The 70,564-nt window shown below is 39.5% G+C and overlaps 6 protein-coding genes across 6 annotated transcripts in view; 4 read left to right on the forward strand and 2 right to left on the reverse strand.

Annotated features, from left to right (window-relative positions):
* snapc3 (small nuclear RNA activating complex, polypeptide 3) overlaps positions 1 to 2,472 on the reverse strand; it is a 5,625-nt gene extending 3,153 nt beyond the window's left edge. Inside the window, exons 1-6 of the mRNA XM_020628897.3 lie at positions 2,226 to 2,472; positions 1,305 to 1,388; positions 1,107 to 1,185; positions 908 to 1,012; positions 646 to 795; positions 435 to 517 (exon numbers count right to left, since the gene is read on the reverse strand). Of these exons, the coding sequence (XP_020484553.1) occupies positions 435 to 517; positions 646 to 795; positions 908 to 1,012; positions 1,107 to 1,185; positions 1,305 to 1,388; positions 2,226 to 2,458 (734 nt within the window). The 5' untranslated portion in view covers positions 2,459 to 2,472. The remainder of the gene's footprint in view (positions 1 to 434; positions 518 to 645; positions 796 to 907; positions 1,013 to 1,106; positions 1,186 to 1,304; positions 1,389 to 2,225) is intronic.
* A 3,671-nt stretch (positions 2,473 to 6,143) lies between these two features.
* LOC109980542 (tetratricopeptide repeat protein 39B) lies at positions 6,144 to 12,342 on the forward strand. Its single transcript, XM_020628912.3, has 18 exons — positions 6,144 to 6,297; positions 6,971 to 7,002; positions 7,465 to 7,569; positions 7,717 to 7,848; positions 8,016 to 8,092; positions 8,529 to 8,658; positions 8,758 to 8,863; positions 8,979 to 9,044; positions 9,168 to 9,276; positions 9,407 to 9,474; positions 9,575 to 9,634; positions 9,718 to 9,879; positions 9,973 to 10,064; positions 10,159 to 10,279; positions 10,355 to 10,466; positions 10,553 to 10,670; positions 11,199 to 11,315; positions 11,628 to 12,342. Exons 1-18 carry the CDS (start codon positions 6,268 to 6,270, stop codon positions 11,740 to 11,742), a joined length of 1,752 nt encoding a protein of 583 aa, XP_020484568.2. The 5' UTR covers positions 6,144 to 6,267; the 3' UTR covers positions 11,743 to 12,342.
* A 4,852-nt stretch (positions 12,343 to 17,194) lies between these two features.
* dnajb14 (DnaJ heat shock protein family (Hsp40) member B14) lies at positions 17,195 to 25,406 on the forward strand. The gene is made up of 8 exons (XM_020628908.3): positions 17,195 to 17,375; positions 20,860 to 21,025; positions 22,728 to 22,873; positions 23,049 to 23,237; positions 23,636 to 23,721; positions 23,861 to 23,970; positions 24,234 to 24,406; positions 24,515 to 25,406. Exons 1-8 carry the CDS (start codon positions 17,243 to 17,245, stop codon positions 24,637 to 24,639), a joined length of 1,128 nt encoding a protein of 375 aa, XP_020484564.2. The 5' UTR covers positions 17,195 to 17,242; the 3' UTR covers positions 24,640 to 25,406.
* A 1,402-nt stretch (positions 25,407 to 26,808) lies between these two features.
* pla2g12a (phospholipase A2, group XIIA) lies at positions 26,809 to 31,583 on the forward strand. The gene is made up of 4 exons (XM_020626438.3): positions 26,809 to 27,205; positions 27,535 to 27,611; positions 29,478 to 29,643; positions 30,619 to 31,583. Exons 1-4 carry the CDS (start codon positions 26,986 to 26,988, stop codon positions 30,735 to 30,737), a joined length of 582 nt encoding a protein of 193 aa, XP_020482094.1. The 5' UTR covers positions 26,809 to 26,985; the 3' UTR covers positions 30,738 to 31,583.
* A 3,705-nt stretch (positions 31,584 to 35,288) lies between these two features.
* Positions 35,289 to 40,049, forward strand: LOC109976281 (caspase-6-like). The gene is made up of 8 exons (XM_020626439.2): positions 35,289 to 35,435; positions 35,754 to 35,795; positions 36,611 to 36,653; positions 36,758 to 36,907; positions 37,051 to 37,127; positions 37,275 to 37,450; positions 37,559 to 37,709; positions 38,170 to 40,049. Exons 1-8 carry the CDS (start codon positions 35,414 to 35,416, stop codon positions 38,406 to 38,408), a joined length of 900 nt encoding a protein of 299 aa, XP_020482095.2. The 5' UTR covers positions 35,289 to 35,413; the 3' UTR covers positions 38,409 to 40,049.
* A 423-nt stretch (positions 40,050 to 40,472) lies between these two features.
* On the reverse strand, positions 40,473 to 55,454 carry LOC109980052 (calcium uniporter protein, mitochondrial). The gene is made up of 8 exons (XM_065957402.1): positions 55,138 to 55,454; positions 44,073 to 44,142; positions 43,766 to 43,933; positions 42,626 to 42,730; positions 42,302 to 42,462; positions 42,006 to 42,209; positions 41,388 to 41,504; positions 40,473 to 40,751 (listed from the first exon to the last, which is right to left on the reverse strand). The coding sequence occupies exons 1-8, from the start codon at positions 55,246 to 55,248 to the stop codon at positions 40,674 to 40,676; spliced, it is 1,014 nt and encodes a 337-aa protein (XP_065813474.1). The 5' UTR covers positions 55,249 to 55,454; the 3' UTR covers positions 40,473 to 40,673.
* Positions 55,455 to 70,564: the final 15,110 nt, after the last annotated feature.

The following is a 70,564-nucleotide window of genomic DNA, read 5'->3' on the forward strand; positions in this document are numbered from 1 at the left end:
CGACGGTGTAAGTGTAAACTAGTGTGTTATTTCACACTGGTTGTTTCGAGGGTTCATACTTTAAAGTCTCACCATGTAAAAGAGTTTCAACCTTGTTCTGCTAAAATAATCATAAAAAGTGAATATATTATTAATTCAGTTATTATTCTTTACAAACTCAGAATGTAGTGTAGGAACAGATACATGATAAATGTAGCTTTAGTTTCATTTAAAATAAACAGACAAACGTGAGCGGTATGAATTGTTTCATTTGGGGTAAACCAGAACAAAATGGGGTGAATCAGTGAATTTCTTAAAATAATTTGAACTCAAATTAGCAGGCAGGACTGTCTTTCAGCCAAATAATCTGCAAAGGAGGTTTACCTCAGCAGCTAACTATAAGAAGAGGAGTTTGTTTTAACCAATCACTGGACCAATTAGTGGCGAAGACTCACGTGCTGATGTCCTGACACTCTGGGAATCGCATGTCGTTATAGAAAACTCCTTCAAAGAAAAAGAAAGCCGACTTGAAATGATCCTGAAACAGAAACCATGACAAGATGTTACCTCTCGCTTTTAGGATTTGTCTTGTGTACAAATATGTATGGAATCTGACCTTACAAAAAGTGGGTTTGTAATGTCAAAGTCAGCTGTATGTGAGCTTACTTTGCTGATGAAATCTGGAGCCATGTCCGGCGTGTTACTGAACTCTCCGCACACTTGCAGGTCGCTGACACAGCAGATTGCATCCTTGAGCTCTGCCAGGCTGTGGGTGCCAGTCATCCGCAGAGTCATATGGGGTCGCACGGACCTAAACTGAGGCGGATTATGAAGAAAGAAATGTCAGAATGAGATCCATGGCAGATATGAAAAAGATTGTCAGGTTTGGAGGGTTTTTGGAGGCACCCTTAGGAAGGTGACATCACACCTTCTCAAAAACAGCCGGGTAGTAGACATTGATGGTTAGGATGATTTCTCCTTCGGCGATCAGGTCAGTCATTGTTTTTGGTTTTCTTCCAACAGTAATACGCTCCTGGAAATTACAAAGACAAAAGCTTAATAATGAGATACCTGAATGATCAGATATGTCTGGTATTCTTAAAATAGACCAACTTCAATAGACCAACCAGTTCATCTGCGTAGAGGGTGTGTCTGTTCTTGCCTGTTTTCAGAGTAGCTTTGTAATCTTGCCTTTCTTTTCTTTGCCTGTTAAAAAAAAAAAAAAAAAAATCACAGCTCATTGAACTCTATGTGTTTTCACACTGTTGCTTAATCCATGACACAATAAAAGAGGAAATATGTGGAGAAAAAAAAAAGTGTCATACATCAACGTGTTCAGCGTTGCATCTTCAGGTACAATCGTGTCATCAGGCTGCTGATCCGGAGGATGGCAACGCAGCGAATCAAGGCTAGAAACAGGAAGTAAAAAAAAAAAGGTTTGTAAGCAAGGTTCAAGTTGTAGGCTGTTTATGAGAAGAACAGCTAGTACACAATGAATTATAGCAAAACAATATGAGATATAAAAGCTGTACTAGTCTCAACGTTAAAGAAGCGTATAATTTAGAGTGCATAATATGAACTGTCTTTTTGAGTCATCTTAAAATTGCAATGTGTTTTATTTCCTGCCTACACATCTACATATGTAAGCTGGCTTCACTAACTAAGTGCTGTTAAGTATTTTCTTGGGGTCTCAAAGCGAGGGCATTTTCTAAAAAGCGTGATAGACATCATGTATGCCTTGACACATGTAAAGCACCTTGTATTTTACAGATCAATTATTATTGATCATTGATTATATGATCCACGTTTCCCTGAGATCTTTAAGTGACGTGTGGGCCGTTTTAAAATGCAACAGCAATAAAGTAAGAGGATATTTTTCAGACTTTGACACTAAAAACGTCATACTGCAAGAAAGCTGCAGGTGGAAGTGTTTAAAATATTGCTCCAGTGAAATACACTGAAATCATGAGGACATAAAACACTGAGCATATTGTGATGTGATTAGCCAAGGACTCTTAAAAGGCATTAAAAAAAATTAAAAAAAAACCTCCTGCTCCCCATTTGCTTGTCAAACACACCTTTTGTCAAATTCGTTCACACGTTGTCATTGGATTTTATTCCAATATAAGATTGTATTTGTGCAGGCTGGAGAAACATTGAGTTAATTAAAGAGACACACATGAGGTTTTTAATTTTTAAACTTGGTAACAGTTGCTAAAACGTAGAGTCCACGTCGGTGTTGATACCTGCAGACGGATTTGAGTTCAGCCATGGTCTCCGGGTCAACCCGCATCTCTCTGGCAAAGTCGGCGTCAAACGTGTCCTCGTCCTGCTCCCTGAAGGACACGTCGCTCGGCTTCAGCCTCTTGAGCCACTCGTTTCTGAAAGCTTCGATGTGAAACGGTTTGGTGTTGACGTCCGTGTATTCATAATCTGGGATGTCAGAGTTTGCTTCGGACGAGAGCTCGGCCGCCGCCATGTTTCCTTGTAACCTCCTCGCAACGAAGGGAATTGTGGGTTATGTAGTTTTGTAAGACTAGCGGCTCTTGCGAGATTAACGTCGGGGGCCGAGGAAGCGTCTAGATTACTTTTGGCCCTTTCTGCTCCCACTTCTACAAAATTCTCTTCTGTGCTAGAAAATGTGAAAGAAGCATTATTATATTTAGATATTTTTAAACGTAAAAAAAAACTGAATTATAGCTTGACATAAATGAGCTTGATGGAACCGTAGAAGTTATGGTAATATACATATAGATTATTAGTGATGGTTACAGTCTGTGTTAGGTGGGGGTTGTTTCTGCTGTATAAATCCAATGAAGAAATCGTGAAACAGACTGTAGATTATAACACCATTTAATCGGCCGAGGTCAGACAAGTTCACCAAAACACGCATGCTTACAAATCGCTGACACAGTAACAGTGTTCACAGTGCTGCTCATATTCTGTGAAAAGGTGCAACCCACAAATTCCTGTCTATTTGGGTACATCACTATAAAACAATAAAGATGACATGAGACTGATTTGTATACGTAACAGATGTAGACTCTGTCTAGCAAACAGTTGTTGACAACATATGGTTGGCTCTTACACAAATGAAGATCTTCTACAAAGGTGTTTCACCCATATAAGTTTACAGCTCCAGACACCCAAAAGTAGGAGTGCTAACAGGTGGTAGAAAGACTTAAATAATACATTTCACAAAGTTACCAAGATGAATGAATTTCATGAAAATTCGTACTAACAGTCTGCCACCTCCCTACTTAAGTACGGTCTTAAGTTAGGCCTACATGGCTATGATATTCTTCCATCCCAGGAGGACTTGGAAAAGTTGTATAGCCTGTTTTACTCCCCTGGCAGCTAAAACTAAACTAGGTTATCAATCAAACACACAATTAAAAGAATATAACAGTAGAACTTAGCTTTTGCTTCCTTTTTTGCTCTGTTACACGTGAATGTGTATCTATTTAAGCGAAACTGTACTTTACTGTGATGATAGGATATCAAAGCTGATTCTGATATTGACATTTCATACCAAATTTATAAAAATCAGAATTTCATGGGTTGAAAATGACTCAACACACCATCTACTGTTTACAATCAGCCCTGAACTTTACAAGCCCGATGCTACAAGACCACACTGGTCGGGACTTGTACATGTCATGAAATGCAATTCATGTTCCAAAACTAAATGTAATAAAGTTCCGTGAGAAACGTTTGCCTCACACACTCACACACCCAAAGTAAGCATTTATTCAAATAATGCAGTTGGTTTAGAGCTGATGAAGTAACACACACTTTCACCTTCTCTTACAAATTCAAATTAACCTGTCGCTTAGGGGGTCCAAAACATACATTTCCAGTGTTGTACGCAGCTGTATGCTTTTGCAAGCGTGCATGTTTTTTGGGAGGTTCTAACCCACAATCCACTGCCTATAAAATGCTTCATCCCAACACTTTGGAGGATGTTTAAATATATTTTCTAGGTTTTACTTAAATTTAAAAAAAAGTATATTCTTAATTCCACTCAGAAATCAATGATAAAAATGCAATTATAAAACAAATACTGAAATGTCAGATGAGGAGAAGACAAATTAGATAGGATTTGATAAGAAAGAAATCATTTTGAAGTCTCAGTAAGCTTTAAGTTTTTGCTTATTATTAGTGTTTGTGTTCAGAGTTTTGTTTTGGGGGGGAAAAGAAGAAGAGGAGGAAAAACACAAAACCTACTTTTATATTTATTGACATCTCTGTACTTAATTAGCGTTCACCCTAGTCGATGAAAATGTTTATTTTCCTCCTCCTGTTGTCATCAATAGTTTTAAGCTCTTGCCTTTAGAGTATTGATGTCTAAGAGCATGAATGCATTTTGTGAAAGAAGTCCTCACTGAATAGATATAAATTGATGCGTGTGCATTCTGTAGGTCTGGTTGAAGTCCTCACTAAATAGATGTGTGTGCATTCTGTAGGTCTGGTTGAAGTCCTCACTAAATAGATGTGTCTGCATGCTGTAGGTCTGGTTGAAGTCCTCACTAAATAGATGTGTGTGCATTCTGTAGGTCTGGTTGAAGTCCTCACTAAATAGATGTGTGTGCATGCTGTAGATCTGGTTGAAGTCCTCACTAAATAGATGTGTGTGCATTCTGTAGGTCTGGTTGAAGTCCTCACCAAATAGATGTGTGTGCATTCTGTAGGTCTGGTTGAAGTCCTCACTAAATAGATGTGTCTGCATGCTGTAGGTCTGGTTGAAGTCCTCACTAAATAGATGTGTCTGCATGCTGTAGGTCTGGTTGAAGTCCTCACTAAATAGATGTGTGTGCATTCTGTAGGTCTGGTTGAAGTCCTCACCAAATAGATGTGTGTGCATTCTGTAGGTCTGGTTGAAGTCCTCACTAAATAGATGTGTGTGCATTCTGTAGGTCTGGTTGAAGTCCTCACTAAATAGATGTGTGTGCATTCTGTAGGTCTGGTTGAAGTCCTCACTAAATAGATGTGTGTGCATTCTGTAGGTCTGGTTGAAGTCCTCACTAAATAGATGTGTGTGCATTCTGTAGGTCTGGTTGAAGTCCTCACTAAATAGATGTGTGTGCATTCTGTAGGTCTGGTTGAAGTCCTCACTAAATAGATGTGTCTGCATGCTGTAGGTCTGGTTGAAGTCATCTCCGAATAGATGTGTCTGCATGCTGTAGGTCTGGTTGAAGTCATCACTAAATAGATATGTCTGCATGTTGTGGGTCTGGTTGAAAGGAAAATTATATATATATATATATATATATATATACATATATATACATATATATACATATATATATATATATATATATATATATATATATATATATATATATAAAACATTATTTTATAAAATGCAGATTGTTTCACAAATGCTCATCTTCTCTTTCCAGATGCAATCAGAAACATTTAAATCCATCCCCTGCTGTCCCTGGGCTGCCTGTGACCACTTCTGCTCCCTAAGCTGTTTGGTATTGTTTGTTCTTTTACACTAGTTATTTGTATTTATTTTATTTTGTATTTACTTTAAAGAAATATTAGTGTTATTACCATTTTATAAATGTTTGTCTATAAGTATTTTTTTCTTTTTTAAATAAAGACATTCTGTTAAATTTAAAGCTGTAAGCCAGTTTTCTTAAGTGGATGAATATTGTCTTTGGTGGTCAAACTGTCTGCAATATAAGGGGCAACTGCTCAATTCTTAGCAGTCCTAGGGCACCAAAATGGCTAGGGTCGGCTCTGTAGTCTCATAATGACAACTTGAATCAGTCTCGTATTTGCAACTGTATTAAATACTCCTGTAGACTTTCTAACAAGAAAATAACATTCAAGCTTTTCAGGGTTTTTTTTCAATTTATACACCTACTAAGTTTTTTCATCAGTAAATTAGCTACGTGCTTTTTCTAATTTGTTCCCTTGGTTTGATGCGCCAATTTTCTAAGACTAATTTTAAAAGGAAAGTTTGTTTAAAAAAAAAAAAAAAAAGTTCTTGCTCAAAGTCCGGACCTTAACGCTTGAGGGGGAAGAGTAGCCTTTTTTTTATTTTTTTTTAATCCAGCCATAGTGCGTCAATGATGAGGAGACAAATCTGTGGGCTGGTCCTGCACATCACGGCCCCTTCCGGACTCTCACCTTATAAATACCGCGGGAGGTGAAATTATCGTTGTGTCTGCGAGAGCAGAGAAAGCTAACGCAACGAGGACTGCGTACATTTTAGCCGAGAAAACCCTAATTTGTCTTATTAACTTAATTGTGGTATTATCTCTTATCCAAGAAGAAATGGAGACGAAAGGCAACTCACTTCAATCTGTAAGTATTTTTTCTCCACTTCACTACAACTCTCTGCAGGTGTTCAGTGACAAGAAGTTTTGTAACATTTTGTTACATCAGATCAACCTTCTTTAAACCTCTCTTTGTTTTTATTTTCAGTGTTGTCATTGACGTGTAGTCTCAGATAAGACAGTGAACTCATCTGTCAGTTGAAACTGATTCAGCATTACCTAATGTTTACCTGAAAGAAAATGTGTTGTTTTAATTGGACATGTTAGACCCTCGGTGATTTCACTTTATCTGCAGGCTAAATGTTGTGGCCTTAAACGGCCTGATTTATCGGTACATTTTTTTATTTTATTTTTATAGGCTAGTAGGAATGCAATATGTGATGTTTTAAGGCTTCATGAAACACCCCGTTAAATATAAGCTAAGCTATGAGCGAGTAGGACACTTGGACAAATGCTCAGCAACCTCTTTCTCTCCTTTTCAGAACTTTAAGGGATTTCTGGAAAGAAGAGAAACAAAAGAGAAACAAGCCAAACTTGTTGCTTTCTCTTTAGACATCACTTCTGGTCAATTTCCGTATCTATAGCAAAAAATGAAACTCAAATAAATTGTATTGAAATGATAATTTCATCCTAGAGGTGTGTTGGGTGTCATTTTAAAACTGACTTTCAAGTAACGTTTATTTTCCCTCCTCCCTTTTCAGGTTGACTTAAACCTTCACGCTGAGGAAGTAATGTGAGTGACAAAATTCAAAGTATTTATTTATATAACCTTATGTACGTAAAACTGAGCATCTCACTGATATATCCTCATAATCATATTCAAGCAAACGAGACTTCATCTGCTGTTTGTAATGCACTAAACACACACTAGAGGTCAGTAGATATATCTTACTGATGCGCCCTCTTATCCAGTCAGTAAACTGTACAAACATACACATTTAAAAAGATTCACACACTCAGCTTTTTAATATTCATCTCTGATAAAAAAATATAATATTAGGCATGCAAAGGAAGAGATTTTAAGCGGTTTATTTTGTTGAACCCATTATTACAGTTTAAAAGTACATTCAAATGAAAGCCTGAAGTTTCTTCCTCTGCCGCAAGGTTCTTGCGCATGACTTTACGGCAGGTTTGTGTTTGTGATTTTGTGCATATTGGTAAGTAGAAGCCTAGCAATTTGCAATCTCTTCTGCAGGTCATCTAAAATGGATTTAGAGACTTCGTTGAAGGAATGCTCTGCTGCCCTTGAACTTTTTCTGGACAATAGGTTCTCTGATGCTTTGGCTCTCTTAAAACCCTGGTAAGTCACAGACGATCTTGATAATTTGTCACTCTTGCAGTACACAGCCTCTAATTGTGCTTTAATTTGCCCCTATCAGTGATTGATTACTATTTCTTAAATGACATGCTCGGAATAAGCATATTGCTTTACGTTTGTCCCCTTCAGGAAGGCTCAAAGCATGTACCACGCAATGGGCTACAGCAGCATCTTGGTGATGCAGGCAGGCATGACCTTTGAACCAAAGGACATGGATGCTGCCATGACGTCACTGAGAGAAGCCCTGCAGACATGCCAGAGGTATGATGTAACATGTGGAAAAATGTAATGAAAGTTTTATAACGCTAAAAGATTATTTGGTTCAAAATGTATCCATATACTTTAATGATGTAAATGTATTGTTCAAAAACAATGGACTGAACGTCTCTGTTAAATTGTAACCTTATACTTTGTGCTCCTTAAATAAGTTTTAGGAAGAAAACTGGAATAGTGGAGACTCTGGCCAGTCTGTGGTACAGACAAACAGCTGACAACCTTACAGAGGGTGAGTGCAGAGTTCTACTATCTCCACAGGATACAAATTAGTGAGAGTAGTTACTTGATCACACCACAAATCACATGATGACAATAGTGACATACAGGGGAATTACACTCATTTGGATGGTAGTTTAAGCAACAGTATACCCATTTAGACTGAAATGACCAGATTGATAAATGTCATTGATTGAGTACGAGTCACAGCACAAAATGTCAGTGCGATTACTGATAGGGCTGCACAGAAGTCTTCTGTCTTGTTCTATTTAAACATAAAAGAGTTTTCCAAAAAACTATCCTGTGAAATATCAGATTAATTATTTGTTTTCCTACAAATGTTAACATGTGTGACTGGTGTCACATTGACACTGTGAGCAAGTGCCGATTACTGTAGGCCACGAATGAGAATGTCAATCCGAATTATTTTGCTTATTTCTTGTAAACAGAAGAGATGCATGCAGAGCTGTGCTATGCTGAAGTTCTGCTGCAGAAGGCTGCCCTCACATTCCTGGATGAGAGTATCATCGGCTTTATCAAAGGAGGGATGAGAATCCGAAATAGTTATCAGATTTTCAAGTAAGAGTGCTGAAGAGGGTCTTTGTGTGGGGGCGTAAAAACAAAAAAAGTGAAAACATTGAGGTATATTCTTAAGTAACTTGTTGATTCTCCTTTCAGGGAATGCCAAACTATGGCAAGCGTCACAAAAGACATGGAAGAAAGGAAAAGCACACATGTTCACTTCAGGGGCGGCATCAGCATGGGCATTGGATCTTTTAATCTGGTAAATGTTGCTTTTCAGTCATCCTGTAGGCCCATATTTATGGATGCATGTCGAATCTTTTAGTGGTAAATTGTATTATAATGAAACACCTTTTTTAACGCCCACTTTTCCTCAGATGCTGTCTCTGCTCCCGTCCAGAGTCCTCCGAGTGATGGAGTTTTTGGGCTTTTCAGGAGACCGGGTAGGGCCCGTCACATAGAACCCATATATTTCTAATTTTGTAAAGTTCTCTGTCAATATAATCAAAGTGATTTGATAGTGGAGGTTTTTCTAATGTCAATTGACATCTATCATTATGTTACAGGAAGTAGGTTTGTCAGAGCTAAGACAGGGAGCAGGCAGCAACAGCCTGCGCTCCATCCTCAGCGCTCTGACTCTGCTGATGTATCACCTCTACATTACAGTCATTCTAGGTGAGACACTGTGTTACGGGACCACTGCATCATTTCTTACAGGCATTCAATTTCCTCATTCTTTCTTTAATTTGTAAATAAAAACAATATTTAGCTTACGATGAAATAACCTCTCATGTTCCTCTATCAGGAACTGGGGAAGGAAACCTTACTGAGGCTGAAGCTCTGCTGGTGCCCTACACTCAAAGATTTCCAAATGTGAGCAGTTTGAAAACAAAAAAAAAAAAACACTTGTTGCAGATGTCACTATTTCAAAATGTCAGCATATTGAATGCGATCATTTGTACCTTGTCCACAGGGAGCTCTTATCCTTTTTTATACTGCAAGAATCGCTTTGCTCAAGGGGAACTTCACATTTGTAAGTATTGCCCTCGCTTGTTTTAAAAATGCAATCTCAGCGCCATGTGGCTGTAGTTGTGATACATCTGTGATTCTCTACAGGCCCAGGAGAAGTTCCTGGCATGCATTGCAGCGCAGGAAGAGTGGCGTCAGATCCACCACTTGTGTTACTGGGAGCTGATGTGGGCCTACTCCTTTGAACAAAATTGGAAGGAGGCATATAAATATGCTGACCTGCTCTGCAAAGAAAGCAAGTGGTCACAGGTAATTAACGACGTCACATTTTCTACACTTTGCACTTGCAATACTTTTTTTCACCTCTCATGAGGAGCTGTTTTTTTTTCCCTTCTTTTGCAGGCTGTTTACGTCTTCCAGAAAGCTTCTATCTTGAGCATGCTACCTGAGGAGGAGGTGAAGAAGCTTGGAGAAAATGTGGAGGATTTATTCAGGTAGATAAAAACAGAACCGTTGTTCATGCACAAAGTGTGGATGCATGTTCAACATTTCAATTGTCCTACAGTAACTGTTATTTGTTGTTTGTAGGCAGGTGGATAGTCTCAGACTGAGGATTGCTGGTAAGTCGATTCCAACGGAGAAGTTTGCAGCAAAGAAGGCCCAGAGATACTCTTCTTCTTGCCCTGTGAAACTGGTCGTACCTGCTCTGGTGAGAAAACGACATCATATTGCCCAATCACTGCTATCAACCCAGTGCTTGTTTCTAAAACATTGTTTTCTGCAGGAGATGATGTACGTGTGGAATGGTTTCACTGTCGTTGGAAAAAGACCTGAGCTGACAGAGAGCATCTTGAACACGTTAGAGAGAGCGGAGGAGGAGCTCAGAGACGATCCCAGTGAGTAAAAAGGAAGAATAACAAAAGCAGACTAATTTGTTGTATGACCACTCTGAAACAAAAAGTTGTTTTTCTTTCATTTATAGACCCATCTGAGTATCACCTGGATGACCAGTGTGTTGTTCAGCTACTGAAGGGCCTGTGCTTGAGACAGCTAGGGCGTCTGGTCCAGGCTGAGCTCTGCTTCAATCACGTCATTTCCAGGTATGCTCGTCTTTACACCACTGCAACACAAACACAGCTTCAGCAATCATCTGGCATCAAAAATGACAATGGTGACACTTAATAGTACAGTTGATTTTTTTAAAGTCCTGTTTATATACAAAGGTTCAGTTTAAGCTAACTAGTTTGTGCTAAAGCATCAAGATGTGTCATTAGCTCAAATCAGTGACTCCCTCCTCATAGTGGGTATGAGAATTATAGACATTGAGCCATGTTATTATGTAGTTAAATACTTGAATATCTCTCTCTTTAAAGAAATGTCTCCGTTGAATGACTCTAAGATATGATATTGGCTTTCATTTTTTTTTTTTTTTTTTACCTACGTAATTGGCATTCCTCTTACTTGATGATCACTTGTGATATTTGCAAACTAAAATGTATGGTAATTTAAGTCTTACATTTACCTTGTCCTCTGCCTAGAAAAATGCACTGTGAAGGACATTTAGTGTGCTGACTCTCACCTTGTCCTGATGAACATGATGCATAACGTTTTTTTAAACTTTTTTACAGAGAAAATGATATCAAGCATGACAACTACCTGGTGCCTTTTACCATGTATGAGTTGGGCCTGTTGCACAAGCAGAAGGGTGACATCCCAACCGCCATTACAATGATAGAAAACGCAATGTAAGTATTTTCAGCCCATCCATGCCAGGGACGGGTTTGGTTCCACTTAGTGTTGATAACAAACAAACAAACAAACAAACAAAAATCTCCTTCCAAGATTGCCTTGATGAAATACAGTCCAACAACAGAAAAGGCATTGAGTCTTATAATAGCATTTCTTTTATTGGTTGTGAGGGTCTTAAGATTGATCCTCATTTGATCACTTTCTTCTTGTAATGAACAAACTTTCTCTGAAAGGAGAGATGTGCAAACATGTTAGTTCATGTAACACCAGTGTATAAAACAAAGGTTTAATAAATGTTTTATTTGTAGGACGAACTACAAAGACTACAACATGGAATCAAGGCTACACTTCCGCATCCATGCAGCACTCAACACCATGGGCTCTTTTGCAGCCAAACTTCCTCCTTCACGTACTCCGGCTTAGATGACCCTGTGGTAGGAAGGTTGACACAACTCGCAACCCTGTTTACTTCCTTGAATTCTGCGGCTGTACTTGAAATGATCAGGATTGGCATCTTGTTGTCAGTCCCTTGATTATGGTGTGTACATCCAAACTTAACTTTGTAGGTTGTTGCAGAGCAGTGCTCTGAATTTCAGCCCAGTATGCTCCTTTAATGATTCAGAAATGTGTTTTATCTGTATGTTGGTGTGTATCTGAAAGTGCATCTTATGAAAGAAAAGTGTAATGTATGTGTTGGTGTATGAATATGTTTAAGATGTTGGGTTATATTCCATTGAAATATATCACAGCTTTTGTTTTAGCTTGAAGCTCCTTTTATCACAAGTTCTGCTTTGAGATGTTCATGAGGTTAAACTAGGTTTAATATTTAAAAATGTTTGTCAAAAAAGAAATTGAATAATATAAACATAAATATATATAAATAATGATTTTAGTATTTAACTACATGCTGGTACAGTTCAACATTGTTCTAAAGATCTTGTAAATAACTTTTTAATTCCCCCCTGTGTTTTATGAGTCAATATGCTGTGTTTAGTATTCACTGAATAAATACTGTGTATATAATGACAATGTCTCTTAAATGGTTACACAATGAATATGTAAGGTCAGATGATTATTGAACTTTCTAAAAACTTCCCTTGACACCTTTTTTTTTAAAAAGACCACTATGCATGATCAATTCATTTTGAATTAGTTTTACCCGAGGCTCGATTGAAAATCAATCCTGCATTCAAGGAGCACTTCCCTTTTTCTGTATAACTGAATTAAGGGAAAAGCCTGGAGCAAATCTTTTAACTCCAGTCCATCTTTTAGAGGGATCCAGATTTTTCTCATAATTTTTCAAATAATAAATGAATTTACATATATAGCACCTTAAGAAAAGTATTACAACAAAAGCAAGTCTAAACAAAATGGGTCTTAAGCTGCTTTTTAAAAGAGTCAATAGTGCCTGCCAATCTTAAACCCAAAGGCAAAGTTTTCCAAAGTGTCGGATCTACGAACTCAAATGCACAGTCTACCTTTGCCTTAAGTCTGGAGTGTAGAACAACTAAAATACACTGAACCGACGACCTAAGAGATCTGCTGGGAGTGGAAGGCTGTAAAAGTCCTGAGAGGTAGACAAGTGCCTGTCCAAGCAGGGCTTTAAAAGTAAGAACAAGAATCTTGAATTGTATTATAAAGATCATGGCATGCCAGTGTAGAAACAACAGAATTAATGTTATATGTGACATTTTGGAGGCTTTGGTTAATAGTCTGGCTGCAGCATTTTGTACTAATTGTAAACAGTTCTGGGATGTTTCTCTGAGAAAGGTGAAAAGTGAGTCATGATAATCCAAACGGGATGAAATGAATGTATGTATGATCATATCCATCTGAGCTGTGGGAACAATGGGCCTTAGTTTGGCCATATTTCTCAGATGGGGAAAAAAAATCAGAATGGGGATCCTCTGTGTTCAGCGGCTACAGTTCTCAAGGAGGGTGGCCTGGGTTCGAATCCAACCTCCGTTCTCCTTTCTCTCATGTCATTCCTCACTCTCACTCACAAATAAAACTTTGAAAAAAAATCTGAGTGAACCAGACAGTGAACATGACAACCAAGGCACAGAGACTGACCAAAAGAAACATCGAATAAACCTGGAACTGGCCCACGAGTCTGGTGACAGTCGGAAAGAAAACAACAGCTGTAGCATTAATTCAATGTGAGAGCCACAGTATGTGGGCCTAGCAAGCTGCCATGAGACTATAACTTTAAATCACTGAGACAGAATGACCTACATATTACGGATAAATATTATTGTTCATACAACACATTCATTTGACATCTTAAGTCCCAATTTACTTTAAGATTAAGATTATGACTTTAGACATTCCTGTTGTCTACAATGTTTAAAGTTCCTCAAAACAGAAATGTCTCCCTCTGAATATCAGTAGCTCAGTCTGTAGGGACTTGGGTTGGAAATCGGAGGGTTGCTGGTTCAAGTCCTGGCATGGACCAAGTCTGGAACTTGGCCTGGTAGCTGGAGAGGTGCCAGTCCACTTCCTGAGCACTGCCAAGGTGCCCTTGAGCAAGGCACCTAACCCCCCCACCAGCTCAGGAGCGCCCACTGTGGGCAGCCCCCTCACTCTGAGACCTCTCCATTAGTGCATGTCCATAGGATCCTGTTTGTGCATGAGTGTGTATTTCAGCCTATGTTTGTGTAGCATGTTAACTAGACAGAGTGTAAAAACGAATTTCCCCTCGTGGGATCAATAAAGTATACATTATTATTATTATTATGTTAAAATAGAACAAGCTCTGATCTGAAAACTAGGAAAGGTTCCAGCCAGCTTAGGTGAGTGAAGCGAAACTTGCCTCGACTTGAGATTGATAGTGGGCTTTGTTTGGGCTGAGCACTTACGGTTCATTCTCTGAGCATCAACAGGAGAGGTCAGCTCACACGGGTCACACGGGTCTCTCTGTTGATTGCAAGCTGAAAGTCAAGCAGGGGTGGGTTAAGCCATGTGAAATTAAGAAAAGGAATTTCAGCTGCAGGTTATTTCTGGTATTTAAGCACACAAGGTCACTGAAGTGTCAGCCCCTTGAGGCCTGTCAGGCCTCATTGAGACCGAATTTGGTAAAGACCAGCGAGTCTACCTGCGCGAGTCCACTGAGCCAGGACCTCTGTGACTACTGCCTTTGCCTGTATTTCCTCTGGTTGCCTGCCTAATCCATCATGCTACAAACAAATCTCTGTCATTCATGGGTACAGGACAATCTTAACAACCTCAGCTTAAGAGAGCCTCTTCTACCCACCCTTCATTAAGTTTGAGCTTTTGGACCTGCCAATCTGTTGTGAATAAAACAGAATGTATCCCAGCACGAGCAAAACTTGCAGACATTCATGCACTTGCTCTCTGAAACATGGATATGTCCAGAAAACATGATCACACCATCTGCTCTCTCTGTTGACACCGAGTTCTCACACATGTCCCACTCTGTTGGACATTGACGGGGAACGGGTATCCTCATTCCCATAACCTAGAAATTCAACAATTTCCTCCCAATGAGCAACAGCTACTCATTTGAATATCTTGAAATCATGGATACTGCTCGTAAAACCATCAAGGGCTCACTGAGGTCATCAGAGAGCAAAGGTAAGGGCTCAGAGCAGCAGAGAGAAAATGGCAAAAAGCCAAAGAGTCCTCTGAACCCAGCGACTTTTAGCATAGATTTGCTTCATTCAAAACGGGTGACTCATATTATCAGAACAAGATCTGCAATGTAGGATGCAGGAAAAATGTTTTCTGCTTTTAACTCACTGCTCCACCCATTTCCTCCTCCACTCTCTGCTCACACCGGATGTGTTTGCCTCATATTCTACTGAAAAGGTTTTTATCATCAGTAATCAGTTTTCTGAGCCTGACCACAGTTTTGACCGTTAACCATCAAATCCTCCTATCCCCGCTCTCTGAACTTGACATCTCAGAATCTGCCCTCTGCTGTTTCTATCCTACCTCTCAGGGAGATCTTTTAGAGTGTCTTGGAAGGGAGAAGTTTCCGAAGCGCACAACCTATCCAAACGGCTGCCTTAAGGGTCAGTTCTCGGTCCCCTTCTCTTCTCCATATACATCACCTCACTTAGTGCAATAATCTGATTTCATGGCTTCTCATACCACGACTATGCTGCAATACATACTTCTTCACGTCATTCCAGCTAGATGACATTGCAGTCTCAGCAAGAATTTTGTCATGCCTCGCTGATGGCTCTTAATGGATAAATGAACGCGACCTTCAGCTCAACTTGTCATCCCAGCCAGTCCCTCTATGCAACCACAGATCAAGCTTGGTAAAACCAAACTCATGCCCAAGTCAGCCCGGAACCTACCGGTAGGTGTCATGATTGATGACCAACTAACATTCAAGCTACAAGTGGCCTAAGAGTCGAGCTAGAGTCCTCTCGTCTGTCACCCCCTCTAGTCCATTCGATCTGCACAATACCTTTGCAACTTTAAGAAAAAGCTAAAGACCCAGCTCTTTCATGAACACCTACGCACTTAATGATATTGAGAGATGATGTTGATGATTTTGATGATGACGATATTAAGGATGGTTTTGATGCTGATAAGAACTGTCAAGAGCAGCTGTAAATGTTGTTGTTGATGACTTTATAATGACTTTAATTATCTAAAAAATTAAAAAAGTGCTCTGCCTCTGTACACCGCCTGTCTGCACCTGTGTGTTTGATCGGACTCAAAGCTGTTTGCTTGCACAGTAGAAGACCACTTTGGCTGAACATGAAGGCATCAGTATAAGATAAGATAAGATAAGATAAGATGAGATATACTTTATTTATCCCAGCAGAGAAATTTAGGTGTTCCAGCAGCCAGCATACATACAAACATACAACACAACATATATATACATACATATCCCACCCATACAAAAAACATGAGCCCACAATACATAGCCAGGATAAAAAAAAAGTGGTATGGCTGGTCCATGTGCATAAGTAGCTATTACTCATAGATAACAGTACAAAATACTAGCTCTGCCAGTGCATAGTATGATAGATAAATAAATAATTATTATAAAAAAAGCAGTCAAGTGTGCAAATATACAGGTGCAAAATACAGTTTGATATATGCAGCTCAGGCTAAAGTTTAAAAAGTTTAAATGTCTTCTGTCCTTACTTAAAGGGTAGTCGTTATATAGTGCAATTGCAGTAGGTAAATATAATATAATATAATTGAAATATATAATTAATTAATTATAATATATAATATAATTGAAATATATAATTAATTAATTAATTAATTATGATATATAATATAATATAATTGAAATATATAATTAATTAATTATAATATATAATATAATATAATTGAAATATATAATTAATTAATTATAATATATAACATAATATAATTGAAATATATAATTAATTAATTATGATATATAATATAATATAATTGAAATATATAATTAATTATAATATACAATATAATATAATTGAAATATATAATTAATTAATTATAATATATAATATTATATAATTGAAATATATAATTAATTAATTATAATATACAATATAATAAATTGAAATATATAATTATTATAAATATAATTGAATTTTAGTCACAAGTGGAACAGAACTGTACTTTTGACACTTAATTATGTAAATTGTATTGTATTTGAAGATTTAAAATAAAGGTAATACTTTATTTCCCCACTTGTTAACAAGAAAATAATCTGAGAATTTGCCATCAAAATGCATCTCTTTCTATTTTAGGTATTTAGCCTATGCATGTACATCAACAAGTAAATGAGACACAGTGCCAAGGATTTGAACGACAGTCCCACAGTCCCACAGTAGGCTGGTTAGAGGGTTTTTTTAACATGCACCAGTCAGTGAGCCGTCAGCACTGGTTACCACATGGTCTGTGGTGATCAGCTGACTCTGGCGGAGGAGGAAGAGGAGTAAAGATGGAGGGGAACAGGGACGAAGCGGAAAGATGTATAGATATAGCGACGAGGGCGCTCGAAGCCGGCGATAAAGAGAAAGCGTTGAGATACCTGAACAAAGCAGAGAAGCTGTATCCCACTGTCAGAGCCAAAGGTAAAAACCCGTTCATGATTGTCACGTTACGCTAAACCAAGCCAAGGAACATTAGTGATGTTTAGTGTTAAGCTAGATGAACGCTGACGTTTGTTAACATCCCTCCACACAGTGTCCCCCCCACTCGGTAATGGCATGTTGTATTTAATTGTTGGAAGATGGTCATTTAAATGGCCAAAAAAAAAAAAAAAGACAGGAAATTAAGGAACACATAACCAATTTAGTCAGCCTTAGCCAAGTTGTCGGCCTAGCCTTGTGTTAGCTAGCAGGCTAACGTACACATCGCCTCGCTGTGACGTTCATGGACCTCTTAGTAAATCGGGATTATGTACGATGAAATACAGTGAACAAGCATAAGCCTCTAGTTGTGGCAGCTTTGTACTATAATACCATATGCGAACACAAAGGTAGCCACTCCAGACACGTCCATCTATAAGCAGCCTTCAATTCATGCTAACCAGGTTTCACTTATTGCAACAGCTTGAAAAGCCTTTTTGGTTCATCTGCAGTTTTACTAAAGTATACACGATGACGTCAACAATAATGCTGATTTTCTTTTCTTCTTTTGACTTGCAAAACAAGCAAGCAGCATTGAGATGGGTGTAGTTTGTTGTCGCTAGGACTTGATGCTATCCATCCAGCCACCTGCCAATCCTTTAATTGAATGACCCAGAGAGAGACTGGAAGTGTGGGCTAATCCGGGACACACATCTGCCTTAAAATAACAGAATGAAGGATTGACTTGAGTCAGTAAATGGTTCCTCAATATACAGTGTAGTGAGCGACTGTGGGATAAATGAACGTCATGATTGATGATCTGTAGATCCTCCAGGGTCTGAGATCAAGTGTATTCATAACCCTAACCTGCAACTATAGCAGCTAACAAAATGTTTATCCCTTTTTTTTTGTCTGCCTCTTCTCAAATGTGTGCAATAGAATAGAATAAAATAGAATTACTTTTTACTATTGATCCCAAACTGGGAAATTGTGGCGTTACAGCAGCAGGTTGTCCAAACACACAATATGAGTAAAAAACACAATGTTAGCAATCTAAACACAATATAATATTAACTACAAAGTGAATAAGTACTAAAAGATATCAAAAATAAGAATGTGAATATATACAACCAGGATTTAACTAAGCATTACTAGTCTTAAATAGGAAGATTAAATATGGAAGATTGAATGTAAATGTGCAAAAACAGAGTCGTAGATGGCAAGTCTTAAAGCTCAAAGGTTGACAACACTCAGTGACATCTGATAGTAGAAATATGGACTAATGTCGTTGAATGTGTTGACTGTCTATTCTTAACAAAAAATTTATGATATGATATATATGATGTATATCATTTAAAATGTTTAAATGATATATATATAATTTTAAAAGTCCATTTGCACGCACTACATTAAAACAAATGTGTATCTCAGTAAATGGAGTTAAATTATGGAATTCTCTCTAATCATTTAAAATGCTGCTCAAGTGTCATTCAATTTAAAAGAATGTGTAAAGAAAAGGTTCTGGGAAATTATGACTGTATTGAGTTAATCTAAGTGATTGTATTTGATTGTTTCTGTATTTTTTTGTATCTATTTTTTGTTTTGTGAAAGAAAGAGGAAAAACAACAGGTTATAGCCATCTTATTTTGTTAAACAGTATTGTGTTATTAGGAAAGGGGGCAGGTATTATACGTTTTCTTCTTCCTGCTCCTGTTTGCTCATGAACAGTGTTTCAGCATTATGAGAAAATATTTTTTTGTTGTGTATTATGGTGTTGAAACCATACACTGAATTGAGCAAATAAATCAAATATGAGATGAAATATATCTGTTAAGAGAAAAAGTGGCAGGAGACCTGAATTCTCTGCTTGCCATACCCAACATGTATTTGGCTGGTGCATTCCTTCAGCTCCTCAGCTGTTAAACTGTAACTTGTTAGTTGAAATGTAATAGAGTTAGATGTCCATCCTTTGTCTGCGTAATGATGTGCTTGCACCATCAGGTTAAGCTGTTCAGGCTGCTAACAGGAAGCAAGTACCCAACCGTCCCTCCAAGGAAGGGCCTTAAATACAGGGGAGGGGTAACTGCTCATACCTTGCTAACAGACTGGTGTAATTACTAAAAAACTTATCTCACCCATACTGATGTAAGAAAGAAAGTGAAAGCTTTCCATGGTCTGATATTTCAATCTTGCACTGAACAAACAAATAAGCAGAGAAAAAACAACATAAAACAATAACTGAATATTAATAGCAGGTTTTTCAGTACCTGATGTGAGGGGATGGTCATGTTGCAGTGAGTTTACATTTGCTCAGGTCTGTCATTGACTGACTATAATGTGTATTAGTACCCAAACCCCTGGTGATACTGTCAAGAGCATCATACACAAAAATGGTCGGCAAAAGATGGCAGGCAAGTCAGAACCTTTTACAACACCCTCTTTTTGGTAAAGTGCAACACAATTCCACATTTTCCTGCTGTCATTGAGTTATCTGGTGTCAGTGCGCAGGTTATTATCATCTGACTCAACTCAGATTTTTCCAGTCTGCTGTGAATGTGTTTTCAGTTGTCAGTATAATAATATAAAATATATACTATATAGGGGGAAGAAAGAGATAATGGAAGGAAGTTTATGTTTCAAACTATTTTATCACTATGCAAACAAGGCTGCTGTTGAATCTGTGTGTGAAAGCTGTAAAATACAAGTACAAACTGAACAGAACTAAAGGGGCATTCATGTTAAGTTCCCTTAAGTGTTATAGAAAAGGATTGTGGCAGTGCAGGACACAATAATTGTGTGCTTATGTTATATGAGAACAGGCCATATAACAATGAATAATACATTCAAATAAAACATGGACTACATAACAGTTGAAAGCATTTCTACTACAGAAGCAGAGATGATAAGTTAGCTCTATACTGTTGCTTTGCCATCTTATCTTTCCTCAATGCACCTCACACCTGATCACTATTAAGTTATTCATGTAACTGTACATCAGAGAGCTGTTCTTTTATCTGTGCTTGGGTAGTGACACAGTTTCTTCATTTTAGAGTTTTTGTTGGTGTGAGAGAAGCTTTTACCTTACTGCGTTATAGGCTGAATTAGAGTTTTAATACTTTTATACTTTCTGAAAGTAGCTGTCTGTGTTCTCCGATGTGCGGACACGGACTTGACAGGGCGTCCCTTTTATTATTTTTCAATTTTTTAATTTTTGCGTGCGCCTGTCTTGTTAGCACACTTAATAATAGCATTTAGCCATTCATGTATTATGTACAAGAAGTAACCATGCTCAGGCCCAGTTAGTCCTGGGGCAGTGTGAGTGCAGGCCAGCGAGGGAATGGGGAGCGGGAGCAATCGTGCTTAAGCACGGTACGGGACAACTTTTCCTAGTGTGAGTGTGTCTTAAAAGCTTGGGCAGTTGTAGGATACTAAAGGCACTAAATGCCGTTTTTAACTGTAATCTTTTTCTTCTTCCATACTTCCTCAGCTTTGTTGGATGCATTACAGAAGAATGGCAGCTCAGCGGGTAATGGTGCATATCGTCGGCGGCCAACAGAAAGCACAGATTCCCAGTCAGAAAGGAAAAGTCAAGAGTCTGGAGGAAGTGACTTGGCTAAAGCCTTCACCAAAGAGCAGGTCGAGGGAGTGCAAAGGTGAGGATTTTAAGATTCTCCAGGTCCTCCTGGTCATGCTGTATTTGTTGTTGTTTGCTTGTTGGTACTGTGATATGTCCCTCTCCATTTTGGTGCGTTCCAACAAATTGTAACATCAGTACTGTTTCTATCAGACCTGATTAGTCCTTTCATCTGTGGCTGCAGTGTTGTGCAAACAGCTATTGCCATGGGAACCTCTTCAGCTTAGTGTCATGCCCATTAGGGGAGAAAGAGAGAGACATTTAGCAGCATGATCTAGATACCGGATAACCACTGCATGGTCTTATTTTAGACCACAATATATGGAGGAAGATGTAGGCAGTCGAAGATTTCATCCAAAAATGTCCGCTTCAAGATGCATCACAGAAAGACTGATGCTAATAGCCGCTGGAGTTTATTTATAGGATGAAAACACTGCTCGTTATTATGTAATCCTACAAGTCTATTGCACTTAAATGTCAGCTCTCTATTCCCTTGTGCTCTTTAACTAAAACCTCAGGGAACCTCCTGTGGGTTTAAAATTGCATCATATCTTCTGAGCGAAAGTAAGGCTTTTAATGCTACATGTTTACCCTTTCCCCTCTTCACAGACTCTTTAGATTGTTTCAAGAATACCACAGTCAATTGATCATATTTTTAAAGGAACGGTGCATAGGATTTTGTAGTTTTTAGCTCTGTGGTTTTAGGATGCAAACAACTATTAACGCTCTTACTCTCCCCTATCAAGCATATATGATGGCTTCAAAAGACCCTTTCTTTAGCCAGGTGTTGGCATTTCCTTTTGTGCAACTGTAGAAACATGGAGATGTTAAAATGGTGCGCTACACAGAAGAGGACCCACACCCTCTGTTAATACGGACATACACACAATTGTACTTTTTAGGTGATTATTTTCTTTAAAAAAAACAAACATTTAATCAGTTAAAATACTCTGTATTAGATTAGTATATCTGGGAAATAGAATAATATATACAATATAATGATATCAGTAGAAATCAAACTATATCAGAAATTAATAAAGTTTAGATGCTTGTTTTCCTTCTTTCCTACTTCACCTTTTTTTCTTTATATAAAACAAGAGCTGTCATTCCTCTGGAAGAGACCCACATGGTATACAGATATACTGTGTATTTTGTTGAATAATATCAAGTGTTTGAAATTAAGTATGGTGAATACACTCTTAAAATCGCTGTAAAGGAAAACCACACCATTTATGTTGGTGGAAAAATCTTTAAATGTGTGAAAAGACCGAGTGCTGTGTTTCACTGAGTTATGGATTTTTAGACTGTTAAAAGGTTTTTCCACAAGATTAAGTTTCAGGTTTGCAGGGCCAAATGGGGGGGCTCAATGACACACTTGGGTTCCTTAGCATAATCCTGCACAAGTTGTATCTTGCTGATACTGTAAGTACAACGTATACATGGCAAACTCCATTTCAAAATGATCTGAGGCATCTGTGTGAGTACAGAAAATCCAGATTCTTAAACCACTGGGGTAATGTAAAAAGAACAGTGCTTGAATATTAACTCAGTTGTGTGACTTGAGCTATGATCATCAGTAAGTAACTTATCATATGCATGTGTCTGCTGCTGTTCTGAGGGTGACGGGGAAAGAGACTGTTACATTAAACCAAGAGTAGCATCTTCTGCTGAAATAAAACTGATCCACTTGATTGTTTACAACTGCTTTCCTGTCTTTTCAGAATAAAACGGTGTAAAGACTACTATGAAGTTCTGGGGGTCAATAAAGAGGTCAATGAGGAGGAGTTAAAGAAAGCCTACAGGAAACTAGCACTTAAGTTCCATCCAGACAAAAACCACGCACCAGGAGCAACAGAGGCCTTTAAAAGTAACTCCATTATGATTTCTATCTGATCTGTTCTGAGCTTTTAGAAGAGTAGCTCCCCTGTGACTGATGCATGTTTAATAACATGTAACTTAGGAGTATTTATGCATTGACTTTTAGCATGTAGAAAATGAAAGGATTTATGCCTCTTCTACACATCATGTGTGATCCACTTTAGAGATCGGTAATGCGTACGCAGTGCTGAGTAACCCAGACAAAAGGCGACAGTACGACCTGACGGGAGGGGATGAGCCGAGCAGCCCGGGTCACTCGCACGGAGGAGGCTTCGACTTCCACAGGGGCTTTGAGGCCGACATCACTCCTGAAGACCTCTTCAACATGTTCTTTGGAGGAGGCTTTCCCTCCTGTAAGTACCTGTACATTTTTAATGTCAGTGACTTTTATTTAATTTATTCCTGTTATTTAGGTTTTATCTATTTAGAATACAGCGGTCTTGTCTTTGACTTTGGATGGATTGTTTAAGTACAAGACTGAACATTGTTATTTAGATCTTTTGGTGAAGCGTGAGATCCTCAGAAGTTTTAAACAGTTAATTTTACAAGTCATCTGGAAAGAAAACGTGATAATAAGCACTCCAGAAGTAAAGACGGGTGGTTGCGTTCTCTTTTCTTTTAGACGTGCATAAAATTGAACACTAGGCCTGATATGCCATCTTATGTAGAAACAACTGAACATGAAGTTTTTTTGAATTCTGACCATTGTCTTTGTATCTGTACACCTCTGACATATCCTTTTTATCTACAGCAACTGCACACACCTTCACCAACGGCAGAACTAGCTTCAGCCATCAGGCGGATTACAGACAAGAGAGAACAGAAGAAAGAGGAGATGTATGTAGACGTGTTCAGATTTTTTTCCATTTCTTTTGTGTGTGTGTGTGTGTTTGCAAAAGTTGAATGAGCAGTTTGATGTGCACCTTTAGAAAAGACATTGTACAAAATCTTCTCATTGCACTGTGTTTCCCTTTAGGGTGGCTTCTCAATGTTTATCCAGCTGATGCCCATCGTGGTTCTGATAGTAGTGTCAATACTGAGCCAGATGATGGTGTCCCCTCCACCCTACAGTCTCTACTCCAGACCGTACGTACTAAGTTTTAAAGTTTGCATTCATATTGTTTTTGTATTAATAAAACGTCGGCACAAACAGCTTTTCATGGTGTCAACTAAACCCTAGAGAAATGCATTTGAGGGCTTTAGTATTCCATTCTTAATTTTCTTTTTTTCTGTCTTCCTTTTTTCTTTTTTTTTGCACAGTTCTTTTTTTAATGGGATCTACTATTTAAGGAACTATCAACTCTAGGGTCAGAATTTTTCAAAAGGCTTGTACTCCCTCTGTGTTTCAGATCCACGGGTCAGACAGTGAAACGGCAGACAGAAAACTTGCGCGTTGACTACTACGTCACAAGAGATTTTAAGTCGGAGTTTAAGGGCTTGGCGATGCAGCAAATTGAGAAAAGTGTGGAGGAGGACTATGTATCTAATGTTAGAAATAACTGTTGGAAGGAGAGACAGCAAAGTGAGTAACAAACGTATTAATACACCTTTTAAAGCTTTTGCTTTACACTTTTTTTCCCCTGGACTCTTGTTATAGCTCTCACATTGTGTTTCTGCTCTTCTCATCCAGAAACAGACCTGCTGTATGCTGCTAAGGTATACAGGGACGACCGAATGCGCAAGAAGGCAGAACTTATGACCATGGATAACTGCAGGGAGCTGGACAGACTAAACAACCTATTCAGAGGAGGATGAGTTAGACCCTTTTAGATCACGTTATTGTACAGAATAGATGTGTATGTTCATGTTTTTTTTTAAGAAAGAGTCTTAACTCTAGGAGCAAAAACTTAAAGAAATAAGTTCAAAGTTAAAAAATGTCCATTCTCTCATATCCCCCTTCCAACTCTCTTTCCTCACTCCAGCCTGACCCCAGGAATCGCCTTGTTACTTCACAATGAAACAATCTACTCACACTGTAGAACGCCCCAGGCCTTCTCGTTTTTTTTTACTCTCCTTTTCTTGTGTTTTCCTAGAAACAAGGACACTTGATTGTAAAGGCATGTACTTTTGAGTAATAAGAACCCCAGAGACATTCTTCACAATTAATTCACTGTCAGCTTTCAGCATCATCTGCTTGAGGTAAATATAAGATGGGACACTTTGTAGGTTTGTCTGGTGGGGTTGACCTCCAGCCAAATCCATTTCTTGAAGGACACAGGAACAAATGAAGAAAAAAAAAAAGCATCTTTTATCCTTCCACTCTGTTCCAAATGTGAGCAAAGATCAGTAGATCATCAATAAATACCTGTGATTTTGCTACAAGAGAATATTTTATGATTACTTCAACATTTGAAGTTGGTTGGGGCTTAACATGGAAGGACGTTTAAGCTGTTCATAAATGGTTGTACATTTTAATTTTTGAATGTTTTGAAATTTATGCAGTTATTTAAGAAACTATAGAGGAAAGAAATTTTTCTTCAGTGCTCGCCTAATCATTTAAATAAAGTCAAATTATTACAATAGACTGATTTTTTTTTTTCTTTCTTTTCTGTCAGTTTCTTTCCCAAAATGACAGGTACAAAAAACATCACATTTTGCCTTTATTCATTTTTGCTGCCACACCTACACACATTTACATTAGAGCTGAAACGAAAGTGACCAGTGCTCGTTCATAGTTCTTCTTTTCCTCGAGACTTTCAGGCTTGTGGATAATCTTTAATAGCTAGCAAACGGCACTGTGCTAAGAAATGGAATGTAACCAAGTAGGTCATTGTTGTTTTTCCATAGGTTATAATCAGTCCAAGCAATTTCAGTTTAGGTCCAGCCAGTATGGCTGTCATTCAGTCAACCTCTACATTTATGGTGCTTTTATCCAACAGTAAAAACAAGCGGCCTATAGGTGTTAATGCAACATCAGGTAATTTATATCTTTCATATGGCTCCACCAACACAACTAGATCCAGGACTTTACAAGAACTGGACTGTAGCCAGCCAGGCTCTCTTACTTAGTGTGTCCACATGTTTCAGCAGACTTGCTTCTTTGTATTACGCACATTTATCGATGTGTTTCCTTTTTTTTTGCCACCAGTGAAATAGGGGTTTGTTGGCAGTTGTTTTGGTGCACGTGTGATTCTAAGGTACAAGCTTGATCCATCTAAACATTGACTGTCTGCTGTAAAAAAAAAAAAAAAACTAAAAACATGTTTATTATTTTTGTATTATTTGGAACTGCTGAAGTTAAAACTATGGAAGTGTATGTATTCCTAAAACGTATATCATCGTTATTCTTCAAGAGATGTATGATGAGAAACATAGTGGCTGAAGCATCATGTCCAGGCAAGGAGGGAGTCCTGATGGAGCTTCAATAAAGAAACAGGAACTGCAGTGTCATCAGACTGCATCGTTTCATAAAACCTACCTACGACCATGTTTATATATTAACTTTTAAAATGATATGCCTCTATGTCTGCCTATACCTAATTCTTTTAGTTGAGATATGCAGGCATACATTGTCTGCCCAATCAGTGGCTCTATTTGCAACCACCCTTTGACTTCATGCATATTAACTTAATTTTCTAATTTATTTACCAATTATTTATATATTCTTATTTACATATCTTGTTTTAATTTTTTTGTATACGTTTTTATTATTTTCCCTCATACTAAGTTTACTTGTGTCAGGTAAAGTCGGGAGACTAACAGTTATATTTGTTTGTACATGTTGTGATATTTCCTGAAAAGAAATACAAAGTTGAAAAAATAAAGAGAGGTGATTTTAGACTTAAAACTAATATCTGCCATTTAAAGATAGTGAAAATGATTAATTATTTCCCAAACGAAGACGTTTACAACATCGGAGCGTCGCAACTCCGCTATCGTCGTGATTGGTTTCCCAGCGGTCACATGACAGCGTCAAAACCCGGAAATGAAACCCACTGCCGCGTCAGGTAGGCCAGCGCCTCATTATTACGTCAGGTGTTCGTGAGTGAAATCAAAACAACCCCTGAAGTAAAACTTTGAGATGCCGTCAGGTGAACACATAAAGGAATAGAATCCGGCCAGGAAACGCATGGTGTTTGAAGCTTTGACGTGAACTGGACTATGCAGTATCACAGCTTTGTTTGTGTTGTTCTGTTGGGTTTGTGCTCTTGTGGATGTCTTCGAAGTGTGTCTGCCTGCCAAAATGAGCCAGAGACTCCAGACTGGAGGCTGACTCTGAAAACGATCCGTAACGGAATTCACAAGATTGACACGTACCTGAACGCAGCACTGGACTTGTTTGGTGGAGATGACGGACTGTGTCATTACAGGTGCAGTGATGGTGAGCTAGTGTTTCATCTTCTTTCTAAACATTTGTATCTTTGTTGTGCTTCACTTGGCCATAGAGCCGTGTGTCATTCTGGTTTAACGTCAGTATTATTATTCATAACTGAGCTTTACACTGTTATGTCAAGAACAAAAGTAGCAGAGACGTTTTTATGGATTTTGAGTTGATGCAACATTTACAAACCAGCACATATACATTGTGTTCCCTTTAGTGGCAAGGTAAGTCCATTAAGTGGACTGTATACTGATGTGTTTATCTCTTACAGGAAGATAGCTGGCTGTGACTGAACAAGAAACCTTTTCACCTTTGCTCCTCTGTCACAGGCTACACGCCGGTACCTCGTCCTGGATACAAACAGCCACCGCCCAACGGATGTGGATCCCCACTGTTTGGATTTCAGGTAGTTTGACACAGGTTTGATGTTTCCTCCGTCTCTGGAACAAGCAGACCAAGGGATTTCACTTTTATACAAGCAGCCACACTCTCCATGTTCTTGAGCATTTAGAGTAGAATAGAAGTTTATTTATAAAGCACATTTCATTACAGGTGAGCTCAATTGAAGATTAAAAAAAACAAAAACATAGGAATACAAGAGACACAAAAGTTGTCTCAACAATCATGAATATGATACAAAAAATCAGATTAGGGACAAAACAGTACAAAAACAAAACAAAAAAAACACTTACACATATACACACAGAGTAATTATTTGTATGCTTGAGGGAATAGATAGGTTTTGAGTTTGGCTTTGAAGGTAGAGACAGTTGTGATGGACCTCAGGTCAGCAGGGAGTTTGTTCCAGAGAGAAGGGCCACAGTAACTGAAGGCCCCCTCTCCGGACTTTGATTTGATTCTTGGAATGACTAATGGAAATGGAGTGTTTTTAGGACTGGGGTGATATGATCAAATTTTCTTGTGTGTCAGGACTCTGGCTGCTGAATTTTGAATAAATTGGAGTCGTCTGATAGATTGTTTGGGTAACCCGGCATACAGGGCATTACTGTGATCTAACCTGGTGGAGATGAATGCATGGACTCATTTTTCTGCATCTGTTTGGGATATGAAGGATCAGAGTTTTAATATGTTCTTTAAATAGTAAAATGCTGTTCTGGTAATGTTGGAGATATGATTTTCAAAGCTAAGATCGGGGTCTAAAATAATTCCATGATTTCTGGCCTGCTCACTGTATTTAATGGAATTTGATGTGAGATGTATATGGATGTGTTGTCTCTGAGCTTTTGGAACAAAAATTAGTCATTCAGTCTTGTCTGTGTTGAGTTTAAAAAAGTTTCTGAACATCCAGGAGTTGATATCTTTTATACAGTCTGTAAGGGCAATGACCCAAGGACTGATCCTTGTGGAACCCCAGAGAGGACCTTTCTTTCTTTAGATTAAAAATTTCCTAGAGAGATGTGACATTTCCTGTCTTTTAAAAAGGATGCGAACCAGTCGAGAACAGGGCCTGATAGGCCAACTAAATAGTGAAGTCTTTGAATCAATATATCATGATCAACAGCATCAAATGCAGCAGACAGATCAAGTAACACTAAAATTGTAGCTTTTTGACAGTCACTATTTATCCTGATGTCATTAACAACTTTAACAAGGGCAGTTTCGGTACTGTGATTTGCCCTAAAGCCAGATTGGTGTGTATCGTATATGTTGTGAGTTGAAAGGTATTTGTCCAGTTGAATGTAAACAACTTTTTCCAGTATTTTGCTAATGAAAGGAAGATTTGAGATTGGTCTGTAGTTATTGATTACTTATGAGTCTAGGTTGTTTTTCTTAAGCAGGGGTGTGATGACAGCATTCTTAAGAGTAGAAGGGAAAATGCCGGTCTGTAAAGAGGTGTTTGCAATATTAACAATGTTTTCTATAAGGCAATGAGAAACAGTTTTAAAGAGTTTGGTGGGGATAGGATCTAAAGAACAGGTGCTAGGTTTCAAGTGCTGGATTATTTCCTCCAGATTGGTTGAGGTAATCAGGGGAAATGTAGACATTGAGCTCTTGGCAGAAGGGTTGTACAAAGGTGGGGGTGGATCACATGAGTTTTTGAGGGAAATTAATAAATCATCTCTAAGGTTGGACACTTTTTCTTGAAAGAAAGCAGTAAACCAATGTAACTGTGATGTCCATGTCAAATATAGTCAATCTATAGCTCCTGCTTTCATGCTGTCTACAGGCTGCTTTATTCATCATTTAGTTTGATTTAGATTCATTTTCATTCAACAATAGTTCTAAAGAGTGACATATGTGTTTTTCCCAGTTTGATATAGGTATACCATCCATGACCAAATGTTGTAACCAACATGACCGCTGCTATGATACCTGTGGCCAAGAGAAGCACGACTGCGATGAACAGTTCCAGGACTGTCTCGAGACCATCTGCAGGAATGTTCAAAGGACTCTTGGATTGGCCAAGAGTGTCCAAGGTAATTGGCCAAAACCTTGTGTTTGAATAAGAGCCAGTAGGAGATGTGGTAACACCCTGCAGGAGATGATTGTAGATTGCCCTGCTCAGTGTCACACATCTGATTAAACACACAAAAAACTTTATACACAAGTAGAAACCCCAGTGTAATTAATAATAAGGGCTGAATTCCAATAATCTGCTTCTGTTTCAGCTGCTAAAATGGAGAGGATATGGCACACTTGTAGGACAAACTATTGGATAGCAGCCATGTTTCAGTTTTATGATATATTATATATATATTTATAAATATTTGATTTTTAACACTTATAAAAAAGAAATCTCTGCTGTAGCTCAGAGATCACAAGAAAGTTAAATGGCGCGTCAGTTCAGCTCAGTTGTTAAGGCTTGCACCCCATGTGCTGAAGCTCTAGTCCTGGTTGTAGCTGCCATGGGTTCGAATCTGACCATGGCCTCTTCCTGCATGTCATCCCCAGCGCTCTCCTCCCAACATGTTCTGCCATTTTTTGGGGTTTTCTTTCCAACGAAAGGCAAAAATGGCCCAACAATAACTTGAAAGTCACACACTGTACTTGTGCAAGAAGATCCATGTAAAACACAGTGTCCAGAAGGGGGCGACATAGAGCTAATTTAAAAAAACATAAATCCTTCATGTGGATCAGGATGACTGACATAACAGTATGATCCTTCTTAAAGAGATCAATAAAAAAAACAGTATTTCTGATCACAACCACAACATCAAACTCATTGTCCCTGTCATATTTGAAATTGAATGCTGAGATTGTGAATAGTAACTTTATAAAGTGTTATTCTTAAAACAAACACAAAAAATAGATGGGATTTTTTTATGCAGACGAAAAACAGTATTTGTACACTAATGTCTTTATTTTACTCACAGTTATTAACTGGCGTGTTCTTGTTTTAAACCATTTTGTTCTGCTCAGTTTTCACTTGTTCTTTCTTTCCTTCCTTGCAGCCTGTGAGTCTGCAGTGACTCTGCTGTTTGACGCTGTGATGCACATGGGATGTAAGCCGTATCTGGACAGCCAGAGAGATTCTTGCGTGTGTCAGTATGAAATGAACAGGGAACTGTGATACTGACACAGGACACACATGACTGATCGAGATGCAAAACACAGAGAGAAGGATGCCAGCATTAAACTCTTCTTTCAGACTCGTAGATTTTTCTCAGGGATTGAGTGTCATTTGCCTGCACTGACTTGCATCTATTGCCTCCCGTAAGTCATAAAAATGTAAACATTTGTTGTGTCAAAATACGTAGAGCTGAGCGTGGTACATTAGTAATGCAGTTTATAATTTATTTGTGTCAGGTTGCACTATTGTCTTCCTCCTCTGGCTGACATACACTACAATTTACTTTTGTCTTATTAATTCCTAAAAATCACTGAAGAAGCGTTTCAGACGTGTAATATTCCTCTGCTTGTCAGTAAGAGAGACTGTGAAACATGTCCAGATGTTTTATTCCAGTTACATGCTTTACTACCAACAGCAGGATTGTGTTCTCTTATTTATTTAGTACACTGCCGGTTTAATGAAGATTTTAAAAAATGGTTTTCCAATGGCAGGCTAAACAACTCACAAGACAAAAGGAAGATGTTTGCAAAATTTAGTGAACAGGGTAAAACAATTGACTTACTGTAGAACATTTCTATATTTTCCATGTTATTATAATGAGTTGTGAGAAAATAAACCTTACTGCACAGCACACCCTCCCCTGTTTTAAGTGAGTCAACAATGACTATGTCTACAGCATATAATGCGTTTGTGTGTTTACCTTTGTGAATCTGTAGAAAATGTCCAATTTGAGGGGAAAGCACATGCTAATCAAAATGTATAGATAATTAAAATATAATAATTATATTTTGGAGAAAATGTGTTATAAACTGCAATAAAAAATAAAAGAAATGATGTTATTGATTATTCCGTGTAGCCATGTTGTCATTGTGTTGTCATTGTACACATCTGTGTAGAATTATTTTACATAACTTTCAAGAGCGGTGTCTGGAAACTGAGGTCTCCCATATATTGATATTGTAGGAAGAGGACAATCAAAAAGGTCTAAGAAGGTAAGCTTTCCTCATAACGGCTTATCCAAACCCTAATCTAACATACCCGTTAATGATGTATTTTATTCTTGTCATTGAATGTTTTTATGAGTCATTTTTGCCCCCTGGGGAGGGGCTAGACCACAAGTGATTCTCACATCCTATTAATTGGTGAAAATGAGACTGACCACTTTGCTTAGAACACTTTTCCGGCTGACTGGTTGGTCAGACAAGTGTTAAATGGTCTGCATAATTTTTCTCACTCTTTCTAGTTTTAGCCTAATATGGGAGGTAAAACCATAGACTTACCATTTTTAGTGTTTGATGAAGAGCCATCTTGCTGAGTACCCATAGCGTATTAACCAATGACCATGAACATTTGCTAAAAGAAAACTCCATTGAGGATTGAGTATACACTTGTTTCTGAGCTTGGACAGAATCTTCATATACATTCTTCCCCTGAAGCACCCACTCAAAATGTTAGCCATGGATATCCCCTTTTGCTCATTGTTTAACAAGATACAGTTGGGTTCACATCTACCACCAGGTCTAGAATCAAATCCTAGAAAGCATCTGAATAAGACTTCTTAATGTATCCCAGAGAAGGTTGGGCCATGTTAATAGCCTGTAGAACAAGAATGGATACAGTTGTGGTCAGAAGGTTATCAAGGACCAACTGGTGGTCATGTTGAAAAAGGAGGCCTTTGTACCTTGGCTGGCACAGTTTTGCTCTGACTCAGTTGTACCTGATGTCCAAAAGGGCTGTGGCTTAGGTAACCTATTTTAACAGATTCTGTATGTGAGTTTGTAGTCCGACTTGTTTTTCCCCTTGTGTTTCTGCAGGCATTTACAGTGAAATCATTTCCATTTTGAGAGCAAAAGGAGTGGAGCACAATTTGCCTAAATGCAGTCCTGCATCACATTGGAAGCATCTGAGAACTATTAACTTAAATGAATCTCTCCAAAGAGATATCACCATGAAGGTGAAGCTAGTAATATTCTCTTGGACTCTACTTTCAACTCCAACTACATTCTTTCCTCCCAAGTTTCCAGACTTTGATCAATGCAGCACAAGGAAATATGTGTTTTGAACCAGAAGTCTTTTATACTATTTGAAAAACTCAGTAGTTCTTCTCTGTTATTGGATATAATGTGCTTCTGTTGGCTTGAAGTGTAAATACTGTGTAATTTTCTATTATTGTATTTTTTTTATTTAACTGATGGAAATATGTTTGATTTTTTAACTTCTATTTTTATTTTTAATAATTATATTCCTGTTTCCTGTTTTTCTTGAGCTGCTGTGATGCAAAAATGTCCCCCATGGGGGATCAATAAAGTTGATCTTTATCTTTATCTTTCATAAGATCAGGGCTTCCAGTACACACTTATAAGATAAGTTATTTGAATGACAGAAAGCACCTCCAAGTTGAGGACCATATTTCCCTTTAGAGAAGGGTTGATTGCACTAGACTTGTATATATTTACTTACTCCAAGCTGAAAGAAACTGGACAGCAGTACTGCAAACATTGTAATCCTGTTGGTGACCTTTTAACTGGCAGATGTGGAAGCCAGTCCTGTTGTTCAGCTGTCACACAGCAAATGAAAATGAGGGATGGTGTGGTAAATTTCACATTATCTGTTGGATTATTGATGCAAATTCATAAATCAGAGACATCAGTTGAAGTGGAGACTACCTGTTACCATGTCTAAAACAACAGCAGACAGAAGTGAAGGAAACAACTTGACATGCACGTTTTAAAATAGTAGTAGATGTCCATTTTGAAATTTGAGCAACAAATTCAGTTACCTTCAAGTTCAGATGGAATTCAGCTCTCTATCATTTGTGAAGTTTGTAACTAACGTTAAATTTAAAAATTGATGTGTTCTTTGATATTATCTCTCTCTACTCTCTTTTAATTTTCAAAATAGCACAACATATAAGAAGGTTTGTTTATTTCATTGAATTACCTCAATGACATGACTTAATTACTCTCTCTTTCTCACCTTCCCAGGAAGGGTTGCTGTGGACAACAAAACAATAAGGTTTTAATCTAAGTGCAATAAAGTATGTATTGTATTGTTTTTCACAAAGTTACAGTTTTTACAAAACTGTAGTGCTGCAAAAGACTTTGATAAAAAAGGTTTGTTCTTATTAAAGCAAAAGAGAAACAAAAATGGTGAGGCTTCATTATGAGCTAAAGCTGGAGTGAGCTAAAGTACACTCAATAAAAAGGTACATTTAGATTAATCATCCACTAGAAATGTGGTTATAACAACTTCATATCATGATGAGCCAGGGGTCATTTCAAGCACCAGGATATCAAGCAACTATAAATATTTATCCGTTTCTAAAAGATACAGTAAAAAAAAGAACATGAAAAACATAATTAACTGTAATAATGAACGCCAATTCATTTGCTTTATCTCACTCTTTTAAAGTTCACCGAAACCTAGTTCCACTTCAATAATTGATTAATTGCTCGACTGAATCCATTCAAAGAGAAAAGTGACGTTTTAACCTTTATGAAGGTGGGATTGATTGAATAACTGAGCTAAGTGTAACCAGCAAACTGATGTTTGAACAGAAATGTGTCACATAAGCAAACTGGACCTACCAATTATCCCATAGCCTGAACTGCTGCCTTTTCATAAAACCTAAACATCTTTAGGTTGGGTGTCAGCAGCCTTTACGATCTTTCTCCACCTGTCAACCAGCCATTGAAGTCCATTGGGACTCTAAGCTGATGTAACAATGGCTGCTTGACCCCAAACCAGCTGCAGTGGGTCACGTACCTGAAGCTGGGCTGCTTAACAAAGATGCCAAAAACCTAAAAACAGTCAATTCTCCTAATTTTGTTTAAATCTTTTTTTTTTTTTTGAGTATTAAGCACATGCACAATCATAAATAACATTTAGATGACTATGTATTCTGTAGTTATAATCCTTGTCTTTTAACTTTTTTTTTTTTCCTGAAAAGTATTCAACATTAATCATGTCATAATATAGTAACTTCTGGTGAATTTAACAAACAGCTGATCCGTCTCAAAAGTAATATTTACAGTCTATGGTCTCAACAGCTGCAGACTATTCAGACTTTAGAAGTTCTCATGAAATCAGCTACACAAACTTGCTAAATTACAATCTCACAGCTGTGTGTGTCTTTTCCCTACACACTATAGGCCATATAATCCTTTACATAAAATGTTAAAGAAATCATTTGTGAATAATGAGCATTAGATAGGCCTATAAGATAGAAGAAAAGAACTGCCCATTTCTTCCTTTTACTCCTGAGCATCTTTCATTGGGATCCCATTGACCCCTCATACAAAGATAAAATATAGTTCTCCCTTTATCATACAATCATCATCTTGATATTTTAATTGGAAAAAAAAAAAAGTCTGGATTTAACTTTCCTAATCGTCGACTGTATCAATCTCACTTTTACTAATTATATGTAATTAAACCTCTGTAGGTTACTTCAACATTTTATGGGCGGCTCTTCCAATGCGACACACACGGAAGTCCTGGTTGAGGACCTTCGACTGACAACCATGAGAGCCAATCCTCTCCGCCGGTTGCCACACTCAGCCATTGAGGGGGAGGGGCTTAATCATCTTTTATGTTGTGTTGTTGGCTTGACGAAGCAGAGTCATTTGTTCCAGTGGTATCAGTCGGAGAGAAGACAGTCTGTACACTCATCCAACATGGCAGAAGACAGAGCCAGAGGTAAAACACAACTTATATCTTTTCAACTAAGAGTAGGCACAAGTTGAGAATTCCTTAAAAGTGGGTAAATCTACATTCAGTGTCTGTTGACTTCCGATCTAACTCAAGCTAAGTGTCCTCATTGAAGCTGTGTACTATCACAAACTATTACATAAGTTTACGGAGACGCTTTCACGCCTCTTCTGTTTTTAAACTCTTGTTTGTCTTCAGTCAGTTTTTGAAGTTTTCTCAGTCAAAACAAAAGCAGGTTTTTAAAATGTCATTTCACCTTTTGTTTTCAATGTCAAGACTTAATTGCTCTTGTTCTCACCTTCCTAGGACGTGTTGCTAAGGACAGCAGAACAGCAACCGACAGACCAGGTAAGTGCTTTTACCTGAGGAAACACATGTCTTATGAAAGCTTTGTGTAGTAGTGTACAAGGTGCTGTGAAAGGATAAGATGTGCATTTATCGAATCAAAAGTGAAACGAACAAGTTAAAAATGTAAAGGTAGGCTAGGGGAGCCAAAGTCCCTCTAAAGGTCAACATTAATCATCAACCAGATCTGTCTGTATTATAACTTTGATCACAAGCACCCTGCCATTAATGACACAGTGAAAAGCCAAGACACCACTTATTGTAAAATGATGTCATGGTCCTGTTCAGTCGAAGTCTTAAAGAGTTAAATCTTCCAAGTATATTTCATTATAGTTAGACTGCTGAATATAATAAATAGCTCAGTTTACAGGGTCCAAATGACCATCACAATGAACTAAACTTTTGCCTTGATGACATTTGGATGTAGAGCAGACCCAATAAACTTAGAGAATAAAACAAGCAAACATAATGATTTACTTATCAAACAGTCCTGAGTTGCCGCTTCAGCATTAGATGTCTAACCTAGATATCATTAGGGTGTGGTATGGAGGTGTTGCCTCTGTTCTTTTAGCAGCCTGTGCAATCTTTCTCCACCTGTCAACCTGCCATTGAAGCCCCTGAGGACTCTAAGCTGATGTAACAATAGCTGCTTGACCCCAAACCAGCTGCAGCGGAGCAATTCATGCACCTTCATTCATGGACAAAGAAACCTGAAAAACCAAATTCTCCCATGTTTGTGGCAACTTGAATCCTTTCAAATCCAGACTTGCGTGATTATCAAGTCGTGGAATGATTCATTCATGTGTTGTTTTTTACAGCATGCACAGAGAACCTGACAGAGACGGATGCTTTCATCAATAGGTAAACTGTTTTCTTATTTGTGTGTCAGCTGGAAATTCTAATTTCCCTCTGGCCCAGTACTCATGTTTCTCTGTGCTCTTCTTCATAAAAACAATGCAAAACAGCTCTTTAGGTTTGGATCCCACGGAGGAGTACAAGATGAACAACAAAAAAAGAGGTCTCGCACTCATCTTTAACCAGGAGCGCTTCTTTTGGCGCCTGGGTTTAAATGACAGGCATGGAACAAACGCTGACCGCTACAGCTTAGAGAAAAGGTACAACTTCTGAGCGAGAGGGAACAGTATACTTCATGAGTGTGCTCAAGAACTTGTCTCGACTTGTTTACTTAGGGCTTTGTAAAATATCTCTGGTAATACATGCCCTGTGCACTTAAACAAATGTTGACTTCTCTCTTCAGGCTGCAGGATCTAAACTTTGAAGTGAAAACTTACGAAAACTACAAACAGGAAGAAGTGCTGGAAAGAATCAATGAAGGTAAGCGCATTCATTACCAGCGTCACATCATTATTACTGAATTCCTTTGTCCTTTTTGCCATCTATATTTTAAACACACACAGAATGTGGCTGTATTGCTCCTGTTTTTTTACTTGCATGTTTAACAAATAGCTGATGTCTCAACAGCTGCAGAGGCCGACCACTCAGACGTAGACTGTTTTTTACTTGTTTTCCTGAGCCATGGTGAAAACGATCATGTGTACACCTACGATGGCAAGATCAGCATTCAGGACATCACATCCCTTTTCAAAGGAGACAGGTGCAGGAGCCTCGTAGGAAAGCCAAAGATCTTCATCTTACAGGTACAAGCAACATAAAGCTAAAACCTGTTGAAATTCAACTGCCTCTTACAGTTGAACCTGTTTTTTTAATGCCTTAAGGCAGCATATGGGACTCTCTTTCTTCACTAGGCATGCCGCGGGGACAAGCATGATGATCCAGTGACTGCCTGCGACGCAGTGGACAGCGAGTTAAAGACAAACGAGGTGGTAGTGGACGCCAGCGCTGTGCACACCCTCCCTGCTGGGGCTGATTTCATCATGTGCTACTCTGTGGCTGAAGGTGAGCATGGCAGGATTGATAGACTTTGCAACATCAATTTATTAATTCATTTAGGCTCTCTGGGCTTCTGCCTGTTAGAAAATCAATTAAGATCCATGCAGGCAAGCTCAGTTACAGCTAGCAGGTTAACTTTACCTGGCTTGCTCACTGATACTATTGCTAGAAAAATACTCCCTAGGTAGGTGTGTTTGTTGTCTAACTTGCCGAGTTACTACACCAACCTACAACATCCATTATATTTATAGGTAGAAAAAAAAATGCTTGGTTATGTAAGATGATGCTACTAATTTGGCCCAGGAGTGTTGTGGGTGTGAGAAACAGAAAGCCAAAAAGATTTACAAATACAGATTTAAAAAAAAAAACCAAGATCAAATTATTCTAAACATACAAGTCTCTCTAAACGTTTGCTGTTTGTGGGAAACAACTACCCAATTCAGTTTTGCTATGTTTTTCTTTTTAGGTTACTATTCCCACAGGGAGACCATCAACGGCTCCTGGTATGTCCAGGATCTGTGTGAGCTGCTTCAGAAGTACGGGGAGTCTCTTGAATTCACAGAGTTGCTCACGCTGGTCAACAGGAAAGTATCAATGAGGAGCGTTGGCAATAGTAGTGACAAAAGTTCCATCGGGAAGAAACAAGTACCTTGCTTTGCGTCAATGCTGACCAAGAAACTGTACTTTCGGCCAAAAAAGGAGTAGTTAAACCTTTGAAAGAAAAAATAATATCCCAAAACGAGCTGGTTTTATGATCATTATTGATACATTTTAAGAAATTATGATTTTTCTGTCTAGTCCTTTCATGTGTTTTTACTTATGAACAATACTATTCACATATGCATTGAACAATCAGGTAACTGGTAGCCGTAGTAATTACAGAGGTTATAAAATAACAGGAGCAACTTAATACCCATGCACCCAAGAAATATGAATAATCCCACTCTTACACTATTAATTTAATCCTGAAACTTCAACTCTTGTGAAATCATGGTTTCAGTTATCAAATAAAGCTTCTTCTGGAGATAACCAGATTCCCTGGCTGTGATCAAAAACTGGACCATGGCATGACCTGGCTGATGCATCTGCTTTTTGCATTTTCAGCACAGAGAATGAACACAGGGAACATTTCTGTGGCTGATATAAGGTGGAGGGTAGAGGAAAAACTAGTAAAACACCATACATGATCAGATTTACTGGTTTGATCCTGGTTTGACACGCTTATGTCGTTTCTTGTGATAATGCAAATATCAAGTAGCCCTAATATAATCCAATACATTAACAGCAGTGCAGTACAGGCGGGCTAAGAACAAAACTAAAACACCTACCTTACCAAACAAAACCCCAACCCTTTAAGGGAGAGGGTTAGAAAACAGTTGCCCGTTTGTACTATCATTCTTTTATTCCCCTAATAACCAATTGGCACCAGAAGTCAAAGTGCGTCTGGATGACTTTGTATTCAAACTGGAAATGGCTTAAATGTGAATTCTGCTAATTTGTGTTGACTCAAATCAAGACTAATTATTGGGCCCAACATTTATATTTTTTTTGTATCAGATTGCATTATGATTTAAGAAGTTCCTCTTATTTTATTACTGTTTTCAGATCCTGTAGAGCCATACACATTTAGCGTTCTTAAAAACTCTACACTGCGCAATAATTAGGGATCACACTCTGAAATTCTCTTTTTTTTTCACATTTTAGCATGCTTCCACTTTAAACTACTTCGATACCAAACCTGCCCGATACTGTCGCTGACTTGTTTCTTAAGAAGCCAAGTAGACTGTAGAAATGGACATCTCCAGCTTTCCACGTGATGTTCATTATCTCTGAGGTTTGTGGAATTATCAAGTACTGTGAATCTAGTTTTTTGGAATGTAATTTGCAGGAACATCTGAAATCCAGACATTTACATTCCTACTAAATGTTTCTTGTGAGGCAGAAGGCAACTACAGAGAAGGGTCCAATATCTCTTTTAAGTGTTCATGATCAAGTCATCATTAAAGATTATCCAGGCACTAAAGACATGCCGTTTGTCTTAAAGCTAACTCCACCAAAAGGGAATTCATGTTTGTGCTGTTCTTTGTGTCTCAGCCACAACACATGAATATGATAAATGCATATTTGCACCAAAAATGGCAACAAAAACCCAAGTGTGGAAAGTACCTCAGGGAGGAGGCGGGGTGTTTGTGAGCTGTACTCTGGAACTAAAACACTTCTAGCTTTGTCGCATGATCTATGACTCAGGAAAAACCAAGATAGCAGCATACATTGATGATCCTGTATTTTTGTGGTCTATCCTGTTGTGACTTTTCAAAATAAAAAGTGTCCTTTTATATACTGTAATCATGTGATGTCTTTATTTCACCTGCACCGTCCAAGGTGCACTATGTAGATTTGATAGTGAAATTTGAAAGTTGGAGAAGTGAAACAATTCTATGCTATAGCTTCTGAACTAAATACACAAACTTCATTCAAAGGAAAAAACGGGTCCATGGAGCACTGTTTGGAGCTAAAAAGCTACCAGGAGAGTGACTGTTTCACTGTAGTGGACCCAACACTATAACTTCTAGTGTAGCATTTTATCTTCAAACAATGTTGCAGAGACCAAATGTTCCTCTGAGGACAGTTTGTGTATAGAGTTAAGAACATATAGCACAGAATTTGTAAATTTCGCCAACTTTCACATTTCTCTACCAAAACTCCGTAGTGCACTTTTAAGGTCACATAAAATAACGAAATAATAATAATAAGACATCAGGCAGGCGATTCTCTCCATGTATGGGAAATACTTTTAATTCAATAATCCTCTGTGACATAATTAGCATCATTATCAAGACTGTAAAATAAAGAAAAGAATGATATGGATTCCTGGTAAAAAGTTGTCTATCAAAATAAAGAAGGAAATTAACCCCCCCCCCACCCGGAGTGTGAAAGTTTTAGTGATCAGTAATCATGGCTTGGCTTTGTTTATGGCTTTGGCTGGATCAGTTCAAGTGGTAGCTGGAGTTGAGTTGGTTCCCTCAGACGTTTCAGGTCCTCCTCCACCTGACACAGAAAACACAGAGCATTCATTACGAAACTGAATCACAAGTATTTAAGGGTCTTGAAACAAGACTCTTTGTAGGCCACCCTCTGGATACTTCACCATTGCCACTATGATGTCAAAATGTGTATTTGTCCAGTGATGTGGTTCATGACTAAATAAATAATCATTCTCAGCTGTAATTAGTGTTAGAGCTATCAGCAAATGCTTACACTCTTAACTATGATGATAACCATGTCAAAAAGAATCCCCACTGAGCACAAGGTGGCACACTGAAAATTAGAATCTCACTGAAATCACTGCTGTTGTAAGTGAAGTTAAAACCTAAAAGAGCTGTTAGCCCTTCTGTAAAATCGTACTCCATTACATAGCTTGTATCTTGAAACATCAAAACCTTAAAAAATAATATCTTTGTGTGATTTGACTTGGATGCAGGAAAGTGAGTGACTGAGATTTTGAGATATTCCATCTTTCACTTTTGCTCAGACGCTTAGAATCCAGAAACTAAATTTTTGTATGTGCGGTTTAGTTTAGTGTTCAGGATAAGAAATGCAGTAGATTGTGACTTTTAAGTGTCTCCCCCTGAGGCAAAGGAAGAAGCTAATTTAAGAAAGCAAAAGGTGAATCAATCAACCAACCTGAGCCAGTTCATCCTTCAGTTCGTTGTATTTGTTCACGTTGAATTTGTTCTTGCTCGCCCCCTTGTAAAAGTATTGCAGGAACTTTCTGTCTTTAACCTCTGTGTAGATATAATCCTGAGGGAAAGAGAAAAAGGGATCGCTATTAATGTGGTACGCAAAAATAAAAATAAAAACTGCACACACGTGAATGACTTTGTACAACTGAGCACCAGGTTCATATTACTGTTACAGGAATAGTTTGAAATGTTTGTAAATACAATAGTTTTGTAATAAGAGTTGGACACAGATTTAAAACTGCTGTCACATCTGTCTGTTAAATATGCAAAAAAAAAGATCCAGCAGCTATCTAGCTGACAGCTGAGTAATAAACCTGGAAACAGAAGTTATCTGTGCCTGACGGTTACATAATCCACCTACCAAGAACTCCTTATTAACAACTAATGTCTAATTTGTTTTTGTAAGAGTAGAATTGATCTTCTAATCCTACTATCTGCAAAAAGCTAATGAGTGTATTTGACCAATATATCTCACTGTTTAGTGTATATTTAATCAGTTAGGGTACACATCTGGAAACCAACAGCTCAGAAGTGTCTGTGCTTGGTCCCTTAGACTTGCCTGTTTGGTGAGGACATAATAGGCAAAGGCTCCCATGCTGGTGCCGTATGTGATGAAGTACGTCACAGGCTCCATGACATCCCATGAATAGACCCACCATGTGAGCCACGCCAGAGCACCACCCTGCACAGACAACACGGCCAGGCCGGTCCAGACGACCCTGGAGCTGTGGAACTCTGCCGAACGGGACAGCTGTGCTTTTATCTGTCAGGAAACCGATACAAGGAGGGGACGGGTTAAGACGGGTTGTAGGAGCCTGTTCATAAAAGCATCTGCATTTAAACGTTATAAAATACCTTCTCCATAGGGGACAGCTCCTGTTTGAGGTTGTCGAGTCTCTCCAGCAGCTGCCTCTCTGTCAGCAGGTGGTGCTCAGGGAGGTGGAGAGCCGTGTGCAGTAGATGCACAACGTGCTTCATGTCCTCCAGTCCCATGCTGTGCTCACTGGACGTACACGCTGCAGCAGTGAGTAACAACAAGGTGGAGGAGGATAAAAAACAAAAGTGAGATGAGTCATGGCTGGAGAAACAACTAGTTCTTTTACACAAGCAGGGCTTAGTTGTCATTCCTCAGTAGACAAAATGAGAACCATTGATGACTGAAAATAAATGAGTGTGTACCCTTTTCAGGACAGCAGACATTAAAAACAGTATCATTGATGACCAGCTTGAAGTCTTTGTCCAGCAAGGCGTCTATCAGAGTTGTGTTGGCGACACACTCGTCATCTGTTGGAATAGGAAAGATGTCCAACTCAGTCCTTTTACTGCAATCACATAACTCAAGAATGTTTCTGACAGAATGCCCAAATAAACACGAGGTAGTCAATCATTTGCAGCCTAAACAAAGTTTCTCATGAGACACATCAGGAAATTACGAAGGGATTCAAAATTGTGTAATAAAAAATGTGTGTATCTCAGTGCTGATATGGAGTTCTATTCCCTGAAATGATAGAAATCTACCTGACAACCTGCTTGTTTGTGCAGCTCTGGCTGATCTAGATGGACTGAGCGATTTCTTCAGAAGCAGATTTTTCCAGTGGGGGTGATGTGAGTCACATATTAATTACATTGCACTGCAGGACTGTTGCATTATGGGTCATTGGGGAGATTGCAAATGCCTTGGAGGTAACAACAACGTCCCGTTATGTGATTTACAATTGGACTGTAAATGACATAAAGGAAACAATCGCAGAGAGAAGATTTTGTTCCATTTTCAAACTGGTGGTCGTCAGCCCAAGATGACAATCATTCAAGCTGTGGGGCAATTTTCCAAACTGCACACGGCTCCCTCCAGAGCCACAAAAAGCTTTACAGAACTTGTTTTTTTTCCAGCTATGAGGCATTACAGACTCTGATGTACAATAATGGAGTTCCCTTTAGAGCCATAACCTGTGTGAAAGTACACACTGCGCTGTATGTTACGGGAAAGCAGATCAGAATGACTCATAAACATTGACCTTTGTATTACAAAAGAAATATTTGGAGATTCCAACCCGACTTTAATGAATTACAACTCTCTCTCTCTCTATTCCAAGGGAGGGAAACTTTGGGGGGGATGTTATAATAATACAGCTGGTGATAATTAGTTTATTAGATTAGATTATTAGAGTTATCCATTTGTTTTCCTTTTTTTCAGCTTTCAGTAGTAGGAAACAACCTGCCATACCAGGTTGAGACAAAAACGGTTAAACCTGAAAAACCGAAGCTGAAGAATGTTGACAAGCTGGTGCCTGCATATTTGGCACGTGTGTCATGTCCCACCCTTGGATAAAACGGAGGCAGTGACTCCGGGGTCCTCTCTCTGCAGATCTGTGATCAGGTCTCCTACACTCATCAGCATGGGCCGCAGGTAGAACAGGCAATTCTCATTCCTGGAGGGCAACGGGACCTCCAGAACCAAGCGGCCATATTTATAACTCAAGGAAACATCTGCAACACAGAAAGTTGGAAATATATTTTTATATGGTTGAGATTGAGTGCATTTGTTAAGAGCTTTGTGTATATCATGTCAGACTTATTATTATTATTATTATTATTATATATTGTGGCTGTAGTGCATGTAAATTACCACAGGAGGGCGGGAGTGTACTGTAGAAAAGAGCTCGGCAACTTCCAAGGGAAGGCGGCCTCTGCTGAACCTTAAAAAGGAAAATATGAAAGAAAATAGAAAGACCAAAAGGAGGGGAGAGAGAGAGAGAGAGAAAGAAAGAGAATAAAGAAGATGAGTACTGGCAGAGTAATGCGTTTGTAATCCGTTCTTCAAAGTTCATCCCGCCCTTTGTAAACTGTCATGTCAGCTGACACTGGACTGTAAACAGATCGGGAGCATCCTGAAAAGAAAAAAAAAAACCCACACAGACTGTCAACAAGCTACATAACTTGAATTTGGCCATTGGCTCTGCTCTGAGATTGCGTTCACCCTATAATAAATCTCTGTGGCATTTTTGGCATTTGAACCCTTATTTCACTCCATTTGTAAGTGTTGTGTAGAAACCCAACCAGCTGTTAGTATAGATTGCTCTGATGACACCATCTCTCCTTTCAGCAGATGAACGCCTCTTCATTAGGTTAATTACATTTTGGTCTGCAGCCATTTCTTAATGCCTAATGAAACGTCAATGAGTCTCTCAATAAAATGTATAATCACTCTGCAAGTCTTCCCAACACTGTTCTGATAATAGAGCGGACAACTTAAAGGATAGCACATTAATGTTCTAGTCAATCAGAAAACTAAATTTTCTCTGAACTAGATTTAATCTTTGGTATTTAGTTAACATGCAGACTCACATTTCTTATTCATTTGTATGCCACATGAACGTGCAACAAAACAGCAATTTTAGCACAAAGTCACAACCAGAACAAGGTTTTCTGTCAGCTTAATTCCCCGCTGTAACCTTAACAACCACATGGTGACATCTAAATGTTCAGTGATCTTTAATGAAGTTATATCAACACACGAGTTTCCTCTGACTGACATCTAGGGGACGTGGCAGCAACTCTCAGCCTCCCCCCCCTGTTGGTCATCTGGGAGTTTGCTCAATCAATATCACATTAAAGAGCAGGACCAAAGGAGCTGTCAAGATTCATGGGCTGGGAAAGCAAACAAACCTCGAGGCATGGTGATGGAGCTGAGGTCCATCACACTCACACACTGGTCAGGAGATAGAGCTTTAACAGGAAAACCTAAATTCACCTTGAGCGTCCCCCATGACCTGCAGCTTTTGTATGAGGCACTGTAAACCACAAAGACATCAGCGCAGAACAGATAACAGCTGCTAGAGCCAGGAGGTGAAGCATCATAAGGGCAGCTTGTTTTCATACAAGTTTGAACTAGAAGTGTTTGTCATATTGCTGATGAAGTAGAGCACCTTACTGCAAAGGAAAATTCGCTTTTAGACTCTTGGCTTAAAGCAAAATGTAATCCAAATGAGTCAACCTTGAGCTGTTCAGCCTCTGTGAGATCTCAAGTGATATTAAATGGTTAAAAATGTTTTTTTTTCTTCTCTGTTTTGAAAGCACTATATGTGGTGATACATATAGAGCAGTAAGGAGTGGGCGGTATGGATGGGAGCCTCTACAGCTGTGGATGCTTTGCTTTAAATTTCGATGAAGGAAATCTTCCGGAAAAAACAATTTTAAAAAGCTGTTGGATGGATTCTGTATACTACAACAAACTAAATACCTGACAGTCAAGTTACCCCACCATCACAATAATTCACAAAATCGCCAAACAAAGAAGCTGCAGAAAAGCTTTTATGATTTGCAGAATAGGCTACAATAGTGTCAAACAGTAGTTCCTAACATGAGGGTTGGAACTACAGGAAGTACTATTAACTTGAAACCCCTTTATCTATTTCATCACCTTCAGCTGCAAGCGAAAGTTTGCAAGCACTCTGCTTCGTTTTCTGTTCTTTTCTGTATTAAGATGATCTACTTTTTTGTTTTTATTGTAGATGATGGCAAAAGAGAGACAGTTAATCTGGGGAAGGAATTGTTGGGATGTCTCTGTTATTGGGCACGTAATCTATTGACTGATCTATACCTAGACCCTAAAACAGATTCATTCTAAGGGTTCACAAGGCCAACAAAGGTACAACCTGATAAATAAAGGAATATCTTTCGTCAATTGTTTCGTCAAATCTTACAGTCTTCATATTACACATCCATAGTAAAGCTGCAAATGCGTATGATGCTGTTTCTGAGACCTGAAAAAAGAGTAATACTGTGACTTCTCACAGTTAACCTCAGACAGCAAACACATTACCATTCTGCTAAACAGCCTGGAGCAGCATTTATAGGCCACCCACTGCTCTAACTATAGTGGGTCATGAAACTGAGTGCTGGAGCTGAGTGCCATCACATACATTAAGTGCATGGGAATAAAATGAAAATGTATGTCGCAACATTTAAAGTCGCAACAGTTTAAAAAGGATTGAGTGGAGAAACATCTGAGCGCTCACTGCACTTTGGGGCTACTCTAATGTCAAAACAGCGGACATGCTGAACCTCAAGGGTGAGGCTGGACTATTTGTCTCCTCTGCGTGAGGTTATTGACCGGAGTCAATCCAACAGCTGAGTGACTCCGGACCGTTTCTGTGCTGTGTGCACACAAACCATTCCCTCTCTCAATCAACTGAATGTGGCCACTGTGGCATGTAATGCTTCTCGAGAACTGTGTGATGAGTGAAAGTCCATTTCCAAAGTCATGCTCCTCGCCCCTACGCCCTTTGATATTGCTGTCTGCAGCACACTGGACTACAACAGCTGAACGTTTGGCTTCTGCTGCCTACAATGACAGTTACAAATGCACAGACAAAAACACACAAAGCAGAACATTCGCATTACAGAAAAATGTGATGATCTATATCTGAAGCGAATTCAATCCACACACATTTTAGAACGTAAGTGTCAGATGACCACTCAACAACAGACTACAAGTTGTGAAAGAGCCCTCTGGTTTCATCACACTTAATAGCCAACACATGAGTAATAGGTGCAATAATGTTTTTTTATGTGCCTTCTGGGACTCATGCTGCTCTAATTGCACGACAGAGTCATTTGCTATTAACAAGATTGTACACAGCCATGCTAGCAGCTTTGCAAAGTTGTATTCACAGTAGTGCTTTGAGCTCAATGTCAACATTAACAGCGAAGAATGCTCAAATTACAGACAATACTATAAGGATTAGCAGGTGGTGTTTACATTGGTAACCATCTTAAGAGTTTTAGATCACAGACATCGCAAATTAGCTAGTAAGGCTACTCTCAATTGCATTGTTATTTGCAGGTATTTTTCAACAAATTAAATAGGAGAAAAACTACAAATTCAGACCTAAAGATGGTGCTAATTTTCAAGCGAGATGATCACCAAAGTCAATCATCATCTGGGAACATGAATAAGGTTTTTGTAGTACATGTTATAGTTGTTGAGATATTTCATACAAAAACAGAAATATCAAACACACATGGATACAAATGGAAAAGTCAGGGGATCACAAAGCTTATTTGGCCTAACCCTCTGGGGACCATGAATGCCTCTTCAAAATGTCATGTTAATCCAAACAATGTTCATGTAAATATGTCAGCTGGACTACAGTAATGGACAGAGCAAGAGCACTGTGGCTAACATGAAAGGAAGTATGATAAACAAGAAACGCTGTTTGTTATCTATCTCTTTCTATAACTGATTTATTTTTGCATTGGTGAATGGAACAAGTGGAACAAGGGCTAACGAAGATAAGCGTCAAAGAAATTTACTCAAATAATTTGAAGGTTAGGGGTTAAGGAACTTTGCAATATGGAAGTATTGCTAAGCAGTTGTTAAGCACTGTAACAGGACTCAAGTCAATTGTCTTTAAGATAAATTCATGTCAATATACCGTATGAAATGTCATACAATCTGAGCAGTTTCTGTATTGCAAATCAAATGGTCTAACCTCAGCACTTTATCTGACCCTTTCATTGAGGAAACACCCATGAAGAGAGGACACACCCATAGATTATTAAAACACAACAAAAGATTGTGAAAAAAAAAAGAAAAAAAAATTCAAGGTTAAAGACGACATGCCTGAACAGGCCCACACACAGCAAACAGTAATCACACCCATGCCTTGTGACAAGGCAGGCATACAGCCTGCAGAAAAGAGTGCGGTGTATTTATCAACGTGATCACAAACTAAACCATTGGCTCCTCTATTGCTTATTGTGCTCTTATCAAAAAAAAAAAAAAAAAGGGAAATAAGACACTGCACAGCTGCTCGTCTACATTGAATTATTTTGCCCAGTTCTTCCTCAAAACAATCAGCTGAGGGTATATTTACGCCTTCAGCTATACGCCTCTTTTATTTATGCCATGGGAGAGATGGAAGACGTGGCATGAAAAAAACCAGCAATGCGATGACTAACTGCTACGTCCCTCCTCTGCAATGAAGCATACTGGGGCTTCCTGCTCAAGAAAAAGCAATGAACAGGGTTATCATGGTGACAGACAGCCTCGTTTGCCCTGTAGGCTCTCAGCTGGGCGTTCAATTATGAATCCTGTCAAATGTGAGCTATGGCCTGTTGAATCCGTGCTTCCTAAAGGTATGTGCTCCCACTCTTCTCAACGGTTGGATACCACTAAACGGGGGGGGGCAAGGGATGTTTCCACAGACACACACCCACTTTCATAATGTGGTGACTTACACTATCTCGTGGGCATGACTTGAAGAAGAAGGAAAGGAATATGTGTGAGCGATGAACAGCCTTAAAGCCAGGGTGACAAATGCAGGCTGCCAAGAGGAGAAATTGAAATGACTCCCCTTTGCCATTGTGACATAGAACAGCAAGCACTGTACCATAAAACATGATTTGAAGCATTTGTCTTACTTTCATCAGTCAGTGATCCATCAAATTAGGAGAGAAAAAAATGCAGTGACAGCAACGGGAAAGACAAGGTCTCCGTTTGCATGGCACCAACCTTACCTAAAGACAGTTTGTGAAAAAGCCACAACATGTAATCCAAAAGATTCCTTTCTTACACTGGTATGAATTATTTCATTTTTGTCCATCACAACCTCTTAACGTTGCCTTCAGTGCTATCTTCTGCCAAGCTCGTTCTCTGTTGACACAGTCGTTCATAGTCAATGACTAAATCATTTAACCAAAACAAAATGATCCCCTTCCCAGACCTTGTTCAGTAGTTTTGCTGCCTGAACATAATCGGAAATGCTTCTACTTCTTGGTTAAGTTTAGACCATGACTTTTGGTCTCATATGTTCCTTGGTCTGTTGGGTTTAAGTCATGTGTTGTTTGTTTAACCCGCCCAATGGAGCCAGCAGGAAACAATTTCATAGAGCTCAATAACCATTATTTATCTTCTAGGTTCCCAGGCACAAATATGTGATAACAGTGACCGAGCAAGAGAGAAATCAAGCTAATGTCACTGTACAACACTGAAACTTGGATTAACCCAGGTACCCAGACAACTTGTCAACAATGGCCAGCTTAATATTAGGAGCAATGTACTGTATAAAGCTATTCCAGAGAAACGTGAAGCACAAGTCGGTATTAAGCTTGAAAGGAGCCTGCTACGTGTTTAATTTGAGTCAGATGCCCTTTAGCTCATCAACTGTAACGCTGGTGTCACCTGGAGAAGCTGAGGAAACACATACTGTGGATGTTTTATGCTGTGTGGGGACAATATCAGAATCTTCTGGGCTTGAAAAACAGTTACTGATGGGGATATCTGTGACCTTAGATTGCTACCTGACTTTAACATGGACTAGATGCGATCTAGATACTTTAAAATTAAAACTGCAGACAGCGCTTCACCCTGCACCCTAGCACCGCACGACAGCTGAATACTTCAAAGACAGAAGACAAAAAGGCGAGATTTAGAAATTACTGATTAAGGAATTCCTGTGGTATCTGTAAAGGTCCGGATTTAAAGGGACAATTTTAAACGGAGCAAAAACAAATCCTCTGAAGTAAAAACTGAACTTCCCCTTCTAAAGAAATGCATAAACTGCCACAAAACCTTTGCCAACTTGAGTGACTCATTTTTTCCCTGTGGTCACTCACAGCCCAGCAGTGCATCATCACACCGCCAGTACTCAAAGCACACTTGATAAACAGTTTGTTGGAATAAAAATTATTTTTTATTTACTTGCAAACATTCTGACGCAGTGAAAAGCTCCATTGTGTTATTTCACTGTCAAAAAAACACTTTGCATTAAAATGCATTGTGCAGCTATGAATTTTATCATGTTTGTTTATGGACTTCACCACCAATAAGTGGTCACCGCCCATTCTTTCCAAGTGTTTGCAAAAAGGCTTCAGTCCTTGTGCAAATATCATAAACTCACATTGTTGTAACTGATACGGTTACATTTGAAGGTTTCAATGACGTCTTCTTAGAGTAATTCCAACAAGTGCTATTGGCAAGGCATTGTAACTCAACAAACAACGTGAAGTGACTTATTTCAAGCATCTATTTTTTTTTTACCTCAAGGGTAATAATACACTCAGTTTTCTGCAAGTAAACGTAAATCAATAATGACTTGGCACAGGCATAGTGCACTTTAGTGACTGTGCCAGGACATTCATGATTTTGAAAACATTTAAATTGTATATTAAAAAACATAATTGTTTAAAGGCTTAATATGCCTTTAAACAATTATGTTTAAAGAGCATGCTATTCAACCCTGAACCACCACCATGGATCAAGAGACAGGCAATTGAAGCCCTCACGAACAAGCAATAGTGGACACTGTAAGTCTCACAAACAAGCAACCAGACAAAGCACGCCTGAAGATAAACATTCCACTAAGGAAAGGACTGTTGGCCTCTGCAGGAGTGTGTGCTCTCTGAGTGCCCTTCTATTTTCAATAGGCAATTTGCACGTTGACTTGCGGATCGAAATATGCAAACTAGAGAGGTGGGCGGGTTGATGGGAACCTAGGTCAAGAGAAGCATTGTTGGTGTACCGACGTATTTTCATTGGCAGGGGTAAAGTATGCCTTCAGTGCTTTTCCAGCGCTGCTTGACAGGGGAGCCATGCTGAGTTAGATTAAGAATGTGGTTTATTGATTGACTGACCTGGCTGGTATCTGATTACATTGCAGACCCCTCCAGACCTGTTCTGTCTGATAGCTCTCAAACTGCACTGAGTTCTGCATGCACAAAGACAGTGTATCGTCGCACATTTTCTTTAATCCAGCAGAGCTATAAAGATCACACATTTGTTCTCATCTTTGCTGGACAGCTGATAGAAGACAGCGAAGAGGGGAAACAAGGGAGTAAAAAGATGTTGGTATAGTGCATGCAGGATGCCTTTTATCCACTAGTCCATCAGATGTCCCAGATAACATGTTAAATAAGGTGTAAATGGAGTCTACAACCCTGCTATAGCATTGTCTCACTACAGCTCTTTCGAGGTTTTTTCCATTCAGAGTACTGGTATCAAGTGAAAGACCTAGATATCAATTAACAGGAGCTGTCAAACAAATATTCTTTTTTAATCACGATAAATTGCTGAATTTCAACATTCAATCGCGATTCATCCCATTTAATTGTACGTAAAAGTGCTTCTTCTGTGAAATATACTCTGATTAATTACATTTTTTGAAATGTTAACACTGATACACATTGAGAAATATGCAGGAGTGCATGTCTGACTCACTGACGTCCAATGATCTCCGGCTTAATCGGGGTTCCAGTTAAGTTGCATGTGTAAGTAACTCAGTTAAGGTTAAGAATTAAGCTTTTCTTCGTTCTGCTTTTAAAGGAAGAATGCTCGACTTTTTGATCCAGTTAGATGTGACTATTGAGCACCAGCATGAAACCTAAACAAACTGCTGATTCAAGGTCAAGGTCAAGGTAAACTTTATTATGCCCGAGGGGAAGCTCTACTAATAAGTAAAGCGTAGGTCTGACAGAGCCACTATACAGGTGATGTCCACATCCTTTTTTTTTCCAGGAGTTCAGTCTTGTTCTATTTCTGTTGATGCTGTGCTAATACGGAACATCCCACACGCCTGGCATGAAACAGGCAGTCTGGCTTGCTGAAGTAAAATTGCTTCCAGGTAAGAGAATAATGTCAGTCCAGATGTTGGAATGTGTCAACAGACAGAGCCCGCTGTCAGACAAAAAAATGTCAACCCTTTTCGATAACGACCCCATGTTTGTTTCAGCTGCCTTGACATTTTGGATCGTATGAAATAGCAGAAACATATCTCACAGACACAAATGTTCTTAAAGTAGAAACCATAAATATGACGGTATGGTGATAACAACAGCACTGTTTCCTCTGGATTTAAACCTGCATGCTGTGGAAACCTTGTGCACGATTTGTTTTCACAATGTGCAGTGTTGATGTCACACAGTGCTGAAATGAGCAGAGTCAAAATGAGGGGGAAAAGCTCGGTTGCATTCTCTAAATGGTCTATATCAATCATCGTTGAGCATTCAGTGTTGGATAGCTTAGTGAAAAAAGCTTAGGCTATGCTAGAAGCCCTGTTTTTTTTTTCACACTTCTGATGGACATATGCTTATTGTTTCGTATTCTTCTTCCTGTTTCGCACAGAGATGGTTCCGATATATGACTCAGGAAAACATTTGCAAACAAGTGTGTTTCTGCCAAAATGTCATCTTCATTTGTCATCCTGTGGATAAATGTAACTAACTACTGCTGCGGAACAAACTGCATCATATTCTGTGTACCTTCATATCATTCCGCATTGACTGAGGAAGAGAAACAAATGATCTGAAATCAAATCACTTGGTGGCATAAAAGCGAAACACCTGGCAGCTTTGCATAAAAGGGAAAGTGCCAGCCTTCATAAGGCTTTTCTCTGCAGCAAACTTTTGCTGAAGGGCAGAACAAAAGTAACAGCAGATGTTTAGTGTTGTTAGGGGGTTTACCTCCTGGGGGCTCTAGGGAATGAAGCGCTTATTTTTTACAATGATTAAAATGAAATGTGACAAAAAAAAATAATACTCTTCCTGACTACCCACTGAAGAACACACCTCAGGTTATGAACAGTGCACGCTGTTGCTTGCTGACACAGCTTTATATTCAGTTCACATCTGCGCGCATACTCAATGCTACGCAGGGGAACAGAACAAGTTGGTTAAGAAAGATTTGCTCAGTCGAAGTGTGAGGTACTCCATTTTTCTTTTCTAATTAAAAACCTCTGAAGTGATCCCTGTCTATTACCTCTGTCAACACTGCGTTCTTGGTGATCTGAATAACTTGCCTGTGCCATTGATCGGACTTGTATAACAGCTTACAACTTGTTTTCTTAATTCCTGAAACTGGTTTACTATGCAGCAGGATTCTCTGTCTCGTCAAAGTCTCTTATTGTACCCGCCTATTTATAACGAGCTGTATTTAAGCCACACCTTTTAAAACAACACTTCATCACATCATATTGTCCAAAATATAGGGCCTGTGGAAAAAACAATACAAAACTTGTGCTATTTAGGACTATTCAGGACTCAAAGACACAAGATGTGTAGTAACTTTGTCAAACATGCATAACAGAAGGAACAGAACTCAAGTTATTGCTTAGAATCTAAGCAATAACTTGATATTGAAATGAGCATCTAAGGCTTAGATGCTTATTTCAGTATCACACAACATGTCATCACAATGTTGAAAAATTAGTTTCACACATTACGGATATTCCTCAAATAGTCCAGATCTACTGTTTATGAAAGCTGACCGTGTTATTTCGGGGACCCACGTTGAGAGTATTGGAACAGACAACACATGGCATCTGCCGGATCCTACAAAGCTTCAAAGAGGGCCACAGACCAAGTAGTGAGACTGGCCATATTAACATGCTCAGCATACTGAAAGGTAAGATGTGATCTGGTTTAGAAGCAGTCAGTGAAGCATGAGCTGACTGGGCACGGGTCTGCCCGAGAGGCCTGAAGCTCCTCCAAGACAATTATGGATTATGGCATGGCTGAATCCAGTATGTCCATGCCCTCAGAGGTCTACATGCTGATTGCTGGAGGGCATTTTTCATACAGTTTGTCCTCCGAGACGAGGAAAACTTCAGCTCCGATATTATATATGATCCAGGCTAAAAATAGAACCCATCTTAGTCATTCTTGCATGCAGGAGTGACTCATGACAGCTTGCCCATTTTACAGACATAATGGCTTTCTCCTCAACCCCACAAAGTGTATGTCAATATTCACTAAGTATGGAGACGAATATGGCATTCAGCAGTTTCCCTGTTCTTCCTGTTGCTGGCCAAGATTGTCCACTTGGGATAGGCTACCTCACGCTTTAGCTGACCTCTGCATATTCTAGCATCAGATGATAAAATAGAAAATTAAAGATAGGTGATTCAACTGTGATCTGTTGTGAACTATTCTATTTAACAGCTTATGAATTGAACTGTGAGTTCAGTTCCACCTTCAAATTCTCCTGGTGGTGCTCTTATGTTATTTAATTGTATCCAGTTAAAAGCTCTGTGCGGAAACACATTTACCCTTCGTCTGAAAAATCAGACATGGTAATTAGCGTTGGCAACGTTAAATGTCTCTTGGGATTTTTCCTGGGAAAGTCAAGTCCATGCTGAGAGTTAAGAAGTACAGTATGTTTAGCAGTCTGATCACGGACCCTTGCTTCGGATGAGTGCCCGAAATGGTTTTCTCAGAGGAGTAATTGAATGAGCCTTGCTTTAGAGATGAGATAATGGACGGTAATGTGCAAAAAAGGTCACAGTTTTCAAGGCTTTATCTGTTATACACACACAGTTATGGACTATCTAAACCCCCGAAGAGCAATGCAATGTAGCCTACTTGAATTATGTATGCTGCTCTGTAAGTAGTGCTTACAAAAAGGGACACATACCAAGAGTGATCACAGACAGTAATCTTATGTTGTCTTTTTCATGTTATATGTGATCTCAGACAGACAATGAGGAATTGAAAATGAAATCCCGATTTCAAGTAAGTGAAGTTAGCGTTTCAATGCCTGCACAGGGGCCACACATGAATGTTAATGTTTGGGTTCAAAAACAGGAAACCAGTTCAACTTTACTTTGTTAAATGTCGGTAGACGTAGTCAGGTCGGCAGTGTAGCAAACTGACACCGAATTGAATCATTAAAAAAAAAAGCTTAAAGACGTATTTACCTGTTGGAGAAATGTAACTGGACGTGCAGCATTGACACCGTAATAACAAACAGGCGGAATACTTCCAAAAATTCTCGCCGTAACTTTGCTGACAATCCGAACCGAAGCCATGTCCAGCTGTTAACCGTGTTTCTAGCGGTTCCTTTGGGGCATACTTAGCGAAAAAAACACTCCCCTAAAATGTGTCTCAGCAGCCGGTTAGTCAGATGAAAACAGGATGTCCTCGGTGCAAATAACAGCCGGATGATCGGTATGCTACGGGACAGAGGGAGGAACAGCCCAGATCGAGCTGCATACCATTTCCTCTGACAACATGCGCCGCGGTCTGTGACAGACTCCACTCCCTGCCCCCTCACACCTCCTCCTCCTCCTCCTCCTCCCCTTTCCCCCCCTCTCTCCTCGGTCAGCTTCACAGGAGCCAGCCAGCCAGCAGGGAAGCTGGAGGCTTCTGCTCCCCCAACCAAAGTGAAGGTAAGTTAACCATGCATCCCAAACATCAAAATCCAACCTCAAGTGGCTGAAGCAGGGGAGGGGCAACTTTGGTCACAGCAAGGGCCACATTCATTTAATTCTCACTTGCCAGGGGGCCAAATTGTAGGATGCCAAAAAAACCAAAAACGATTACAGTCAATTTTGTCTCCAATTTAACTCAACATATGCCAGTGATCAAATATTATTATGGACATACTTCTGGTTTTCATGATTTCATGGCAGATTTAGTCATGTTTTCTTCATGTTCAAGATTAATTGATGTGTAAAAATTGACCTGAGGGCCACGTTGAAGGTTGATGTGGGCCGCTAATTGCCAGTTGCCTTGGGCTAAAGCAAGGTGAGTAGTTTTCAAAATAGCAAGTGTGTGGTTTCCCCCCCCTGGTATCCACATTAACTTGCTTATTAGCTTGTGAATAAAAGTAGTACACCGATAGAGACTATCCAATGTCACCAACCTGTTGTTATTGTCACCCTCTATCTGCTGGCTAGCTTTTAAATGTGGCAGGTTTTCTTTTTATGGATGAAATTGAAAAGAATAAATGTCCCATCACCTCAGCGCCTACACAGGAGTAATAGCCAAACAACCAAATATTGTTATCGGTTTGCAGAAATCTTTAGACTATAGGCTTTGCAGCACCAGCCATAGCATGGAGCTGCACTCCAATTAGCCGGTAACAGTTTTCGGCCATCTTTAACTTTCATCACTTAGAACTTATCAACGTCAAGGTAAGTAGCCTAGCACTTCTTTGACCTTCTAGCATGTACTTGAATTTTTATCAAATTTTATCAAATTTGCTGAGAAGTTAACCTGTCTCATTTTGCACTTTCAGTATTGGTTACCAAACTTTATTGGAATGTAAGCATTACTTGAAAAATGTAACTACCAGTATAAACTATTAAATCATGTATAACAATGACTAGCTATTCATTTACAGCTTCGGTGTTGGGCTCAGTGTAACAGTTAATTTGGCTATTAGTTAGTTTTATTTTTTTATCTTTAATAATTTATTGACGAGAGGGACTGAGGAAGACAAGGAAGCTTATTGTTCAGATGGGAAAGTGACTTAGTAGCCAGAGAGTAACATTGAAGTTCCAGTAGCTGTGAGATTTAAAGCCAGTCTAGGATGAGAGAGCTGAGCTGGGGGGGGGGGGGGGTTCTGTTGGGGTAGCCAAACATCATGTAATTGAAGCTGTCAATCCAGGTTCAAAGAATCATGTTGCCGTAATGGTGTTGAAAGTGACCAATCATAGATGGTCCACTTCCATTCAAGGTCTTCGTCCCCAAAGTGTCAGAAATCGGGTTGATTTGCGCAACCAGATTTCAACTTTCGAGAGTCGAGCTACTCTGCGCAAGTGTTCTTACCCACATGGTGAGGGGCTGCTTTGTGTGCCTGAGGTTGCCTGGAAAACCTCTCAGGTGGGTTACTGTGTCGGCAAGAACATATTATTTTTTTGCGTGGATGTTAATATTTGTTTGCCTGCAGTAATATAATATGCTTGTTATCGTGGTTTCTCTCTCTCTTAAGATTTGATGTTCAAATGACAACTACAACAGCCTTCATTTTCTCCTCTTTCAAACCACAAGATATAACTACACACCCCTAGAAGACCCTTGCTGCTTTCTGGACCATGTTGAGAACAAGACTAACCTTGGCTAGTTAATAAAATTGTGTATATAACTAGGATTAAAGAAGTTGAAAATGAAGTTCAATTGGAAAGGAAAACATTTGTCTACATGTTAAATAAGATACAGGATTTTTGCATGTTTAATTATTTGCAAAAATGTCATGGTCATTGGCCAAAAATATATACTTATCTGTATCTGTATCTGTATGTTACTTAATTTCTTGTGAAGGCCATTAAAATGTTTCTCTTTATTTTCATATAGCACACAATTGGTATTATGACATGCATACTGTATTGGCTTGGAGAATGTGCAAATGAATCAGTACAATAAATAAATAAGATTGATTAGGCTTCTCCGTATGGACTTATTGGTTCTTTGCCTCCAAACTAATTAGTTAACAGCTGTGTGATCGATACAGAAGTGATTTCCCCATAGCTCTTATATCAAAAGTCATGCTGAACAGAATGTCAGTCCAGTAAAAAACTCACAAAAAAAAAACAATAACATTGATTCTGGTCACTGCAAATCGTGCATTCATATTTCAGCATTTTATTGACCTATTCACTCTGGAAGCTGAACCTGGTCAATAGGATCTGTAAAAACCCCTAAATATATCTTATTTTCTTATAATAGTGACACCCAAGCCCAGCCAAACTATACCATGCTCTGAGCTTCCGCTTGAATTTTCCCTTTCAGGGCTGCAACTAACCATAATTTCAGATTACATTGTGTTTTCCATCATTCAATATTTTTGTCTATAAAATTTCAGAAATTTTGTGATTCCAGAAGTCCAAAGTACTGTTTACTTGTCAGTTAGTCGTGTAATGTTTGCAGCTCTATACTCATTGTCATAACATCGTTAAATAAACAGAGAACATTTGGGTAGCTTGTCATCTTATATCCTACAATATTTGATGTTGTTTGTGTAAATGAGTTTTAATGAAAAAAATGGAAACTTAAAGAGACTTATATCCAAGATAAAACAATTCTCTATACAAAGGATATAGAGTTAAAGGAGAGAACATTTTTTCACAAAATAATTATTTCAAACCTTCCTTCCTGATGGTATGCCACACAGACCAGTGAACTGAATGGCAATAGTCATTACTCTTTTATAGAAGATGGAGAGGGATGACAGAAAATCTGCAATCAATATGCTTTTGGCAATGAGGTTTATTTTTCATCTTTAGAATAACCTTTCATCATTCTTTTCAGATAAACTGCCAAAGAAATTAACTTAACATCAGCATATTATCGGTTTTATTGAGTCAGTCATCATGTCCAGTCTTTCAGACACTAATGAAATTGTGTATGTAACTGTTTGCCCAGTTACTGTTCTTTTTTCAGTGAAGTCATTACCTATCAGCCAGCTGATAGATTTATCCTTTTATTTTGCCGACAAGTTGACTGAGTAAGACTGCATTCAGCTCTCCTGCTGAATAGAGCTATTTATGGGAAGTGTGCCAAGTCATTTTTTCTAATAAGATGGCTGGCTTCTTCTAGGCCATTAAGAGATGCTGCTCTTAAATAACAAAACCTGCATAGTCAGCATTTTGGTTGCAAGGTATTATTGAATCGCAAGGTGACGCATGCAGTAATTTGATATTTTTCAAGCTAAAATATGTCACCACACTTTGTGTCCTGTAGATAAAAGCTGTTTTTTAAGGCCTTATGTAGATTGTAAATAGTTCATCACACCACTGTATTGAATTGTTTACACTTTAATATGGCTTTTACAGTATATTATTTGTTTCTCTGGTCAGTATTGCAGGTTTGATGGCTCTTTACAGAAGCATTTTTTTCTCTGAAAACTTGCACACCTACATTTTTGATGAAACTGAGGGAAATAAAAGCTTAGGAATAGCTTAGGAATGGTCTTATAGACAGAGACTGCCACCTTGTGTACTTGGGGTAGAATTGCAACTTTACACAGTAATTCAACTGTACAGCTACTACTTATGAACTCTTTTGAGGTGTGTTCAAATTGGAAAGGTTAAAGACTACAGTTCTCTTTATAATGCCAAACATTCTCTCAGGTGGTATCAAACAGTCTTACTATTTAAATATGTTGTATGTTTGTTTGAACTGTGAATCAAATCAAAAATATATTTTTATTGCAAACTGATTAAATTTATTGTTGAAAAATGTATTCCTGCGGTACTTTCTGCATTTCTCATTAAATCCAAACTTCTTTGATCAGAGAAAAGTGCACACAGAGGCTCAGAGAAAAGATGAACAGAGAGTGGCACAGTTAATCTAAACTTTAACTCTGTTAACTGTTAATCTGTCAACAAACAGCTTGACTATTGACTATTTTGTTAATATTTAACAGAAGTTTAAGCTACCGTTAATGTTAACACAACAAAAACATCAGCTTTTTGCAATGTCAATAGATTGTAGTTCTTAGTAGGCCATGATGACTTAGAAAACTCTTAATTACATGTGTGTGTTGAAAATATAAAATTATTAAACTCTTTTCATAGAAGAACAGGCAGTTGTCCAGACCATGGAGTGGTAACCAGGAGTGGACAGGACAGTCGACGGGAACCAGGGTGGACCTCCAATACTGGAACTGTACCCAGCATGGCTCAGCCAGGACAGGAGGCAGATGGCGCTCTGCTGGGAGAGGATGCAAAAGACAATCTGCTGTGACAGGGGGCAGATGTAACTGCCAGGATAGAGGGTAGATGGCGCTGCTGGGACATGGGGCAGATGGTGCTCTGCCAGATCTAGGGTACTGGGAGGCTGAGGCTCTGGCACTGTGAACATAAGGCTCTGGGGCACTGAGGACTGAGTCACAGGGAAGCACCAAGGCTGGGTCACTTGGAGGTAAAAATTGTACCTTGTTTCCACTGAGAGTAAGCTGGCCTGGTCGTTCGTAAGACATATTTAAATCCAATTCCCTCATCTTGTAATGATGCTGGCAAGTGTCATAGCCCTTGGTGGGGCAGTTGGTGGTGGTGGGTGCAGAGTATGGTGTTCACAGTCAACCCCCTGTTGGTCTGGGAAACCCCTATCCATTAACCAAGTGGAGTGACCTTTCACAAGTTTCTAGGGAACTTCGATGACTCACGTTCTAACGAAGAGACCTTTTTATCTTGGTTGTCCATCTATCTCAGACATAGTAGTGTCAAGTGTAGTCGGTCAGGATTACACCTAATTTCCGCTTGTTGCTGGATATTTTGTAGCGCAGTTGGTGATGGAATGACATCTTTGTCTACAGATGAGACATTAGTTTTGATACCTTTGATCGACTCCTTCATGGCCTTGTATGACCTCGTTTGAGCTTGCGTTAGCATGCAGGCTAACATCACTTTTGCCAGCAATGTCTTTCAGTATGAATATATCTGATCTGTATTATTATGTGTGTGTGTGTGTGTGTGAAAGCTGGCTGAGCATAAGCATTAGAAAGTGTAGCTTGTCAAAGGCAGAGGGACCGGCTGTTGTTTGAAGTGCCATGGAACGCGTAGTTGAGGTAATTGTGTTTGATGGGCAGTGATAATGATGAGGCACAGATCAGATCAGCTGCAGGTCCCACTCCTCCAACCTCCCGCTGCTCTTCACTTTTCCCTTCTTTCCTAATTGACCCGACTGCGCCTCCCTCAAGCCCCTTTGTTATTATTTATTAATAATTAATTGCTAAATAATTCACACCCCTGGACCCACAGTGTTAGTTGATTCGGGTGTGTTGGCAGTTGTGATGCTTTTGTTCATATGTTTGTGCTGGGAGGGGTGACACTGAACGTGGGCCTTCCACAAGTAGTAGGGAAACGAAAAAGGGAAGGTTTGTTTTGGTGTCTGTAGAGATGGGGCTCTTGTGCAATTGGACACTACAGTTGTACATGTGGATGTACTGCATGTGTATGTCTGGGAGTGAAAGAGGGAAACATTTAAACTATTTATAGTAAGGTCTGGAAAGTACTTGCATCTTCAATCTTCATAGCTCATCAATAACATTTGGATCCTTAGTCTTCGCCTTCTCTGTAAATGAAGGAAAGAGAGGTAAATTAAACATTTTTAATATTTAACTGACATACATTTCAGTGTAAAGCTCAAGTGCCCGAGTTTTCATCACCTCATACATAAATACTTACTACTATCATACTATAATTTTGGCTTTACTGGAAAGTCAAACTGAAAGAATTAGCCATTTTTGAACATTTTACATGGAAAAAAGCAACTGTTGGTCATTTTTTAAATCATTGAAGTAATCTTGGGCTATCAAAATATCAGGTAATTTAAGTTTTGTCAGACTTGAAGAGCTGTAATTCTTATCAGAATTATTTCTGGGTGATTATGTGACTATTGGTTGAAAGAAGCTTGTCAATTGGACAGGAGAAACTGGTGGATATTATATATTTGGTTCTGTCTTTATTAGACAAAATGATAACCTGATTAGCAGGGGAAATAACCTGTATGTAAATCAGTAATGAAAAGAGTTGTTTGTTGCAGCCTATGATGAGTTATTAGAGACTTCTAAGACAAGTTAAAATGTGATTATTAAGCAGAGCCATATATAAGTACTCTTTGCAGATTTATCTTGTAGGTGTGATCTTGAAAATAATCAGAAACTTCACAACAGAAATTGTAAAAAATCTGAACAAAATGTTAGAGGTTATGTGCTGTAAAATGTGGACATATCTTGGTAAGACTTATGTGATAAAAAGTTATCATCATTTGATCACACAAACTATCTCAAACTAAGATGATAATGACTTCAAATGCACAGGATTTGTTTTGTAGCGGTGCTTGGAATAATATGTAGTCAGCCTGCTAACACTCATTCAGCTCTCCAGTAGAGGTCAGCATCATATCACCAGACTATCTTCCGCACACTACACCGGAACAGATTCATGTGTTTGCAGAGCTGCAGTCAATTTGGAATCACATTCTTTGTTTATGTTAAATTATTCATGCAACCTTTCATTAACGCCATAAACAAATACAAATTGCACAGCATAGAGGGAATCATAGCAGTCACACTGTGCCAAGGAATGTTTTCTTAAGAAAATGCCTGCTTGCTGATTTGAAAATCCTCTCCCTGTATATTATTTCAGTGAATCGCACATCCTCTTAAAAAACACAGACCAGTTCTCTTTTGCTCTTTCTGCTTGCTAGCTAGTTTGTGATTAAAATGCATAAAATTGTTAGACTTGAGAATTTGTGTTGCCTCTGGCTGAATAGCTCATCACACTGAATCCAGTGTTTAAAATGTAAGATTAATTGAAATTTGAAAATGTCTGTCATAACAGCCTTTAAAATCATTCTCTATCTTTCTTCCTCCTTTCTCTTTCACTCAGTCAGTTCCTCACACTCACTGTCACTGTGTTGAGTCTCATGGGCAATGTTGCTCTTCAGGGCTTTGCCTCGTTGCTAAATCTCTTTAAGATGAGCAGTACATAATAAAAATCAAAGCAACTGTGAACCTAGTCTTTTAAAAGTTTTTTAAAAGATTGTTGGGGGATATCTCTGGGTTGGGGGGGGAAAACAAGCTTGTGAGAAAAATAAAATCTCCCTAGTTTGTGTTTCTTTGGGGAATGCTTCATCTGAAGCTGTCGACAAGGTCCACACAAGTCTCCTGCTACCACAGAGCACACATACCGTCTTTCATGCTGCAGCGGTTTGGGACCAGAGAGGAAGGGCCAGCGTCTAGCTGAGCTCAGTGCACACTGTGCATGTATTTTTGTAGAAATCTGCGTAGACTTCACTTAATCTAAGAGTACATCAAAGCATCCTCTGCTTCTCTTCTTCAGCTAAATCCTTCTCTGGTCCTTATTACCAAAGTGCTCATAAATGCCTTTGGGGAGTTGAGAAGAGAAAAAAATCAAAAACAAAAAACAAACATGTTTGCTTTTATCTTTCAAATAACTATTTATGCTCTTACAAATGAGCATTCGGAGAAAGGCTCATACTGTATCATTGTGGGTAATGATGTAAAGATTCATGCTGACTAGAAAGAACAAAAGGAAGATGTAGTACGGAGTAATTTGTTTTGTGACGTTGGCCAGAATGTCATCACTGCTGGTTGATGTAAGCAAGCTGCCAATCTCGAAATGAAGCTCTTTTGATTATGCAAGTGGTTTCCAAAAGTGCCAGTGAACATGAGATTAACAAATGGCTTGGACCAGTCTGTTTTTGATTTCTTTTTGATGGCTCTGATGTGAGCATGGAAGTGAAGGGACTGGTTGTACACTACAGCAGCGGAGGAATGGGGCTGGGTGTCCGGGAGTAAACAGGCTCTCAGCGGCGCAGAAGTCTTTCCATCAGGATAGAGTGTAACCCCATGGAGATACTAGAGAGTTCTGAAGCCAGAGATGGTGAATAATAGAACAAAGTGAGGATGAGTCTTCTGAGGTTCCACTGCTCTTCAACATTTCTACATCGCAGGGAGAAGGGTTGGGTGAGTATCTGTGTTGGTGTGTGAGAGCAGCACTGATAGTTGCAACTTTTCCATCCATCCTTACTAAACTATGTAGAAAACTTAAGGAACCTGACATGTTTTTCCGCACTTTATAGCCAGAACTTAGTCCAGAAAACAGCTCTTATTGTAATTTGCGACAATGACAACTAATGACATATGACAGCATTCAAACCTAATCTCATGGGACTCTAGACCTCTTCTTTTTTTCTTTTTTTTTTCACTAATGAAAAATTCACCACAGCCACCCCCCTATGTCTCTCTTCTGCGCCTCTCCAACACAGAGAACTGACATGCGGTAAACGGAGAAATATTCAAAGGCAGGCCCGACTGCCTGCCTCCCACAGGGTCTCCTTTTTTACCCCCCTCGCCACTGCTGAGAAATCAAAACTCTTTGGACGTCACACAGGCCGATTGAAGTTCAGTGCCTGCTCTGGAGCGGTCCCTTGCCCGATGATGGCAGGCTTCATTAGAGCTGTCAGTCAGGCCCTGGCGATGGGGCAGCGCCGCAGGGCACCCTCAGGGCCCAATCAATGTTGGGGTCCCCAGGAAAGGGCCATCAAACGACCCTGTAAGACGATGCTGTAACCCTGCATCATCGAGCTTTGCGCTCATCCCCCGTTGATCACATGATTAATAGCACAGCTCCACACTTTCAGCCCTTTGTTTTTGAACTCTGATGCAAAGCTGTGGTCTTGTATTTTTAATCATTGACTTCCCATCGGCCCGGGTATGGAAATGTGCACCCTGGAAGTCTATACAGGAACAGGCTAATGATGAAGGAGAATGAAACTTCTCCCACAAACACCACCCCCAGTAGCAGCAGTGGGAAACAGGAGTCAGTTGTTATTTTGTTTTGCATCATTTCAGACTTGCTTTTTTCCTAGTGTGTTGCAATTACAATGAGTCACATGATGAAATGAAAATAAATGAGCCAGTGGGTGCTTCTCTGTCCAACAATCTCAAATCCTGGAACAATGAGATATCCACGAAATCACGGTACACAATTCAAATACAGGAGCAAACAAAACCCAAACAAAACAAAGCAAGTATCTTTGAAGAGCCAAAAACTCAGACTGCCGAGGTTCCTTTCAACAATATACAGAGCGCAATATTCTCAGTACCAGTATGTTATTCATAGCGTTCCTCCAAATATTTGGAGAGAAGGAGGGGAGATGAAACAGGGGTTGAACAATGGGACTTTGGCTGTGTTATGGCGTTCGTGCACCTCGCCCCGCCAGCCCTTTGTAGTGTTTGCTGTGTGGTGTCCCCAGTTGGACCCCCGCTTGTTCTGAGTCCAGGTGGGGTCTCTGCACCCCCCCCCCCCCCCCCCCCCATTCACTTATCTACCCATCTCACACACACCTGCTCCATCACACACACACACACACACACACACACACACACAACAAATACCAAACACTAGGTCAGTATTGACTGCTCTGCTGCTAAATATGAGTTATTTAATCGATTAAGCATTTTTTTTATTTTGAATTTGATCTGAAATATTTCCTGGATCAGGATTGGTGACTGTAATCCGAATCTGACTTTGCCCATAAAATAATTTACCCCTCCAATGTTAATGACACTGCAAGACATTCTGTTTGATCTGTTCAGTTTAATTCAGAAAGCTGTGAGAAGGTATTTCGAGGATAAAAAGTATCTTTACAAAGAAAAATTAATAAATAACAGAATATATAAAAATAGAGCTGTATTTAATATATACATACTCTACACACATATTAAAGTACATCATGTATTATTGATTAAGGAAAGATCACTGCTGTCAAGAGCTGTGGATAGATGAAGAAGGATAAAGGATGTTTCTAACTAATTCAGGCCCTCTCCTTTAATTGAAATGGGTAAAACAATTCTCACTGGACTACAACAGTGAACTACTCTACAAAGTTGGGCAGAATCTTTTCTTCATCTCCAATGCATTTCATACAAAGTTCGCCTTCAACTGCCCATAAGCAAGACATTTTAAAAGTGGTGAGATATCAGTTTCATTTCATCTCGCATAAAATTTACAAGATAAACCCTTCGCTGCTAGTTTGACCCTCTTTCCTCCCTACAGGATGCAGTTCCAAAACAGGTCGCTGGGTGATGCTGCGGTTTGTGCTTCAAGAAAATTAAGTGTCAAATAAAGAAAAAAAGTAACGATTTCACTGACAGATATTTGGCTTTGGCTACAGAAATTAGCTTGTATTCTTAGTAAAGAGAGATCATTAGTGAACAACCGGGACTAGAAACCTTTTATACAGGAACCAAAGGGAAATAACAAAAATTAGGTCTGACCTATATTCACTCTGCAGCAACATCCCAAAGGAGCAACAGGTACACTGGCATCATGGACCCTTAAATTCATACAATAACTTCCTAACAGAGTGTGAAGAGTGCATGTAAATATAACACATACATTAAAATAGAATAATTTCTGCTTCTTCAAAAATTATGTATAAAGAGGAACCGCTTCCTAAATATGATCAATTTATCTAATCATTCAATATAAAATAAAAACCTGGCTCCCTCCCTTTCTCTCTGTTCCAATCGGGGAGTAGAGGGGGTTTCTATGGTCAAGGTGTAGAGGCTGTGTCTGGCGAAGGTAATCCTTGGTGATCTGCCCTAATCTGTCACAGATACACAGCTGAAGTGCGGAGAAGCTGTGAGAAGAAAGCAGAGAGGGGGTAGATGAGAGTCAGAAGGGGGGGGGGGGGGGGGGGGGGACTGGATTATAGCAATACGTCTGCATTAACTCACTGGCCTTATCTCTTAAATGCTCTGCAAAAACAGCTTTACCTTGTACACAGGGAATGGTGCACAGTATGAGCCCAGATTTATATGTATGTGTGTGTGAGTGTGTGTGTCATGTGAGCTGAGCTTATTTCATGCCAGCCATACAGGCCTGAGAAGTGTCCCTATTATAGAGTGGAGCACATCCAGTGCCACCTTATGTTACTTTATATAAAAGCCTCGCCTGCTCCCTACAAGTTTGACAGCCATTCCTAAGTATCCATATAATGAGATGAGATGAGATTCAACTTTATTGTCATTACACATATACAGGTATAGAGTAACGAAATGAGGTTTGGCATCTCACCAGAAGTGCAAATAAGCAGAAAGTGCAAGAGTCTGTGCTATGTACAGTAATTGAGTGCAAGAGTCTGTGCTATGTACAGTAATTCTGTGCTATGTACAGTGATTCTGTGCTATGTACAGTAATTGCAAAATTTACAGATGTAGCCAAAAAAAAGTGAATTATGAGGTATATCTGGATGGCTGGCTTAATGGGATGCAATAAAAATAAATAAATGCTATAAATAAGTAATGCTACAAAATAAGTGTGTTCTTAGGATTATAATATACAGATTAAGATGCAGTGAGCATCTATACTAATAATATACAGATTAAGGTGCAGTGATCATGCTATACTAATAATGTACAGATTAAGATGCAGTGAGCATGCTATACTAATAATATACAGAATAAGATGCGGTGAGCATGCTATACTAATAATTTACAGATTAAGATGCAGTGAGCATGTTATACAGTTTACAGATAATTTACAGAATATGAACGTACTATAATACAATAATACAGATGGATGAGAGATGTGTGTGTGTGACCAGGAGGAGAGGTGGGGGGATGATGGGTGTGAGGTGATATGGAGGGGAAAGGGGGGTCAGCAGGGTGCGGAGAGAGAGAGGGAGAGAGAGAGAGAGAGACAGAATACAGAGTTCGAATACAGGGAGAGAGAGAGACAGAATACAGAGTTCGGGGAGTGAGGTGATATGGAGGGGAAAGGGGGGTCAGCAGGGTGCGGAGAGAGAGAGGGAGAGAGAGAGAGAGACAGAGTTCAGAGTTCGGGGGGTAGAGTTCAGTAGAGAAACAGCTCTGGGGAAAAAGCTGTTTCTCAGTCTGTTGGTTCTGGTCCGGAGGCTTCTGAAGCGCCTGCCGGAGGGCAGGAGGGTAAACAGTCTGTGGGCAGGGTGGGAGGAGTCTTTAAGAATGCCGTGAGCTCGCCGCAGACAGCGTGTTCTTTGGACATCCTCAATGGCCGGAAGTGGACACCTTGTGATGCGCTGGGCGGTTTTTACCACCCGCTGTAGCGCCTTACGGTCTGCGACAGAGCAGTTTCCGTACCAGACTGAGACACTGCTGGTCAGGATGCTCTCGATCACACAGCGGTAGAAGTTCATCAGTACAGCTGAAGACAGGTGGTGTCTCTTCAGTGTCCTCAGGAAAAAGAGGCGTTGATGAGCCTTCTTAACCAGACTGGAGGTGTTAGTGGACCAGGAGAGGTCCTCTGTGATGTGGGTTCCCAGGAACTTGAAGCTGGAGACACGTTCAACAGCCATCCCGTTGATGTGAATGGGGTTGTGCGTGCTTCCTCTTTCTCTCCTGAAGTCCACGATGATCTCCTTCGTCTTGCTGGTGTTGAGGAGCAGGTTGTTGTCAGCACACCAGGCGGCCAGATGCTGTACCTCCTCCCTGTAGGCCGTGTCATCGTTGTTGCTGATGAGGCCAATCACCGCTGTATCGTCTGCAAACTTGATGATGGTGTTGGATCCATGTACAGGTCTGCAGTCGTGGGTGAAGAGGGAGTAGAGGAATGGACTCAGCACACAGCCCTGTGGTACGCCTGTGTTGAGTGTGATGGTGGTGGAGCAGGTGTGTCCTGACCTAACATACTGGGGTCTGTTGGTCAGAAAGTCCATTATCCAGTGACGGAGGGAGGTGTTGAAGCCCAGGTCTCCGAGTTTAGTGTTCAACTTGGAGGGGATGACAGAGTTGAATGCTGAGCTAAAATCAACAAACAGCATTCGTGCGTATGTGTTGTTATTGTCCAGATGAGTGAGCACAGAGTGCAGCGCAGTGGAGACTGCATCCTCTGTACTCCTATTGCTGCGGTAGGCAAACTGGAATGGGTCCAGTGTGGGTGGGAGGCAGTTTTTCAGGTGTGCTAGGACCAGTCGCTCAAAGCACTTCATTATGATGGGTGTGAGTGCCACAGGGCGGTAGTCGTTCAGGCCTGTCGGGCTGGAGTGTTTCGGCACTGGGACAATGGAGGTGGCTTTGAAGCATGCTGGCACAGCTGCTTGGGCGAGGGACAGGTTGAAGATGTCCGTGAAAACCTCAGTGAGCTGCTCCGCACATGCTCTAAGCACGCGCCCGGGGGTGCCGTCTGGACCAGCAGCCTTTCGAGCGTTGATCCGGCTCAGTGCAGCGTGGACGTCTGTAGAGGTGAGTGAGAGGGGCTGGTTGTCTGCAGGAAGTCTGGTCGTGGTCTGTGTCTCTCTGTTGTCTCTATCGAAACGAGCATAAAAGTGATTTAGCTCGTTCAGGAAGGAGACATCTGTGGTTATCGGGGTGGAGTTTCTGGGTTTATAGTCACTGATGGCCTGGATGCCCTGCCACATGCGTCTGGGGTCGGAGTTGGAGAAGTGTTCCTCTACCTTCAGCTTGTAGCAGTGCTTGGCCTTGATGATGCCCCTCCTCAGGTTTGCCCTGGATACGCTGTAGGCCATTGCATCATCTGATCTGTAGGCGGTGTTGCGGGCCTTCAGCAGGAGACGCACCTCCTTGTTCATCCATGGCTTCTGATTTGGGTACGTGGTGATCTGCTTCCATGTTGTAACACTGTCGATGGTGGTGTTGATATAATCCAGCACAGAAGAAGTGTAGGTGTCAATGTCTGTGTGAGAGCCCAAGGTAGCCTGAGAAGCAAACATACTCCAGTCTGTGTGATGGAACTTGTCCTGAAGTACAGAGTCTGTCCCCGCTGGCCACACTTTAATCGTTGTTACTGATGGCTTCACACGTTGGATGAGTGGGGAGTACTTGGGGATGAGGAACAAAGAAAGATGGTCTGACTGTCCCAGGTGGGGGAGGGGGGTCGTGGTGTAGGCTCCTGCGATGTTTGTGTAAACATGGTCCAGAGTTTTGTTTCCTCTTGTATTGCAGGAAACATGCTGGTGAAATTTAGGGAGCACTGTCTTTAAGTTTGAGTGATTAAAATCACCTGCAACTATAAATGCAGCCTCCGGGTGAGCAGTCTGTTGTTTACTGATAGCGGTGTAAAGTTCCTTCATGGCAGCTTTAGCATCGGCATCAGGGGGGATGTAGGCTGCAGTTACAATAGTGGAGCTGAGCTCCCTTGGCTGATAGAAAGGTCTACATTTAACCATGAGAAACTCAATGTTAGCTGAGCAGTGTCTCCCAATAATGACAGAGTCTGTACACCAAGCTTTGTTAATATAAATGCACAGCCCTCCTCCTCTGGTCTTACCGGAGTCCTCTGCTATTCTGTCTGCTCGGTGTGTGTGGCGACCGGCTAGCTTGATAGCATCGTCCGGTACTCCGTTGTTTAGCCATGTTTCCGTGAATATCATGACATTACAGTCCATAATTCTCTTGCTGTGGATGATGCGAAGTCGTAACTCGTCCATTTTGTTCACCAAAGACCGCACATTAGCGAGGAAAATGCTGGGTAACGAAACCATTGTCATATTCAACACCGGATACTGTGTAAAATCTGGGATTGGTGTCTGTATATTGGTCAATGCACTGATTTGATCCATAACTACGGAATCCCCAAAGGCTCAGTCAAGAAGAAAAAATAAAAGGCCTTAGTACATCCTTAGTGATTTGCAATCTCAAGATCTCGATTGGTTTCCATTCTGAATGTGTGCGATAACCTTTTGGCTTCTTAGAATACGGATTCTTGATGGCTACTGTAGTTTTTAAAAGACAGAAAGAAGTTGCTCCAAATAACATTGAATGAAAATGATCACCACATGTGATGTTTCTGGCTATTGTACTTCATGAGACAAGTACTGTAGACTTATTAAATCTCTTTTTGCCACCATATCTGAGAAATGTGCACTTTC

Source organism: Labrus bergylta, chromosome 1, assembly GCF_963930695.1.
Source record: "Labrus bergylta chromosome 1, fLabBer1.1, whole genome shotgun sequence".
Lineage (NCBI taxonomy): Eukaryota > Metazoa > Chordata > Actinopteri > Labriformes > Labridae > Labrus > Labrus bergylta.

Bases quoted from the DNA above. Each gene is read 5' to 3' on its own strand.
- LOC109980542 (XM_020628912.3), top strand. From the start codon at position 6,268: ATGGAGACGAAAGGCAACTCACTTCAATCT. The intron at 6,298-6,970 runs GTAAGTATTTTT...CTCCCTTTTCAG, and splicing joins AAGGCAACTCACTTCAATCT to GTTGACTTAAACCTTCACGC. The intron at 10,065-10,158 runs GTAGATAAAAAC...TGTTGTTTGTAG, and splicing joins AATGTGGAGGATTTATTCAG to GCAGGTGGATAGTCTCAGAC.
- dnajb14 (XM_020628908.3), top strand. From the start codon at position 17,243: ATGGAGGGGAACAGGGACGAAGCGGAAAGATGTATAGATATAGCGACG. The intron at 21,026-22,727 runs GTGAGGATTTTA...CTGTCTTTTCAG, and splicing joins CAGGTCGAGGGAGTGCAAAG to AATAAAACGGTGTAAAGACT. The intron at 22,874-23,048 runs GTAACTCCATTA...GATCCACTTTAG, and splicing joins AGCAACAGAGGCCTTTAAAA to AGATCGGTAATGCGTACGCA.
- pla2g12a (XM_020626438.3), top strand. From the start codon at position 26,986: ATGCAGTATCACAGCTTTGTTTGTGTTGTTCTGTTGGGTTTGTGCTCT. The intron at 27,206-27,534 runs GTGAGCTAGTGT...CCTCTGTCACAG, and splicing joins TCATTACAGGTGCAGTGATG to GCTACACGCCGGTACCTCGT. The intron at 29,644-30,618 runs GTAATTGGCCAA...CCTTCCTTGCAG, and splicing joins ATTGGCCAAGAGTGTCCAAG to CCTGTGAGTCTGCAGTGACT.
- LOC109976281 (XM_020626439.2), top strand. From the start codon at position 35,414: ATGGCAGAAGACAGAGCCAGAG. The intron at 37,451-37,558 runs GTACAAGCAACA...TTTCTTCACTAG, and splicing joins CAAAGATCTTCATCTTACAG to GCATGCCGCGGGGACAAGCA. The intron at 37,710-38,169 runs GTGAGCATGGCA...TTTTCTTTTTAG, and splicing joins GTGCTACTCTGTGGCTGAAG to GTTACTATTCCCACAGGGAG.
- LOC109980052 (XM_065957402.1), bottom strand. From the start codon at position 55,248: ATGGCTTCGGTTCGGATTGTCAGCAAAGTTACGGCGAGAATTTTTGGA. The intron at 44,143-55,137 runs GTAAATACGTCT...TTCCTTTTTAAG, and splicing joins CAGTTACATTTCTCCAACAG to GTTCAGCAGAGGCCGCCTTC. The intron at 43,934-44,072 runs GTAATTTACATG...TCTGTGTTGCAG, and splicing joins TACACTCCCGCCCTCCTGTG to ATGTTTCCTTGAGTTATAAA.